Consider the following 67,696-nt stretch of genomic DNA (forward strand, 5'->3'; position numbering starts at 1 on the left):
AAACCAGCTTGGCTGGATGCAAAACTGCAAACAAGCCAGTGCCTCCCCAGCTGAGATGCTTTATGGGGCCTCTGGCTGTGCCAGGAGCTGCAGGAACTCACAGAGTCCTCAGGGTTGGAAGGGATCTCTGGAGATCACCCAGGCCAACTGGCATCACCTGGAGCACATCCCATAGGATGCATCCAGGTTTTAGTACCTCCAGAGAAGGGGACTCCACAGCCTCCCTGGGCAGCCTGTCCCAGGGCTCTGCCACCCTCACAGTCAAGAAGTTTTCCCTCCTATTTCAGTGGCACTTCCCATGTTCCAGTTTGTGCCCGTTGCCCCTCGTCCTGTCACTGGGCACTACTGAGCAGAGTCTGGCTCCATCCTCCTGCACCCACCCTGAGATACCTACAGGCATTAATAAGGTCTCCCCTCCAGGCTGAACAGTCTCAGCTCTCCCAGCCTTTCCTCATCAGGGAGATGCTCCAACCCCCCAAACATCTTTGTTGCCCTCCCCCAGACTCTCTCCAGCAGTTCCCTGTCCCTCCTGAACTGGAGAGCCCAGAACTGGTCCCAGTTCTCCAGCTGTGGCCTCACCAGGGCAGAGCAGAGGGGCAGGATGCCTTATCTTGACCTACTGGCCACACAATGTTTGGCAAGGAGAATGAAGGACCAACCTGGTGGTTGAGGAAACAGGGTTTGGTGATTCACAGGTCACCTCAGAGCACTGAATGATGCCCACAATTAATCATTCCTATCTATTTATGAATATATATTCACATATGTATCTGCTTTCATATAGGTGTACATATATATACACACACACTGGAGATAGATAGATAGATAGATAGATAGATAGATAGATAGATAGATAGATAGATAGATAGATAGATAGATAGATAGATAGATAAACTTCTAAAACCTTTGAGCCTGTGCAATCCAAGCAGGAAAGGACTCCTCTTCCTCCTCTTCCACCAGGCTGAGCTCCATGGTCACCCCCAGCCAGGCTTTGGAAAGAAGACACACAGTTAAACCCCCTGAGCAAGGGGTTTTTTTTGCAGGAAAACAACCAGTTTCTTATCTCTGCAACACCCAAGTGTCCTCCAGGATGAGGCCAGCTCCACAGAGAGACCTGGATACCCAACTCCCATGGACACCAAATGTAATTAGATGTTTCTATCTAGGCCAGGGGCTCAAGGGCCATCTGGCACCTTAATTATTCATACACATATATCTAAGCACAGGCAAAGAGCTCTTCATGGAGCCTGGGGGAGTTCTCTCCTGGCCTGACAAAACCAGCTCTTCTCCAGGGCTGGTTTCCTTTTCCTGATGCCAAAACTCCTTCCCAAAAACTGACCTGTCCTCCCTGGGAAAGAGCAGCTCAGGAGGACTGAAATCAGATGAAATGCCCATTTGGGAGGGCCCCGTCCCTTCGGTGCTGTGGCCCAGTGCTCCTCCAAGGTGTCATTTAAGCCGTGACTCATCAGCTGAGGAATGTTAATTCCTGTCTTTTCCCAAGCCCAGGAAGCAGTGAGGAGGAAAAAAAAAGCAGTGAGGACCTGGGCAGATAGAGGTCTCTATCACTAGCTGCTTGAAGTGATTCTTCCATTTCCCCTCCAGCCGCTGGAGCTGCACCAGTTTGTTTTTTTTACCAGAGGGAACCTCAAAGCTGAAGCTGAAATACAGCAAAATCGGGTTTTTACCCAGAGTTTTCCCTTTTTGCCCAGTCAAGGATTGATTCCTCAGCTCCTCTGACAGACACCACAGACCTGCAGGAGGGGAGGGGTGTCTGCGTGGGATGTGGGTGCATCTGAGCCAGACCAAAGTGATGCTTTTTTTTGCCTTTTTTTTTCCTTGAAAACCTGGATATTCTGCTCCCCGAAGCTCTGGGCCGAGTCTCCTTCCTCAATCCACTCCAACCTGCCCTCCAGAAACCTTTCTCACAACTCTGGCAGTGAGATATTCCTGTCAAATGGCAACACCTCGACTCCACATTTTCCAGGGGGAAACAGCAACGCCTGCTGAGCTTCATCCTCCTCTTGTGCCTCCCCAGGAAAGCAGCTGGATCCAGGCAGTTGTGATAAGCTTGGCTGACAGACTCCACGTCTCCTCCTGCACATACCTTTGTATCACTTCATCCCCCTAATTCTATCTGCCTCCCATGTACTTGAACAATAATTACATCCACATGAGCTCCCAGCTCTGGCTGGAATGGGCCTGTTTGCTTTATCTCAGCTGCATCAGAGGATCTCGTGGGTTGTTTTTTCTTTTTCTTCAGAAGCCCAAAGATCTATTTCAAAAGCCCATTTTGATCACTCTATATTTAGACCCCAGCTTATTTACCCACCCGTTGAAAACCCACCCACAGTTTCAGGAGCCTCTGTGCACTGTGACTTGCAGCAGATGATACGACGGGGGAGAAAGGCAGCCTAATGGGCCTCTTATTTTTATTTTTTCTATTTTAAATCTGATTTCATCCTCTCTCTGTTAGATGAAGACGTTCCTGGGGAGCGATCTTGTTTCCACGGGGTGACACAGAGAGGCAGGGACATCTCACTGAGAGGGAACATGGTGCTTTTTGCTCTCCTTTCAAACCACTTCAGAGGAGGCTCAGGGGGGCTGTAGCATCAGTCGAGTCCCTCCTGCTGCAGTGTGGTTGCAGGGTTGGGTTTCCTTTGGTTTTTTTCTCCTCAGGTACTGCTGGATTTCTGTGTGTTTTGAAAGAAGAAAGAGATCATTCTCCAGCACAGCCCGGGGGAGGGTGAAATTAGGGGTTTGGGGGGAAGGCTTTATAAAACAGTCAGGTGGAGAGTGCATCCCTGCCACAGCTTTCTCACCCTTTGAACCTTTTTGCTCCTTCTTTTTTGTCACACACAGGGAGATAAAGGGGGGGGGGGGAAAGGAGCAAGAATATGGGGGAGCCACACGGCAGGACTTGAGGGAGGGGGATGCTCACAAAACACGGGGGCTGGGGCCACAGACCTGGACCTCAGAGGAAGACGGAAACCAGAGCTCTGCTTCCCCCACCCCTGGCAAGCTCCCCAAAACACACCGGCTGAACTAACGTTTTTTGCTGTGAGGCTTTCCACGCGGAATGTAGTGAAAGGTCTGAAGGCTGGAACGGGGCAGTGGGGGGGGGGGGGGGGGAGGTGGGACAGACCCAGCCCGGCTCCCCCTCGGGCTCCCACACCCCTAGGGCAGAACCAGCCCCCCGGGGCTCCCCCAAACCCCCGGGGAGGCGCCTCAGGGGATTTCCTGCCGCGGAAACACGCGGAGGGCTGGCGAGCACGGCAGGCACCGACTGCAGGCACCGACCGCGAGCCGCTCGACTCCTTTGCCCCTCCGGCGAAGGGGAACCCCCCCCCCGGTGGTGTTTCTATCGTGACTGATGTCCCCGCGGGCTGAGGAGAGGGGCAGGAAACAGCGCCCAGGCCTCCCGACCGCCCCGCGCCGCAGCCCGGCGCGGTCTGAGCCCGACGCCGCCGCCGCAGCGCCAGCTCCGCCCAGGGCCCGCCCCCTTCGCCGCTGCGGCCAATCAGAGCCAGGGCTCGCATGACTGATCTTCGCTTCAGCCTATCCTCAGGCGCGGTGGCTGCATCCAATCAGGTGCCTGGGGAGATTTTTCTCGCCCAATGAGAAGCGAGGAGGGGAGCGGGGGGGGTCGCAGCCCGCGCTTCTTCAGGAGTGACGGGAGCGTGAGCCAATCAGAGCAGAGCAGGGGAGGGACGAGTGGCCAATAAGGAAAGGGGCGGGGCAAGAGCAGCTCGCGAGGGACGCTGCGGGCGGGGCGGGGCCGCAGCGATGACTGGCAGGTACGCGAGCCAATCAGGAGGAAGGGGCAAGGCGGCCCCGATGGCCACTGAGCGGGGAACTCGCCCCCAGGTTGAGCGGCCACGATCGGCAGGAGCGGGTCCCCAGCCCGAGGGCCGCGCCCGCGCCCGATGAGCGAGGGGGACCCGGGGGGGATGGAGGAGGGGGGCTTTTCCCGGCGCGCGAGGCCGGCGGGCGGAAGGACAGCCCGTCGGACCAATCGGAAAGGGCAGCGTGAGGGAAGGGGGCGGCACTTCCGGCCGGCAGGTGGGGGGGTGTGTGGGGGGGGGAGGGTGACGCTCCCGGCGGCCAATCAGAGCGCCGGGCCGGGGCTGAGCAGCCAATGGGCGCCGAGGGGGCGGGGCCGGCGGCCGCCGCGGCTTCCAAGATGGCGGCGGGTGCGTGAGCGCGGCGGGGCGGGCGGGGAGGCCGGGCCGGGAGCGGGGCCGGGCCGGGGGTCCCGCCGCCATGAAGGGCAAGGAGCGCTCCCCGGCCAAGGCCAAGCGTTCGCGGGGCGGCGGCGGCGAAGATTCCGCGTCTTCCTCCTCGTCGGCGCGGGGCGAGCGGAGCAGCAAGAAGCCGAGCGGCTCCGGTGGCGCCAACGGCAGCGGCGGGAAAGCGGCGGCGGCGGCGGCGGCTTCTAACGAGAGCAACAGCGGGAGCAGCCGGCGCGGGCCGCACTCGGACAAGGCGGCGGCGGCGGGCGGCGGGCGGCACGGCTACGGCAGCGCCAAGCCCGGGGAGGCCTCCCGGGGCAGCAGCGGCCGCGGCGCTGCCGGTGAGTCCCGGGCACCGGCGGCGGCCCCGTCCTCTTCTTCTTCCTCCTCCGATCCGGGCGGCGGGGAGTACAAGACGTTGAAGATCAGCGAGCTGGGCTCGGCGCTGAGCGACGAGGCGGTGGAGGACGGGCTGTTCCACGAGTTCAAACGCTTCGGGGACGTCAGCGTGAAGATCAGCCGCCTCCCGCCCGGCACCGGCGCCGCCGACGAGCGAGTGGCCTTCGTTAACTTCCGCCGGCCGGAGGACGCCCGGGCCGCCAAACACGCCCGCGGGCGCTTGGTCCTTTACGACCGCCCGTTAAAAATCGAAGCCGTTTATCTCGGGAGCGGCGGAGGGAGCAGCCGGCGGCGGAGCAGCCGTTCCCCGGCCCTGCTGGACAAGGAATCTCCCTACGGCACCGCGGCCATCGGGGTGGCGGCGGCGGCGGCCGCGGCGGTGCGGCATCCCCCGGCGGGGGCGGCACAACGGGCCCTGTCCCCCGCCGGCAGCGGCGGGGCCCTGGGGTACCGGGACTACCGGCTGCAGCAGTTGGCCCTGGGCCGTTTGCCTCCTCCTCCCCCTCTTCCCAGGGAGCTGGAGAGGGAGAGGGATTACGGAGGGTTCTACGAAGCGCGGGTGCGACCGGCCTACGGGCTGGAGAGGGTGGCGGGGGTGGCGGCTGCCGGGGGGTTCCGTGGAGGAGGCGGAGCTGCTGGAAGCACGGGGGAGGAGGAGATCAGCCCCGAGGATGACCAGAGAGCCAACCGGACCTTGTTCCTGGGGAACCTGGACATCACGGTCAGCGAGTCGGATTTACGCCGAGCTTTCGATCGCTTTGGGGTGATCACCGAGGTGGACATCAAAAGGCCCGGGCGGGGACAGACCAGCACCTATGGGTTTCTTAAGTTTGAGAACCTGGACATGGCTCACCGGGCCAAACTGGCCATGTCAGGAAAGGTGCTCCTGAGGAACCCCATCAAGATCGGGTACGGTAAAGCCACTCCGACCACCCGGCTGTGGGTGGGGGGCCTCGGGCCCTGGGTGCCCCTGGCTGCCCTGGCCAGGGAGTTTGATCGGTTTGGCACCATCCGCACCATCGATTACCGGAAAGGGGATTCCTGGGCCTATATCCAGTACGAGAGCCTGGATGCAGCCCAGGCTGCCTGTACCCACATGCGTGGCTTCCCTCTGGGGGGGGCCGGATCGTCGCCTCCGCGTGGACTTTGCCGACACGGAGCATCGGTACCAGCAGCCCTACCTGCAGCCTCTGCCCTTGCCACCTCCTGCTCATTACGAGCTGGTGGCGGAGGCTGCTGCTTTTGGGGCTCACCGGGGAGCCCCCCCTGATCCTCTTCGGGGGGCCCGGGACAGGACGCCACCGTTGCTCTATAGAGATCACAACAGAGACCTTTATCCCGAGGCGGAGTGGGTTCCCCCCCCACCTCCTGTCCGGGATAGGAGTAATCGTGCAGCTGCCTACGACCCACTGGAAAGCCTGGAACGCCGTCGGGACGGTTGGTCCTTGGAAAGGGACCGAGGGGAGAGGGAGTTGGGCAGTGGCAGTAGGGATCAGCCTAGGAAAAGGAGGCTGGTGGAGGATGGAGGCCGGCACTTGGAGCGCTCTCCGGACAGCGAGCGCTCCTCGTCCTCGCGGAAGCGCCACTGTTTAACCACAACCTCTCCCCCCGACCGCAGCCCCGAGCTCCTGGGAGGGAGGGAACGTTACAGTAGTGACCCCGAACGTTCCTCCTCTCGTTTGCTCCTGTTGGAGAGACCTTCCCCTGTCCGGGAATCTCGTAGGGGGAGCCTGGAAAGGGGACAGAACGAAAAGCGCGACCGCAAGAATTCCGCCGAACGGGAGCGGAAACATCGCGCGGTGGCGGCGGCCGCTGCCCTGGAGGGCAAGAGTCCAGCCAAAAAGGACGAGCGTGCTCCAGAGGGAGGTGGTGGAGGCTCCCGCCTCAAACCTCCTCCTCAGAAACAGCAGCAGGACGGAGGGGCGCAGGCCGGGGGAGCCCCCAAGCTGTGTTTGGCTTGGCAGGGGATGCTCCTGCTGAAGAACAGCAACTTCCCGTCCAACATGCACCTGCTGCAGGGGGACCTGGGTGTGGCCAGCAGCCTCCTGGTGGAAGGAGCGACTGGGGGGAAAGTAGCTCAGCTCAAGATCACCCAACGGCTTCGTCTGGACCAGCCCAAGCTGGACGAGGTCAACCGTCGCATCAAGGTGGCGGGTCCCAACGGCTACGCCATCCTCTTGGCAGTGCCCGGAGCGTCGGAGAACCGCGCGGCGGCCGCCGAGCCCGCCACCTCCACCCAGAGGCCCCTCAGGAACCTGGTGTCCTATCTAAAGCAAAAGCAGGCTGCTGGGGTGATCAGCCTCCCCGTGGGGGGGAACAAAGACAAGGAGAACAGCGGGGTCCTGCACGCCTTCCCGCCCTGCGATTTCTCCCAGCAGTTCCTGGACTCCACGGCCAAGGCTCTGGCCAAATCAGAGGACGACTATCTGGTCATGATCATTGTCCGTGGGGCCTCCTAAGGCCCTGATCTTCTCTATCCCCAACCCTTCCTACTCCTCCACACAGCCCCTCCAGCGTGTGCCAGGTGCTATGGGATACAGCCTTAGCCAGCCCTGTTGTTAATTTTTAAATTAGATCTTTGTTTCTAGGTGATTTATTTCCCCCTCCCCCCCCCCCATCTATTATTTTATTTTTGTTCCTGTTATTACATTTTTCTATCAAGTTAGAAGCCAGAAAGGTTGGTTAGTGTGACTAGGAATGTTTTGAGAATCCCTCATCAGTGGGGATGCAGGGAGGCAAGGCCTGCTTTGATTTACAAAAAAAAAAAACAACTAGAAAAGAGAGAAAAAAATAACAAACTGGGGGGGAGGGAGGGGAAGAAAGTGGGAAGAAACTCCCACCTTCTTCGTTTTGATTCGTGTCCTTTTTTCATTTCATTGTATTTTAAAGCAAGTTGAATAGCTCATCCTCAGTAAGAGTTCCAGAAAACCTAAAAAGACCAGATTGAAAGCACTCAAATAGTCGAAATGGAAAACCACAGCCTAACTGGTGTCAACTGGTGGTTCGGGTCCTGGAAATTCCTGATCCCTCAGGAGCCTGCAGGTTTTCCCTGGGAGTTGCATGGCTCAGGGTTTGGTGTCTTTTCAGGTGAGCAGCACCTGCTCCTCGGGTACACTGCAGAACATGGAATTCCTTGTCTTGGGTGGTTGGTAGAATTCTCCTCCAGCCCTTCCTAAATGCATGCACTGAAAGTTGGCTTTTTATTATATTTTTTTTTAACAGGTGTATTTCCCTCCCCCCCTCCCAGTTCTGTTGTATCCCATATCTGCACTTTTTTTTTTGGGTTTGTAGCAGTGACAATGTTTTGGTAAATAGCTGAGGACTTTGTTACAAACCATGAATGTCTTGTGCTTACTCTGGTGTGCAGGAAAACCAGGAGGTGCTTTCAGAAGAACTTTATTGTGTTTTTGGGGTTTTGCCTACCTTTTAATTTCTTGTCTTTCAAAGAGTTGCTGGTACAGTGGGGTCTGGTTCCACTGGGCAAGTGTGCTTCTCTCCAGAGATGGTTTTAATTCTGTGATCATTTAATTACATGCAAGTTCTCATTAACTTTTTACCTCTTTGTTAATAGCAAGGAACTGCTGGGGACTTTTCAGGTACAGTGAAGTGGGCATTACATGAGGTTTATTATCTCTTGAAAGGCATCTGGAGTCAAGTGGTTTTTAGCATCTTGGGAAAGGATTAAAAGCTCTCCAAGATGCTGAGCTTTGAGCTTTTGTTCCTGGGATTCTAGGAAGAGAACAGTTTGCTTTTTTTTTCAAAGAGCTTAGTTCCTTTTTCTCTGGTTTCCCCACTCATGGGGTGCTGTTCTCCAGCTGTCTTGGCCACCTTGCTAATCCAGGCATGAGGAGGGAAGAAGGGATCTAAATCCCTGTTGTTTTAACAACCCAAAGGATGTTGCAGCTTCTCAGCTGAAGTGTAAATCTGACTGTATCTCTCTGCAGGCCCCCCCCAAAAAGTAACTTTGCACTTAAACCCAGAATGTAGCCTTGCACTTAACCACGTGTTCAGAGACTTGGGTGAGACTCAATCCTCCACTCTGTTCCTGGGGCAGTTGTTAAAGACAAGTTGATTTCTGTCCCAAAAATTGAGGTCAAAATGGGGAATGTAGGTGAAGGAGGAAATGATTTGAATGTATTTGATGGGCACAGCAGCTCTGAAGTGTGACTGCACGTGCTCGAGACTGATTTCTCTACTACCACTTTCCTGAGCCACTTGTCAGAGAGTGCTTTTGGGTTCAGTGGGGTTTGGTTTCCTTTCCTTGATGGAAGGAGTAGGATCCCAGGGAGCTGAGAGCTTCAGTGTGGCAGCAGATCTTGGAAACAGGTTCTGATTTTATAGCTGCTTTCGAAATGGAAATGGTCAAACCTCATTTAATGCTCTTCAATGTTTGAGGGGAAAATCCAGGATTTCTGGGTTGTTGTCCTTCAGTGTGAATGTAATAGATGGCAGAATCCAGCTGTTCAGCTTACTATTAACAACGAGGAGGTTTCCAAATGACACCAAGAACTCTTCTGTTTGAAAAGCTGCAACGTATTTACCACTGATTGCAAAGAATGTTGGAATTCTAGCAGGTGTCTGTTATGTCTCAGCGGGTGATCAACACTGCTGCCAACCCCCTGGAGGTGCTGCTCACACTTGGAGTGAGTTTTCCTCTTGCATCTGGCACGGGTCACTTGCAAGCACAGAGTTGGAAAGGAAAAAAAAAACACTTGAACCACTGAGGAATCCTTCAAATTTGCCCTAAACCAAAAAGCAAAAGAAGCACGAAGGTTGGTGGTGTCCAACACTTCTGGCTGAGGACAGTGTTTGTTTTGCTGATGCACAGTAGGCACCTGGGTTTTTAAACCCCATAAAACTTGGTGTCAGCTGTTAAAGCCAACTCAGTGGGAGAATCCTTTGGGAATGGAAGGAGTATCCTGGTGCAATTCCATTTTCCCCTGTCAAACAGCAGTGGTGACACCTGCCGTGGGCCTTGGTGAGTCCAACTTGTGCTGCCCTGGAGGGCAAGAAGGAGCAGGCCAGGTTTTCTGGTTCCTTATTTCATGGAATACCTGCTTCTTGAAGTCTGGTTTCTTTGTGGTTGCTGCTCTGTTTTGTAAGCAAGGATTTTAAACACCCTTTGAGGGTTCTTAATGTCAAACCATACTTGACTGGCAACATTGAGGGTGGTTTGTTTTTTTTTGCTGGCACTTAAACTCACGTGCGGACATCAGGGCTGGGCTTTGCTCAGAGGCTCTGGAGACTGCACCCCTGGAGTAAATGTCCACTAAAAGTTGTCTTGAAGGCGAGGAGATGTCCCCTGTGTGGTACCACCTCTGTGTAGAGCAAAGCAGATGTAGCAGGTTGGAGCTCTCTGGTTTTTCAGGGTTTCTCGACAGTTTTGTGCAGCTGATGTTCTGAGATTTCACGAGGTTGTTGAACTGGGGGTGGGGAGGGGGGAAAGGATGTCCTTTTCCTTCATCATTTCACAGTCGTGCTTTATGCTTTGGGGAAAGAACCTCAAATGACTCATACTTTTTTTTTTTTTTTCAGTTTTCAGTTGTGTTGTTTTAATTGGATACTTGATGCAACTTCCTTGGCTGCCGGCCCAGTCCGCTCACAGGGGCAGGGGTGTGAACATTAAGTTTACCCTCAACTCCAGAAGCTTCAAGCTCCTGGGTTACAAATACCTTGTAAGCATCCTAAAGAGAGGAGGGCTCGATGTGCCAGGCAGATAAATCTTACCCTCTCTCCTTTTTTTTTTTTTTAATTATTTTTTTGTTACATTGAAATGTTTTTGGTGACAACTTGCTCAGCCCCCCATGGCGGGTGGAGAAGAGAGTTTTTGATTCCTTACCTTGGTTTGAGGAACCACCTGGTTGATGGTGACTGAGGTGAAAGGCCTTAAGTATTAACAAAGAGGAGGGGATGGAAATGGCCAAGGCAGGTTTTCAAAACTCTGGAGGACTCAGGGAAAAAAAAAAAAAAAAAAATGGCTTGGGAAATTGTCATTCCTGGCTTTAAGAAAAAAAGAAAACAAAACAGTGTTGAGGGCAGCACTCCTGGGGAGTCTGCTGTGTTCCTGTTGAGCAGAAACAAGAGTGGAAGAGATGTTTGCCATGAGACTGGAGAGCTTTTGGGGTTCTTTCCCCTTTGTCTCCCCCCTTTTTTTCAATTGCTTCCTGCAGATAGCACCCAAGGAGAGCTATCCCAGTGATTTATAATCTGAATGATGAGGTGATCTTTGTTTTGGTATTAGGCTTCGAGCCGACCTGTCTGGTTCGGAGAATGGTGAATGGAATATTCAACTTCATGCAGTTTTGATTGTGTGAAAATGGTGGATGAGAAGTATGACTTGAAGAGTAACCATTGCTAAGAGTTCTTTTCCGTGTGTCTTTGATTTGACCTTTAAGATTGGAGTTGGCTGCTGTTAGAGCGATGCAAAATGAGAGCAAAAGAGAGACGTGGAACACTACATTTCACCTTTTTGTTGCTAAGTTGCCTTCAGGAAATAGTCTCTGAGGGGAGTCAACTGAATTATCAGGAATTCAGTTGGTTTTTCTCACGGTTAATGATTTTCATGCGTCCCATGAACTGTTACTGAAAGTTGAATAATCATCAGTACTGTAAGCCTGGTTAAACCTTGGTCCAAAAAAAAAGAAGCACTACTTGTTATACCTAGAAGGTGATTTCATTTCAAGGTTTGGTGCCCAAGGGTGGTATTGGTGCTTTTGGAAGTCCAAGGAGAATATTCAGAAAGGCCTTTGGAGCTCTTTATGTTCATCTGTATAGTGTAGGGAGGGGGAAAAGCAAAGCAAACCAAAATGTGTTGTCTGCATTTGTATTGAAATAACATTTTCTTTCCTCCTGCAAGCGACGCTGGTGGGACTGCAGAAGACAACCAACATGGCATCCCAAGCTCTAATGGACCTTTGGGAAGAGAAGCTGTGGCTTATGTGGAATTTCCATGGGCCCCTTGATGGAAGAAAGCTTATCTGTTTAGTATTTGTGCATTTTACTAAAATGGCAGCTTTAAAAAAAAAAAAAAGTTGTGTATCTGCTATTGTGATGCCAATGCCCGTGTTTTAAGTGGAAAAAAAAATGACCTCTTTGCTTTGTGCTGTGTACACAAGATTGCTGGAAAAGTAAAGGAATACCCTTTTTATGGCTCACACAGCTTGAAAGTAGCTGTCACTCAAAACATGCGCTCACAGTTGAGCTGATTTTGTTTCATTCTAAATAAATTGTTTCTTTTGAGGAAAAATGGTTTTTCTGCCTGGGAGTGAATTGACGACAAACGTTTGAGCCCCGGTGCGTGCGGCCCGAGGGGGCTCCTTGCTGCTGCTGCTCAACCTTTGAGCTGCTGGTTTGTTGGGTCTTGAGCCAAGAAGCAGGGAGAACCGACACTTTGGCCTTGACCGAGCCTGTTGTACCAAAACCAGAAGAAAATCTAGTTTGATTTTGCTGGCTGTGACCTCCCCTCACCCCCTACACTTTGCTCGCGGTGACGATGTGGGGGTCACTTTGCTGCTTTTCACTCCTCACCTTGACGGGGAAGCCGTGCTGATGCTGGCATCCAAGAAGCAGGGAACCCACCACCCTGCATCTCAGAACGGTGTAGACATCTGGGGCTTCGCTGGTTGGAAGAGCTGGAGTTTCCTGAATTTTATGTTCCTGATTTATTTCGTTCACCCAAAGCGTTTGGCTTTAGTTTCGATTATTTATTTGTCGTTCTTTTTTTTGTTTGGTTGGCTTTTAATTTCGAAGACCAGAGTTTGAAAGTTGCTTTTGAACTTATATAAAAAAAAAAAAAACACAAAACCAATCACCTTGGCACCAAATTGCCAAAAGAAAGAGAGTCCTTTAAAAGTGTTTTAAATGCTGTTAATAAAACCTTTCCTGACACGCACCAGGAGCTCCTCCACCTCCGGGTGCTTTTCAGCACTGCTGGGGTTAGTGCTGGATGGATGAAGAGTTCCTGACAGCTAGAGTTGGTAATTTAAAACCTTTGCGTGGTGTTTCAGTGCCTTATTTTGACCAGTTTGGAAGCCAAATGGTTCCACACGTCTCGGATGTGCATGCACCCTGCTCGCGTCCCGGGTCCGGCTGCATGTCCCGCTTGCAGTCGCCTCCCCGTTGTAGTGAGAGGAGAAAAAAAAAATGTAATGGAGGCCAAAAAAAGAGTAATAACGGAGGCGACCCGAAAAAAAAAAAAAGTGGTGTGCTGTAATTGCTGCATTCTCCTGTCTCGGGGGCTCCTGAGCTGTGGAAAGCTGGTCCCGTGCAGGAGTTACAACTCCACGGTTGCTGCAGGAAACGTCGGGGCTCGTTGGACGGCGGGGAGAGGAAGGTGACGCTGCTTCATCGTTGGCTTCAGAAACCTCTGGTGTTTGTGCTGTGCTGGGCTGGTAGAATGAATGTGACGTGCAGATTGAAGACACCTTGAGAAATTCAAGCTTGCCCTGGTTGCCTTGACATCCTTTTTAAGCTGCTGTGGAGAAGGATCCTAGCGCTGGCCTGCAGGATTCTGGCTAGGCTGCAGGTGCCTGTCACCCAAAGGATGCCACCGTTGTGCTCTGCAAGGTGCTTGTTCCTGGGGCAACGAGCTGTGTAAATCCCTCCAGCAGGTAAGGGGGTTGGTGAGGTTGAACTGAATTGTGATGTGAAACCAGATGATTTTTGTCATTCGCCTTCTTATTCGTTGGTTTGTTTCCACCTTACTGACTTACTAATGTGTTGGCTTTGGTGAACGTGCTGCTCCAGGGGTGGGAAAGAAGGAGCAAACTCTTGGGTTTGGCTTCTGGGTTTGTTTTGGGGGTTCCTGTTGCTGAACAGGAGGTTTCTCGGCCTGCCTGGGGCAAGGTGTGTGGGGAAAAGGACAGGTTTTCAGCTTGGCAAGCTAGAGCTGTTATTTTGACCTCATGAACTGCTTGAATTAACGCTGCTTTTAATTAACATGGGACATTATTTGTTGATGTTGGCGGGGAGAGTCAGGCCAATGACCAGGCAGAGCTACCCATGTGTTGATGGGATGTTGGTGTGTTTACATGAAGCTGCTTATTGTAAACGGGAACAATTGTAGATCTTGCTGGTCGTGAGGGGAGGGAACTGGGGAGGGAAGACTCTTGAGAGGCCTTTTGTTCCAGAAGCTGGTGTATGTAGTTAAAATTTGTATTTTTGCAATGTGTTTCATGTTCTGTTGTGCTGTGACCTCTCAATCTGGGGTATAATTGTTGTACAGAGGGTTTGGGGCTGGTAGTCAGAATGGGAGGTGTGTTTTGAACCTCTGACTTGGCTGGGTGGTTGATGCCACCAGGAGATGTGGGATCTGGGAGCGTAACCCAACTCAAGGAGGTGGTTTTGAGGAGCTGGTTCACTGCTCAGGTGGTTACCCGGGTGTGGGTCTCAGGCCTTGGGTTCTCTCTCACTTTTTGGACGTGCTTTGACTTGTGTTATGGCCAACAGGGCCATTGGTGGCTGTTCCAGAAGAGCTCTGACTCAGCTTTATTGGAGATGGGAGGTTGTTCCCTGTCTCCTTTCCATTATCTATTCATTCCAGAGAGCTGGAGGTGTGGTGGGATGTGGTGGGGGATGATTCTCCCATGGTTGCTTTGGAGTAATGAGTTGGTTTCCACGTGCTGGCTCTGGCCATGCCTTCTGGATTGCTTCAGCTGCCAGGTGAAGCCAGACTTTGGTTCAGACGAGTCTCCTGGAAGGGTTAAGTGCTCTATATGCATCATATTAATTAGGCTAATGAGACTTCTGGGGAAAGTGGATTTATAAAGAGAGCCATTTAATGAGCTGCACTGCAGCAGAAAGCAATTTGAGTGGATTAGACGGGGAACCAGATACTGGAATTCACACATCTTGTTTTGGTTTTAGAATTGTGCTTTTACCAGCTGCAGCTGAATTAATAAGTAAGTTGAAAGCATCAGATGGCCCAGATTCTGCTCCTTGCTAATAACAAGCTTACGTTGGCCTCGTGCTGCTGGTTTACTATGAAATGGCAAATGCTCTTGGAGGACACGGGTCCTGGTTTCTGGGGGTGTCCCATCAGGCAAGGTGTCTGCAGAAAGGGCAGGGAGAGAAGTGGGAAGTGGCCTGGGCTGATGGCTTTGTGATTCCTCTTGTGTTTCCCCTCAGGCATTGTTCAGGAGCTGCGTGCCTGTGTTTAATTAGAGGTGGCTTGAGAAGTGGGTGAAGGAAAGTCTTAAGGCAGAATAAGCTGCTGAAGGACTCGGTCAGGAGGGCTGGGTTATCTGTGCTGATTAACAAGAGCCTCTGGTGTTCATCCCATTTGTTCATGTGCTGATGGAGTTGAGGAGCTTCTAGCAGGAGCAGAGGATGTGTCTGTGGTGGCACAAAGCTCTGCTGTTTTGTCAGCCCTTTGTGTCCTGCTCCATTCGCTGAGTGGGGTTGAGGAGTGGGGGTGTGGACGCTGGCAGACACGCTGGTGTTGCTGTGGGTGGATATGAGTTGTCATCTCCCAGCCCAGCTCCTCTGTTTCTGGGTTGGAGCTCCTGTGTGTCGTCCTGGGAGTGAGATGGGTTGTGGCTGCATGTGGTTGGCTTCCACAGATGAGCTGCAGGTCAGTTGTGGGTAATGGATCTTTCATCTACTGAGCTCCCTGCATTGACCTTCATACCTAGGTCTGCAATCGGAGCTGGAGATGGGTCTGTAGATTTTAGCTATCTTCAGTATTTCCTGTCCCCAGATCCAGTGATAGGTCAGCCTGGCTTTTAGCAACGTGCACAACTTCATCCCACCTCCTGCCCTGAGCTGGCACTTCTCCCTGTCATTTCTGCCATTTGTAGCAAGGGAGCACTTGGATCCTTCAGGATGTATCTCCTTTCCTATCCAAGTGCTGTGGCTCAAGCCCCCCCAAATTAAACATGTTAGGTACTCCTGAGGACACACGTAGGGTGCAGAAGGTTTGAGAGTCAAGGGAAACCACTGAGGTCTCCTGAGGGTTGTTGTGAAGTTCTTGTTGCCATTTGAGGGAAGTTGTGCTGTGGTCCATGGTGGTGTTGGCAGCCTGCCCATCCAAGGGGCTACCTCTGGTGGTTGCCCACAGGCCAGCCTCAGGGGCTTCAGGTCAACCCAGCACTGTGGCCAGCCTGGGCAGAGGATTGGGGCAGGATGAGCTCTTGGACCAACCCAGCTGTTGCTGTGGAATCTTGCAGGGAGGGCAGGGTGAGGAAGGGGATGTTGTTTCTTGTGCTGTTCCTCTTTGGTGGGTGAATGTTTCACATTTACCAGCCCAGCTTTCGTAGAATCCCAGACTGGTTTGGGTTGGAGGGACCTTCAGGATCATCCAGCTCCAGCCCCCTGCATGGGCAGGGACACCTCCCACCAGCCCAGGCTGCTCCAAGCCCCATCCAACCTGCCCTTCAACACTGCCAGGGATGGGGCAGCCACAGCTTCCCTGGGCAACCTGGGCCAGGCTCTCACCACCCTCACACCAAAGAATTTCCTCCTCATGTCCAACCTCAAGCTCCCTCTCCCAGTTTTCATCCATCCCCCTCATCCCATCCCTCCCTGCCCTTGTCCCAAGCCCCTCCCCAGCTTTTCTGGAGCCCCTTCAGGCACTGGAACCTGCTCCAAGGTCTCCTTGGATCCTTCTCTCCCCTGGCCTTTCTTCTCTTGCACTGAGGTGTATTGGCCTCGACATGTCCCCAGATGTTTTTAACGAGTCCCTTTGCTCTTCCTCATTGCACCAGACTTGTGTCCCAGCAGCAGTTAGAAGGTGGGGAAGCTCAGTCCTGGATCCCCCATCCCTGTGACTCCCTCTCTCTCAGCCAGCGTGGCTGTATCTCCCTTTCCCTGCTTGGCCCAAGCCTTGAAGGGTTGGAAATCAATTTATTAGTGTTATATCAGTCACTGGGGTGTTATAAATACACCCTTTGCCTCTCCTGAGCCCATCCTTGCCCTATCTTGCCCACGTGAGAAGAATCTGTAGGGGAAAGTTTTGCAAAGCTCGGTGGTGACTTAGGAGGCAAAGTCTGTTCTCTTTGGTGATGGAGACTTTGACCCATGAATTACTACTGAAAATATCCGTGGCCACGAGCAAGAGCTCCCATCTCCTTTGTGGTTACTCCAGGCTTGGAAGCTTTTCCATCTGGGTCTTGCAGCTAAAGCAGAAACTTCTGTTTTTTCATAGAATCATGGGATGGTTTGGGTTGGAAGGGACCTTCAAGATCATCTAGATCTACCCCCTGCATGGGCAGGGACACCTCCCACCAGCCCAGGCTGCTCCAAGCCCCATCCAACCTGCCCTTCAACACTGCCAGGGATGGGGCAGCCACAGCTTCCCTGGGCAACCTGTTCCAGGCTCTCACCACCCTCGTGGTGAAGAATTTCCTCCTCATATCTGCTTGTTTGTTTTTTTTTTCCATTGGTCTAGCTTCTAAATTCCCATTGACCTCGGTGAAAATTCTTACACCACCTTTAAAAGCTTTTAAAAAAAAACAACCCCTCCAAAAAATCCCCCACCAGGTCCTGTGGAACCTTCTGTCTTGCTGGAAGTGAAACTTTCATAGAATCATAGAATCCTAGGGGTTGGAAGGGACCTCGAAAGACCACCCAGTCCAACCCCCCTGCCAGAGCAGGGGCACCCAGGGCACATCACACAGGAACGTGTCCAGGGGGGTTGGAATGTCTCCAGAGAAGGAGACTCCACAGCCTCTCTGGGCAGCCTGGCCCAGGGCTCTGTCACTCTCACAGTAAAAAAAATTTTTCTGATATTGACCTTAAACCTCCTGTGCTCCAATTTGTATCCATGACTCCTTGTCCTATCACTGGTCACCACTGAAAAAAGCTTAACTCCATCTTCTTGACACTCACCCTTTACGTATTTGTAAACATTGATGAGGTCGCCCCTCAGTCTCCTTTTCTCCAAGCTCAAGAGCCCCAGCTCCCTCAGCCTCTCCTCATCAGGGAGATGTTCCACTCCCTTCAGCATCTTTCATCCAGGCTTTGCTGAATTTCAGCCTGTGGTGTCTCTGCCTCACCAGGGAGGCTGTGGGATGAGTTCCAGGCAGGGAGGGAAACGAGCACCAAGAGAAAATAAAACTCAAGCCGAGTGTTCCTGTTATCACCAAGTGTGAGGGCAAGTAAACAGCCCAAACCACACGTGGTATCTGCCAAAGAAGGGGGTGAAGGAAGAGCAGCCTTGCTTCCTGTGGCTGGAAGGCTCTTTTGTCACATCCTTACTCTGCTCTTTTCAGTTGCTTTTTGTTTTCTTCCCGTGGCTTAGGGGGAAGAGCAGAAGGCTCAGGAGTTCCTTGCTGGGGGTGGGTTGTGTGGCAGCACCCAAAAACCAGAGCTGTGCCTGGCATGACTGGGAAAAAAGCTGCTTGTTCTCCTTTCAAATCTGAATTATGTTGGGTTTTTTCTCCCCTTCCCTGCTTAATGAGTGTCCTGGGAAACTGGTGTGTCCAGCAACTGAGGTGCCAAGAAAAGGTCAACGTGAAAGCCCCAGGTGATGGGGTAAACCCCTCACCCTGGTCTCAGACCTTCCCCGTGGCTGTGTGATTTCTGCCCAGTTCCCTGAGCTCATCCCAGTTGGGAGAAGCAGCTGGAACCATTCCAGCCCAGCCCTTGGAGTGGATTTCATAGTGAGATAAAGATCGTTGCCTGTTCCGTGATAAACCCCAGGATCTGCAGTTGGTGCCTGGGTCTGTCAGCACGAGAGGAGCAGAGGGACAGTCCCCAGCCTTGGTTATTAGTAGATTTATTTATTTTTTTAATTGAGAAGAGAGGCTGACCGTGGGGAGTGTGAAGCAGGGGGGTTTCTTTTGTGTGCTGAGGAAGGGCTAAATCCACGATTGAAATGCTCTACCCTCACTTTTGACTCTGAGCAGGTTCCCACAACTAGAGAGTGAGGAAGGGGAACCTGCAGCTGATGGCCAGGGCCCCCCGAGGGGGGCACCATGTCTGTGTAAACTAAGAACACAAAATAATTCCAGTGTGGGTTCAGCACTTGATGTGAACTCTGATTGCACCGACTCCTGTAGCTTGGATAGCCCCGGGTCTTAGCAGCTTTTTGTCCTGGCTTATGACAAATCATTGGAAGTGGGGATTATGATCCCACAGGTGCTCATCCCGTACATCAATCCTGCCAAAGTACCCGGCATGGGTGCTGGCAGCAGGTCCCAGAGGGTGACACAGGGTGACCAGACTCTTCTGGACAGGGCTGAGGTGGCAGCAGGAGCCTGGAGTTCTTGTGTCCCTTCATCCTCCCTTTTCAGCTGGAGCTCTGGCTCCTGGCATTATACCTGGGAATAAATCACGGAATAATGACAGGGAAGTCCTTTTTTTCCTCCCCTTCATGAAGTTCCAGCAGCCTTGCAGCCAAGTTGGACGAAACAAACCCAGGAATAAACTAATCTGCAGCTGCAGTGTCTTGTTGGAGAAGCCAAGGCCTTGTTTTCTTCTCCCTTTCTTACCCTTTCCAGGGTCAAATGAATCAGGATTCGAGGGAACCAATCCCCTCTCCATCAGTGGTCAGAAAACTTTTTATCTAAATAAAGTAGTGTTGTTTTGTGGTTTTTTTCCAAAGAGTTCTTGTGGGGATACAGGGAGAACTGGAAGCTGGTTCCTTGGGCTTCTTGTCCAAACCTTTAGTGCTGGGGAGCTTTGTTGCTGTGTCTTCTGGAGAGGTGTTGAGATGTTTCTCTGAGCCATCTTCCTGGGGTGAATTTTAGGAAGGTTCTCAGGCTGAGGAACCTTTGGTCAAGTGCTTCCAAGTGGGATTTCTCATCCAGGTTCAAGTGCAGAGCAGCCTGTTGTATCTCCAGGCGCCGTGGGTGGAAAGGGTGAGCGTGGGGCAGGGAAGTGTTCCATCAAGTGGCTCCAGATAAAGTGCTGAGGTCGTTGTTAGTGTTACAAGTGTTTCCTTCATTCTTCAGAAGGTGAATTGTGTTCCCAGAAAGGTCTCTAGAAGGTTGGAGTGAGGTCTCCCTACTAACAAGCAACAGGACAAGAGGAAAATGGGCTCAAGTTGCACCAGGGAAGGTTTGGATTGGATGTTAGGAGAAGCTTCTTCACTGAAAGGGGTTATTGAGCATCGAGGCTGCCCAGGGAGGTGGTTGAACCCTCATCCCTGGAGGTGTTTCAAAGCCATGGAGATGTGGTGCTGAGGGACCTGGTTTAGCTCTGGCCTGGGCAGAGTTGGGTTAAGGGTTGGACTGGATGATGTGAAAGGCCTTTTCCACCCAGCAGGGTTCTGTGATATGGTTAGAAGCTTCTTTCCAACCCAGAGCCAGGGCAGAGCTGCTGCTCGAGAGGCACAGGCAGGTTGGAAGGCACCAGGGAATCCAGCAGAGGTGCTTCCCAGGATGGAGGAGAACTGGGAGGGCATCCCATTTAACCAACCACTCCCCATGCTGGAGATGATGGCACAAAGCCACTGCTGCTCCTTTGCTCCACCTTATGTTGGGCAGTTGGGCAGGGCAGCAGCACCAGGGGGTTTGGGAGTCAACCCCAGAGGTTACAGTTGCTTTTCTTTGAATTTTACATCCCAGCCAACCCTGCTTTTGCTTTTACCCGTGCAGCACGTGGTGCCCTTTTCTATCCAAAACTGCTTCTAGGAAGTTATTTGCATGATGACTTCAGTGGGATGGGGAAAAAAAAAAAACCAACAAAGCACCTTCCTCCAGGCAGGATGTTCCCATTGTTGTGGCTGTTTGTTTCTCTAATGTGTGTGTTGTGTGGAACTTGCAAGGAAATAAATGGCTTTAGGTTTCAGAGCTGCCAGGAGAAGTAAAACATGTTCTGTGCTTCCCTTCCCAGCAAAAGGTGTGAGGAGAGAAGCAGGTCTGACCAGCAAGAGGTTGTCCTGAGAGGCTTGAAGACTCTTCTCCCACCTCCAGGCCTGATGGTAGGACTTTGCAGGGCAGCTGGGAGGACTTTCTTAGCATGGGAACTGTTTCCTTCAACCTCTTTTGGTAGATAAGAGGTGACATGGGCTACAGAAAGGTGCATGGACCCTGCAGAATTGGTTCTGGGGCAAATAGCTGACCCCATCTGTAGGGTCACATGCTGTGGGAAATGGGAGCTTGGGGTGTAAGCACCTGGGAGACACATTTTTCTTAAAAAGGGTAAGAATTGAGGGAGTGTTGCTCTGGAGAGGATGGGGAGGACTTTTGATAAGGGTGTGTAGTGAGGGGACAAAGGGGAATGGTTTGAAAACTGGGAGAGGGAGCTTGAGGTTGGAGATGAGGAGGAAATTCTTTGGTGTGAGGGTGGTGAGAGCCTGGCCCAGGTTGCCCAGGGAAGCTGTGGCTGCCCCATCCCTGGCAGTGTTGAAGGGCAGGTTGGATGGGGCTTGGAGCAGCCTGGGCTGGTGGGAGGTGTCCCTGCCCATGCAGGGGGTTGGGACTGGATGATCTTGAAGGTCCTTTCCAACCCAAACCATCCCATGATTCTATGAAAAATTCCCCATTTTCTAGCCCTGAGTTTCCCCATCTCCTGCAAATTCAACTCCCCTTTTTTCCCTGCCTCAAGCTCACCTGGTTTCTTTGGTCCTGTGTCATAGTGAATTTTGCCCCTTCATTTGTGAGGGAGTTTTCCTTGCCTGCCCCAATGTTTCAGCTCCTTAATACTGCTCTAATGCTGTATTAATAAAATACATTTTATTAAATATAGACTGCTGAATTTTGTGCTTGAAATAACCCATTTGACAGTTTAAGGGAGGGTTTCTGTAGGGGAAACAACCCTCTTGTTGGTTTAATATTTTAAAAAAGGTGGGGAGGAAATCAAGGATAATCCCAGTGGCTGGGATGGTTGGTGTAAAATCCTTTTGATATCCCAGATCCCATGTCATAATTTCAGTTATCTGCCCAAAATTGCAACCTCACTGTCAGAAAGAAAAGTCAAAGCAGCTGCATTTTGTCTTGTCCATCCCAAATATTTCCAGAGGATACTGGTTGAATAGAGGCTCAGTGTTTTTGGTGGGCTGTGGGAGCTACTTCTGCCTCTTCCTTGAATCTTGGGATGTATCTGGGTGGTTGGGGTAGTGGGAGAAGGGGAGAGGAGTCCCAAGGGTTGGGTTTTTGTCTTTGTTTGCTGGGTTGTGGTTCTGGCTTGAATCAGAATTGGTTTTGCTTCCAGGTTCTCTGCTCTGGGACAAAACCCATCATGTCCAGGAGGATGAGCAGCCACAGCCACCATCCTTCTCCATGTAAAAGAGGTTTTTGTGGAATGTTCTCTGTGTCCTCATGGAAGTTGAATCTCTCTCTGTTGTCTCGGGCCTGGCATCCCTCCTGGGGCTCATGATTGGGATCCAAATGGAAGAAGCAAAAGCCAAAGAAGCAAGAGCTGTGCTGGGGCACGTGGGAGGTCCTTGCCCACCTCAGCCTCCGAGGTGAGAGGGTTTGCTCTGGGGGGGGCTGGGGAAGGTTGGAGGGGGTGCTCTGGGGCTGCCACGTTGGGCTGAACCCAGTGGGGTTAAATCTGAGACCCAGAAGGACACAGGGACAGTTTAGCACCCTCAGGAGCAGAGTGAAGCCCATGTCCACCCAGGCCCTATTTTTTCCTCCCCCATCAAAACCCACTTTACAGATTTCTCAGATGGCTTTAATCACACATGCAGGAGAAATATCTAGATATACAAACTGTGCATCTGTCACCTAAAAATATATATATATATATATATAATAAAATCCCTCTTTTCATGTTTGATATTACCCAGCACAGAAGGTCTGGGCCAGCCAACGTTTGCCCACCATGGATGCCATCAAAGACCAGCCTTTCAAATTTCCACCACAGAATCAGCTTCAGCTGCAGGGCCCTTTGTCCAGGTTGGTTTTTTTTAGCTTCCATTTCTGGGCCAAAGGCTCAAAGAAGAAAGCAAGTGGTGAGATGAGAGCACAGGCTCCAGCAAAGAGGAAGGAGCAGGCGTAGGTCTGGGTGTAGTCATAGAGCCACCCTGCAGGAGAAAAGAGCTGTGATTAAAGCTGTTGGATTTTTCTCACCCGAAAAAAAACCCTCCTTTGGGGAGGTGGGTGGGAAGCAAAGGATGTGTGTTCTCATTGAAAAATTCCTCAGATGTTTGCTTGAAGTGATTTTAACTCTTCCCAGACCTGCTGCTGTGCAGCGTTTCCGTGCCCAGTTCTGACTGTTGCCATTGCCAGGCAAATTTGGAGGTCGTGCCTCCTGGAGCTCATTTCTCATCCTCGTGGTGGGATGTAATTGGATTGGATTGAATCCCTGACTTCTTTTTTGTTTGTTTTGTTTTTTCCTTCTTGCTTACATAAGGAAGCCAAAAGCCACCACAGAGGGAAGCTCCCGTTGGATTCGGGAGATGATTTGCACGTGTTGACAACATCTGGGCTGCAAATTCCAGGTTTTCCAACCCTGCCTTCTTGGGAGCAGACCCTGTTGAAGACAACCTGTCTAATACGAGCCATCCCAGGCCAGGAGCTTGAAGTGAACTCACTTAGAAGCAGCTTTTCCAGCACTTAAAAGGAAAACTGAAATTCCACGAAGGCTCAGGAATCTGGGAGGGGCCAGGTCACCTTTTAAAGTGACCTCCAGGTGTTTTGTTTAGTCACCATCTCGTGTCTAGACAAGTCATCTGAAAAGGTGGAGAATTCCTCAGCTTGGATCAAAAAACATCCAAAGAGATGGGAGTTGCTGCTGCCTGGAATAAAGGTGGGATCTGGTTTTCTTCTCTAAAAATCTGTGGGATCTGGACAGGAGGGGGAATGTCTGGAAGATGTAGAGGACAGAGTGTTCCAGTGCTCTGGTTTATTGAAATTTTAAAAAAAAATCATTGACATTAAAATAACTAATATTTGAATGTTTTTTTTTTAAATATCCTTCAGGATCATTTTGAATTTTTCTGGGGATTTTTGGCCCTGAAAGAGCAGCACTGGCTCCTCCCCAGCAGCCCAGCAGTTGCCTGTCACCAACATCAGCCCAGCTTTTGAAAGGACAGACAGTGTCTCCACTCCTTAACTCCCCAAAATAATCATTCCTGCTGCAGGAGCTGAAGGAGGAGCTCATGGTGTGCAAATTCCAGCAGAGATTTTTGTAAGCCATGCTGGTAAATCCCTGGCACTGGAGGGGTTCCTGTCCAGCCCTGCTGCTTGTGCTGCTGGTGAAACTGTGCTGCCAGTCTGCAATCAGAAGTGTTGGTTATTCCTCAGAGAATCATGGGATGGTTTGGGTTGGAGGGGACTTCAGGATCATCTAGATCCAACCCCCTGCATGGGCAGGGACACTTCCCACCAGCCCAGGTTGCTCCAAGCCCCATCCAACCTGCCCTTCAACACTGCCAGGGATGGGGCAGCCACAGCTTCCCTGGGCAACCTGGGCCAGGCTCTCACCACCCTCACACCAAAGAATTTCCTCCTCATGTCCAGCCTCCATCTCCCTCTTCCACTTTTCATCCATCCCTCCTTGTCCTCTTGCTACAAGCCCTTCCTGATGTCCTCAGCAGCAAACCCTGGGGTGAAGGTTTCTGCTGTGTGAGGAAAGGCTGGGAGAGCTGGGGCTGTTCAGCTGGAGAGGAGGAGACTGAGGGGGGATCTCATCAACCCTCCCCAATATCTCCAGGGGTGTCAGCAGGATGGGGCCAGACTCTTCCCAGCAGTGCCCAGTGACAGGACAAGGGGCAATGGGCACAAACTGGAGCACAGGAGGTTCCAGCTGAACATGAGGAGGAACTTGTTGACTGTGAGGGTGGCAGAGCCCTGGGACAGGCTGCCCAGGGAGGTGCTGGAGTCTCCTTCTCTGGAGACATCCCAAACCCACCTGGATCCTGTGGGATCTGCTCTAGGGGATCCTGCTTGAGCAGGGGGGGTTGGACTAGATGATCTCCAGAGGTCCCTTCCAACCCCTCCATGCTGGGATTCTGGGAAGGGCAGGTAAAACTTAGGTAAGAGCATCTAAATGCATCTGCCAGCCCAGCTTCCCAGTGACTCCATTCTCTCCCCCTTTACTTCCCCAGTTTCCTGGGGCTGGAGTTGGTGTGTGCTGGTTGCTGGAATATGTGCTGTCAGCTTGGATGCTATGGCTTGATTTCCTTTCTTTCTCCAGTTGGAGTTACTGATGTGAAAGAAAACATCCTCCTCTCTCCTTAGCTCCCCAAAATAATGTTGGTTCTGTTCTGCTTTTGTTTCCAGCTGTGCTGGTGGCTGAGGAGCTGGGAAGGAGCCTTGAGACTTTTCACCCTGGGCTTTTCAGCTGGCTTTCAGGGCTCTTAGTTCCACAGATGTGCAGGTAAGTCACCTTTGCACTGCATTGCAAGGAGGTTTTCTCTTACTCTGCCAAAGAAGCATTTGATTTTGAAACCTTTGTGGTTTTCCTGGTGCCTTGGGTGTCACTGCAAGGAAAATAGTTGGGTTTGATAGAATTGTAATTGAAAATGGAAGGTCTGGGGAGCTCAGCAGCAGGCAGAGGCACCAGACCCCAGGGTATCACCATCTCAATCCTGGTCTCTGTTCTGCAAGGAGCTTTTTGGACACTTCATCAGTAGCTTCTGCTCATATTCAGTTTTCATGCTGTCTTGGAAGAGACAATTGCAGGATTTATCTTGTTTCCCAACCCTCCATCCTCAGCTCTGAGCTGGTTCCCTCTGCCTCTGGTGTGACAGATCAGCCTGAGTTTTGCTCCTCAGCTTTATTTGGCCTTTATTTATCCCACCAGCCTGAAGAAGATTGATTTCCATGGCAGGCTTGTTTTTTTTTGTTGCAGTAAAACCTACTTGCACTTACAAAACCCAGGCCTGTTCCCACAGTGAGTGGTTGGCACTTCCAGAAAGCAAAAAGCTTCCCAATTAATGAAGAAAATATTGGAAGGAGCTGCAAGTGGAAAGACAATCTAAGCATCTGTGATGCATGGATGAGAAAGAGCCAAATAATTGAGCTCTTCTCATACTCTGTGCTACTTGGGGGGGGTTTGGATTTACTGCTGGGGTTGGACAGGGATTGATTTCTGGTGGGACAGCCATCAGGTGTCAGCAGATCTTACCTGATGCAGGCTGTATCTCATGGTGACAGTGTCCATGAAACATCTGAGTTGCTCAAAATTGCTCCCATACACAGAGCTTTGCCAACCTCAAAATATTGATTAGGGAAATCAATTGGGCTTTCAGATGCTGAAACTTGGCTGGGATTTACTGGATCCTTGGGAGCTGCCAGCAAAGTGTCTCTGCAGTTGTGGGGCAGCTGAGAGCAGAGGGTAGGAAGCAATAAATGAGGAGGAAGTTGCCAGGTTTGATGCAGTTTGATGCCAGGGGAGGGACAGGGCATTGTTCCTGCTGATGTTTGACCTGGCAGCTTTTTTGTAGAGTCGTGGGATGGTTTGGGTTGGAAGGGGCCTTCAAGATCACCCAGATCCAACCCCTGCACGGGCAGGGACACCTCCCACCAGCCCAGGCTGCTCCAAGCCCCATCCAACCTGCCCTTCAACACTGCCAGGGATGGGGCAGCCACAGCTTCCCTGGGCAACCTGGGCCAGGCTCTCACCACCCTCACAGCAAAGAATTTCCTCCTCATGTCCAGCCTCCATCTCCCTCTTCCACTTTTCATCCATCCCCCTTGTCCTCTTGCTACAAGCCCTTCCTGATGTCCTCAGCAGCAAACCCTGGGGTGAAGGTTTCTGCTGTGTGAGGAAAGGCTGGGAGAGCTGGGGCTGTTCAGCTGCAGAGGAGGAGACTGAGGGGGGATCTCATCAACCCTCCCCAATATCTCCAGGGGTGTCAGCAGGATGGGGCCAGACTCTTCCCAGCAGTGCCCAGTGGCAGGACAAGGGGCAATGGGCACAGACTGGAGCCCAGGAGGTTCCAGCTGAACATGAGGAGGAACTTCTTGACTGTGAGGGTGACAGAGCCCTGGGACAGGCTGCCCAGGGAGGTGCTGGAGTCTCCTCAGTGCTTCCATCCCCTCATCCCATCCCTCCCTGCCCTTGTCCCAAGCTCCTCCCCAGCTTTCCTGGAGCCCCTTCAGGCACTGGAAGCTCCTCTAAGGTCTCCCTGGAGCCTTCTCTTCTCCAGGCTGAACTTCATAGGAGAGACCTGGCTCAGCTGCTTCCAGGGAGCTGTGCTCACCACTGCTCTAGTTTTCTAACTTCTAGTTTGCTCACGTGGGGAGGGCTGAGGGATTTGCTCAGCTCCAGCTCTGAGATGTGGCTGAAGGGCTATCAAGGAGGGGAAAAGCTTTATCCAGGTGTTTGGAGGAGACCAAGTCCCTCACTTATAAGCAGAGACTGGAAACACTGCCAAGTGCTTGAAATCCACCAGCTGCTCCCAACTGCCCTGGGTTTCTGGCAGAGGCAGAGGAGGAAAAGGCTTTTCCTCCTCCTTATCTCTGGTACCAGGAGCTCTTGTGGCTGAGCTGCGTAATCTTCTTCAAAACAAGAGATTACTGAGACTTCTCCTTCTGTCTCAGGGCCTCTGTGTGGTGGGGCTGCTGCTGAGTCTTTCCACGTCTCCCCTCTGGGCCAAGCTCAATGTTCCAAAGTCCTGTTTTGGGGATCAAATCCCCAGGAACGTGGCTGTTGCTCTGCTGCTGTCAGGGTTCATATGTGGGTTTTGCCTCCTCTTTTTTTGGGTACTGTGTCTAGTTCTGGAGCCCCCAACACAGGAAGGACATGGAGCTGTTGGAGAGAGTCCAGAGGAGACACAGAGATGATGGGAGGGCTGGAGCAGCTCTGCTCTGGAGCCAGGCTGGGAGAGTTGGGGTGTTCAGCCTGGAGAAGAGAAGGCTCCAGGGAGACCTTAGAGCACCTTTCAGTGCCTGAAGGGGCTCCAGGAAAGCTGGAGAGGGACTTGGGACAAGGGCAGGGAGGGATGGGATGAGGGGGATGGATGAAAAGTGGAAGAGGGAGCTTGAGGTTGGACATGAGGAGGGAATTCTTTGGTGTGAGGGTGGTGAGAGCCTGGCCCAGGTTGCCCAGGGAAGCTGTGGCTGCCCCATCCCTGGCAGTGTTGAAGGGCAGGTTGGATGGGGCTTGGAGCAACCTGGGCTGGTGTGAGGATCTAGATGATCTCTAAGGTCCTTCCCATCCCAAACCCATTCCATGATTTCCATGCAGCTTTTTCCCAAAGTGCTCATGGGGGGTTTCAGATGGACAACCAAACCACCTGCCTGTCTGGAAAGGTACATTTCTGATATATGGCTTGTTTTTTTTTCCCCCCTGCTTGGACAGAAACCCCATCCTTGGATGCACAGGGGTAGGAGAGGGAGCCAGGACCATGTTTGATCCCTGGATGGCTGAGGTGGGTCTATACTGAAGGCAAGAGTTACCTGCCAGGGGAGGTCCACCGATGGCTGCAATCCCAGCAAAGAAGGCAGCAAAACCCAAGTAGCTGTGGAGCTTTTCCACACCCACCAGATCCACCTGTTTGTAAAACCCAGGGGATAATTATGGATGGAGGTCACCAGAGATTGCATTTTGCTTTTAACTTCCCTTTCTCTTTCAGCTGCAGTTCTGAAAGGACTTTGCTCCTCTAGCTCTGCTCCAGCCTGGGATCTGGTCGCCTCCCTAAGGCCAGGATGGAAATGACTGGGATGCCAGATGTTTTTCTGTCTTCCAGCTGCTTGGGCACCTCCCAAAACAACTCCTAATGCTGCTAAGACTTTTGAGGGAGTCAAATTCTTATGGTTCCTCCCTATCCAGATCCTGCTGTCACTGGCCTGTGGGTGTTAGAATTCTGGGACCAGGAGCAGATGGGGACATCCCTCTGATGAGTGAGACAGGAATTGGGATGGATCCCTTTATTTCCTGGGACCTGGAGGAGTCTCCTTCAGAAAGGGGGGTGTGGGAGATGATTAGCAGAGCCAGGTCATTACAAATCAGCAATAAACTCCAGGACATCTGGGCTTGGGGGTTCCAGGAAGTGGGTTGGAGGGGAAATTTGGGACTCCCCAGTGGCTCGAACTGGGAAGGCAGGAAGGAAGAGCCTCCTCAGGTGGGTCTGCAACCCTCCAGGGTGCTTCATCTTTCTGGGAGGGTCTTGGGATAATTCTGAAATCCTGTTGGAAGCAGCAGATACTGTGTTTAATACCCTACTCACCAGCACAGGGAGGACCAGAGCCATGAAGCCCCCGCAGAAGATGGCGAAGGCCACGGAGTAGGTGAGGAGGGAGGGGAAGGTGGTGGCCAGAGGACACAGCAGGTTGGTGATGCCACTGAGGACAAGGTAAGCCACGTGGTAGTGATACTTCTTGGTCCAGTTCTGGTCAGCTACCCAGCCTGAGAGCAGCTGGCTCAGCATCTCCGTGATGCCTGGGAGGAAAAGGAGTTCACCAGAGCCTTAACCATGACTCGACTGCCCATGAGTTGGGCTGTTTTGCACCAGGTTGCTCTGCAACACCTCCTGATTCCACCTGCCTGGAGGAACCTGCCCAGGTTTAGGTGGTTTTAGGCTGTTGTAAAATCAAGGTATTGCTATTTTTTTCCTTGCCAAGTGCCCCTGGGTGCAGCACAGTGCTCTGTGAAGCTGCAGGGAAGGGCTGTGCACCCAGCTGAACACTCCTTCCTGTTTCGATCTTATTTGTCATGTATGACACATCATAGGATGACAGGATGGTTTGGGTTGGAAGGGACCTTCAAGATCATCCAGTCCCACCCCCCTGCATGGGCAGGGACACCTCCCACCAGCCCAGGCTGCTCCAAGCCCCATCCAACCTGCCCTTCAACACTGCCAGGGATGGGGCAGCCACAGCTTCCCTGGGCAACCTGGGCCAGGGTCTCACCACCCTCACACCCAAGAATTTCTTCCTAATATCCCCTCCAAATCTCCTTCTTCGTTTTAATCCCTTCCTCCTCATCCCATCCCTCCCTGCCCTTGTCCCAAGCCCCTCCCCAGCTTTCCTGGAGCCCCTTCAGGCACTGGAAGGTGCTCTAAGGTCTCCCTGGAGCCTTCTCTTCTCCAGGCTGAACACCCCAACTCTCCCAGCCTGTCTCCAGAGCAGAGCTGCTCCAGCCCTCCCATCATCTCTGTGGCCTCTCTGGACTCTCTCCAGGAGCTTCATGTCCTCCTTATGTTGGGGGCTCCAGAGCAGGACACAGGACTTAAAAAAAAAAGAAGGAAAACCCCACATTTAACCCCGACAGCAGCAGAGTAATGACCCTGTTCCTGTGGGTCTGATCCCCAAAACAGGAGTGTGGAACACCCAACCTAAACCTCCCCTTCTCCAGTTTTAATCCATTACCCCCTGTCCTCCTTCCAGTAGATAAATGCCCCTCAGGAAAACCAGGAAAGCTACATTTGCTGCTTGATCTCTTCTTCAAGATAGATCAAAAGCAGGACATGAAGGAGAAATCTGAGCTGTTTCATTTTTTTTCGAGGCTCAGCAAAACCTGGGACACTTGATTTGTTTTTACCTCTCTCAGGATGTTTTGGGTGAGCTGCAGATCAGAGGAGTGTCCTCCCTGGCAGCTCATCTCTTGCTGCCCACTGTGTCCCTCCCACTCTTCCTTTAACAAAGTCAGATGAATTGCTCCTAAATGGCATTCCTAAATAGCACCCAGCAGAGTGGAAGTGAACAATGGCTTTTTGTGCAATAAAAAAATCATTTCTCATGACTGAGGTTGGAGCTGCTTTCTTAACCTGCTGCTATTTTAGGGTTAATCCCTGCTCATCATCTGGCAGGGGGTTGATTTTGGGGAGGCTGTGGGTTGGTTTCCTCCCCCCCCCCCTTTGGAGGTGAAGGTGCTAAATCTAAATGAGGTGGGTCCAGGGGAATGTGGTTGTGTTTGGGTTGGGATTTTTCCCACCCCCCATGTGGAATTTTTCTCTCTCTGCACACCTTCCTGGGTCAAACTGGAGGTTTTGGAGTGCTGAGTGGCTCTGGATTCCTGTGCTTTGGGGGTTGGAGAGAAGCAGGGGCTGTGGGGGGAAGGATTTGGAAGAGCAGGGAGCACCTCTGGAACTTCAGCCCTGTGGGTTTTGGTGCAGTGAGGATGGGGGATCATCTGGCTTGGGTTGAGAGAACCACCCACCACATGAGAGTGACTTTGGAGAGGGGAGAGAAAGCAACTTTTGATGTTCAGAAAGAGGGAGAAAGGCTGGGAGCTGAACCTCTTCCTGGAAGATTTATTCTAGGATGTATTTGGGACTGTTTCTTGGCAGGATCTGTGTTGGTTTCCTTTCCTCTTTGGGCCTCATTGACATGAGAAATGACTCAAAAAGATTCTTATGCCTACCAGCCACTGAGATGAGGTAAGATGCATCCATGCTGCTGATTCCCAGGGTCCTGGCTCTTGGCACCAGGTGGAAGATGGGCACGAAATAGGCCAAGTGGCTGAAAAAAAAAGACCAGGTGAAAATGCTGAAGATGGGATCCTTCAGTGGGGAGAAGTCCAGGAGAGGTTCTGAGTTGACTTTGGTGGTCACTGGAAGGGATTTGGAGCCTCTCTTGGCCTTGGTGGCTGTTTCTGGGGAGCAGATGTCCACGGGGGGTTTCTCAAGCTCTTCCAAAGTCAAGAGATTTCCTGGGCCAGACACATCTCCAGCGTGGGACATCATGAGTCCCTCTGTGGTGGGAAGGTCCTGTGCACTGCAAAGCTGTGCTTCCTTGCCAGTGGGGTCATCTAAGCATCCATCAAGGGTTTCTGAGTCCTTCTTTCCCATGAAAGACCCACGAGCTGGGTGTTTAGCAGAGGACTCTTGGGGTGGTTGGGTGCTTAGGGGTCTCAGCAACATGCTGGAAGGCACGAGGTTCATCATGATGCCTCCAAAAATCAGGAGAGTACCTGAGGGAAGACAGAAGATGCTTTTTTTCTTGGCATGGGAAAGGAGCAGCAGGAGGAAATGATCTTTCTAGAGCAGGATGTAGTTTATAATGAACATGGAGAAAGCTCTAAGGAGGAGGAGGTTTCCTACAGGAGCTTTTTGTTCCTGGTTTCCCAGCTGGAAGTGCCTTTCTGGGGGGATGCATGGACCAAATCCAGAGCTACCTCTGGGATCTGGGGAGTTTGGGGGTTCTTTATCCCCTCATTAGAAGTCCATTGCACGTGCCAGACCTTCCAGATGGCCTGAAAAAGTGGGGTAAAAATAGGGATTTCCAGGTTTGGTTTGTTTCTGAGATTTCTGGCTTAATTGAATGACCGAGAAAGGGTTGAATCATTAACCAAGTGTCCCCAAACTATCCTGAGAGAGTCATTCCTTGCTGCATCCATTTTCATTTTTAAAGAGATCCTCTTATCCTGCCTGGATCATAGAATGGGTTGGGTGGGAAAGGACCTTCAAGATCATCTAGATCCAACCCCCTGCATGGGCAGGGACACCTCCCACCAGCCCAGGCTGCTCCAAACCCCACATTAGATCCTCAAACACTTCCAGGGATGGAGCAGCCACCCTGAAGATCATCTAGTGGATCATCTGGGTGGTCTTTAAGGTCCCTTCCAACCCAAACCATTCCATGACCTCATGCCCATCCAGTCCCACCCCCTGCATGGAAAACCATGGGATGGTTTAGGTTGGAGGGACCTTCAAGATCATCTAGATCCAACCCCCTGCATGGGCAGGGACACCTCCCACCAGCCCAGGCTGCTCCAAGCCCCATCCAACCTGCCCTTCAACACTGCCAGGGCTGGGGCTGCCACAGCTTCCCTCTTAATGAAACACACAATCACAGACCACCCTGGTGGTGGAATTTGGACAAATACCAGAGATGGCCTCACCTTGCCAGCCATAAAAATCGATGAGAAGTTGAGTGAAGGGTGCAATGAGGAAGGTCAAGCCCATCCCAGAGCGGGCGAGGGCGTTGGAGAAACCCAAGCGTGTCCTGCAGCTCTTGGCTGTCATCACTGCAGCTGCCTGGTAAAGGCAGGAGAAGCCCAGACCTGTAGGAAGGGGAGAAAGAAGATCTCCAGCAGGTTGGATGGGGCTTGGAGCAGCCTGGGCTGGTGGGAGGTGTCCCTGCCCGTGCAGGGGGTTGGATCTAGATGATCTTGAAGGTCCCTTCCCACCCAAACCACTCGATGTTGTGCTGGTAGTGGAGCTGCTCTGCAGGGTTGAAATCAGGGGGGGAAAGGTTTCATGTGTGGTTTTTAGTAGCTGGGAAGGGTTGAGGTTGGTGCACGTGTAGTTGTGGTTGGAAAAGGTCAGAATTCATGTTGGGTCTGGGAAAAAAGCCAAGTTAGTTTGGTCTAGAATGCTGGAACTGGTATCTTAGGGTCCTGAGCATAAAGCTGTGGGGTTCCACAGAACCATGGAATGGTTTGGGCTGGTGGGACTTCTAGATCATCTAGATCCAACCCCCTGCATGGGCAGGGACACCTCCCACCAGCCCAGATTGCTCCAAGCCCCATCCAACCTGCCCTTCAACACTGCCAGGGATGGGGCAGCCACAGCTTCCCTGGGCAACCTGGGCCAGGCTCTCCCCACCCTCACAGCAAAGAATTCCCTCCTCATCTCCAACCTCCATCTCCCTCTCCCAGTTTTCATCCATCCCCCTCATCCCATCCCTCCCTGCCCTTGTCCCAAGCCCCTCCCCAGCTTTCCTGGAGCCCCTTCAGGCCCTGGAAGGTGCTCTAAGGTCTCACAGTGTCTCCCAGAAAGGCTGTTTCACTCTCACAGGACCTGCCTGGTTGAATGTTTAAGGAGCTGCTTTTACTCCTCGTGCCCAGGGAAGTCTCAGCCCAACCACGAGTCGTTGGTTGCTCACCCAGGAGGAGTCCCATGGAGATGTAGAGGAAGGGGACACTGGTGGCCTGGGTGCTCAGCAGGCAGCCCCCTACGACCAGCCCAGCCCCCAGGATGGAGGTGGGTCTCTCTCCCAGCCTCCTGCAGACCATGGACACCACCGGGGCTGGAAGGGAAGAGGAAGGGAGAAAACTGAAGCTGGAGATGCCAGATGAGGCTTTGCAGGACTTTGGGGGGGGGGGGGGGTGATTGCATCTGGGGAGTGTGGCCCCCTGGGAGGGGCTGGGGGGACAGAAGGAATTCAGGATGAGTTAGTATTTAGCAAAGTGCCCCAGAGACTTTTTCTTCTCCTTCAGGAGCTCAGGAGAAGGTGTCAAAGCCCAGATGTCCTGAGCTTGCTTCTTAACCCACCCCCCCTGCTCCACAGCTGGGAATTATTCAGCATCTGGTTGCTCAGAGGGGGTAAAATTGGTGGTGAGGGAGGGGGGGAGGTTTTGGTCTGAAGGTGGACACTGAACCTGCTGCAGGCACAGCCCCCATCCTTGGCCCAGATACCTGGGTCTGAGCTGTGTCCAGCTTGCAGGAACCTGGGATGGACACGGGATCTGCTGGGCACCCTCAGCCCCCCAGAGAGCAGAGCACAAGGGGGGGGGCTGAGGTGGGAATGCTGCCCCAACCCTTAGGGGTGGGAGCTCACCTCCTAGGAAGCGCAGGGAGGACATGATGGACCCAATCCAGCTGAGCTGCTCAGAGGAACCTCCCACCTCCTCCTGGAAAGCCACAAAGAAGATCCCAAAGGTCTTGAGCATCCCCATCACGAGGACGTTGACCTGGGTTGGGAGCAGAGGGAGGTGAGATGCCAAAGGGGTCAGGGCAGGGGGCAAAACAGCTGTTGGGGTTGGGTCATTCCTTGTGGTTTTGGGGAGAAACCACCCTGGGACACGTTGACTGGTGGGGGAGAACAGCAGCAGGGTGGGTTGGTGGTGGCCACACTGCTGGCTGTTTTTGACAGACCCTCCAAAAACCTGCTGTGAAAATGGGCTTTTCCAAAGAAAAGGAACAAAAATCACCCCAGAGCCTGATTCGGGTGGGGTTTTTTTGGTCTAAAAGTTACTTTTTTAATGATAAAGAATAATCTAGATGGGTTCGAGCACTCTGGAAGATCACAAGGAGCTGGTGGGGTGTTGAGCAGAGCAGGGATGGACATTTGCTGGAGCAGTTTCCCAGGCTTGTCCTGCCACGGGGGCAAAGGACAGTTTGTGTCCTTAAGACCTTCCCTCCTCCCCAGCAGCAGGAGGTTAAAGTTTGCCAGGGAGTTACTTTGGATGGGGTGGAAGCAGGGGAGGTTTTCCTGCACTTCCCAGCTGTCCTAGCTGAGGGTGGGATTGTCTCCATCATCATGGATGGGAAGGTTGTGGTGTTAGAGCCTGGAGAGTTGGTGCCTTCAAGTGGTGGTGGAGGTTCCTGGTCCTCCTGGGAGAGCAGGAAGGAGCTGCCTGCACCCTGTGCCACTGCTGGGCACCCATCTCAGCTCCCATCCTCTGCTATCCCAAGGGATCTCCTCCTTATGGACCACACAAAACACCCCTTTGGGGGTTGCCCCCCCCAGTGATGGGGTGTGTGAGGAGGGACAAGACATCTTAGAATCATAAAATCATCCTGGTTGGAAGGGACCTTGAAGATCATCAAGTCCAACCATAAAATAGTATCTCCTTGTTTTGAGCCACCTCTTGGCCCTGGGCACCTTCGTTCCCACCAGCTGAGATGTTTGCAGGTGGCATTTCCTGGGGGAAGGAAGGTGGGGGCTTCTGCTCAGGCCCTGGTGAACCAGGTGAGGACAAAGCTCTGCTGGTTTGTGCCCTCAGCTTGGTGGGATCAGCCCGTCCTGTCCTCTGCTCCCTGGGGGTGAGACTTCAGACCTTCTGCCCCAGCTTCAGGAGGGTTGAGGTGAGTTTGGTCCCTGCTTACCAGGAAGAAGTGAAGCACCACTTCCCACGCCCACCCTCTGTCTGCAGCTCTGGTGCCTGGGCCCTTCCTGGCTGCCTCTGGCTCTTCCTCCTTCCTTTTCCCTGGAAATGAGAATTTCAGGACACATGAACCCAATTCCTGTTCCAGTTGACCTCCAGGAGCTGCTCCTGTGGCAGCATCAGCTGCTTCAGTCCTTCCTTCCTCTGCCTCACTCCTTCCTTCCTCTGCCTCAGTCCTTCCTCTGCCTCAGTCCTTCCTTCCTCTGCCTCAGTCCTTCCTTCCTCTGCCTCACTCCTTCCTTCCTCTGCCTCACTCCTTCCTTCCTCTGCCTCACTCCTTCCTTCCTCTGCCTCACTCCTTCCTTCCTCTGCCTCAGTCCTTCCTTCTTCTGCCTCACTCCTTCCTCTGCCTCACTCCTTCCTCTGCCTCACTCCTTCCTCTGCCTTGCTCTTCCCAAGCCAGGCACCAACATTTTGGCTCCAACTCCCAGAACCTTTCAGGCTGGCTGAAGCTTTGCCCACCCTTTCTGCCCAAGCTGGGAGAAGCTGCACGTGGCCACCGCCTGGAAAACACTTCCATATCCTTCCTCTTCCTCACCAAATTCCTGCAGCCCCTTCATTCGAAGGGGTTTTCAGAGAGCAGCCCCTTAACTGCTGCTTGAGAGCTGGTAGTTGGGTTGCTTTGTGCCTGAAGTTGGGGGTCATGGTGTGTCTGAATCCACCTGGGAAGCTCTTTCTCCCTTCCCTGCCCTTCTCCCTTCCACCCTCTCCCTCATCCCGTGCCTCTGGCAGCAGCAGGATCATCCCAAGGGAGCAGCCAGACCCTGGAGCAGTCAGGACTGATGAATCCAAAGCTTTTTCCTTACCCCTTTGCTGCTCCATGCTGGAAAAATCCTTCCTGAGCCAGTGGAGTGCAAAGAGGAGACGTCTCTTCCTTTGCTCCAGGGACTAAATCCTCCCTTCCTGCCTTGGCACCACAAATTCCAGCCCTTCCTTGGCCTCTGCTGAGGGGAGGTGGTTTCTGTCCTTCCTGCCCAGCCCTGAAATGGGACGTGGAGCCTGGGAAGGACTGGGACTGCTGGATGAAGCCCATCCTCCTCCCCTCCGGAGGCAGAGCTCTGCCTGTGGGGCCCCAAGGACCTCCCCTGCCCCAGCCTGGAGCAGGAAACCCGCAGCTTTGGGAGCAGAATTCCTGGTGGGAGAAAAGAGGAGGGGAAGGTCAGAGCTCCAGGGGTGGGTGGCAAATGGGAACTGAAGCCAAACTGGGGGCTGGAGGGGAGCAGAGCCCTGGCCCTGCTTCTCCTGCCTTCCCTTTGCCTGGGAAATTGCAGCACAGAGGATGGAACAGCCTCAGGTTTTCCAGCTGAGATGCTGAGCAGGGTTGGAGCTGGTTCCCTGTTTCCGTGGTCAAGAGGAACAAACTCCTGGGAAAATGCAGCCCTCGTGCTTCCTCCCTCCCCCCCCCCTTTTGCTTGACCTCTCGCTCCAGTCGCTGTTCCTGAGGCCAGAGGAACATCATGATCCTGCTCCCTGCTTCCCTCCCTCGGCAGAGGAGGCTCTGCCTGGCTGCAGGAGCCTGGGACAGAGGGCTGGAAATAGGTGTGTGTGTGTAAAATGGGGTGGTTTGGGTGGGAAAAAACCTTCAAGATCTTCTAGATCCAACCCCCTGCATGGGCAGGGACACCTCCCACCAGCCCAGGCTGCTCCAAGCCCCATCCAACCTGCCCTTCAACACTGCCAGGGATGGGGCAGCCACAGCTTCCCTGGGCAACCTGGGCCAGGCTCTCCCCACCCTCCCAGCCAAGAATTCCCTCCTCATCTCCAACCTCAATCCCCCCTCCTGTAGAGGAGTTCCTTTCCAAGGAATTTCTCCTAGGAAATGTTTACCCTCCTCCAGTTAAACGTTCTGGGGCACAGTTACTCACTTACTTGTGCCTCGGATTGAAATTCAAACCTGAACCTGCTGGCCCAGCCTTTGCTGCCTGATCCCTGGGAAACCTCCCTGGATGTTGGCAACAACCTCCCAAGTCCTGACAGATTCGAGCAGTTTCAATGATGCAGGGAAACCATCTTCTCCCCTGGAAACATCTGCTCCTCTCAGATGTTGCCCAGGTGGAAGGGAGTCAAACAAGCACCAGCCTGGAGCTGTTGGGGTGTGAAGTGCAGGGGAAGCTTCAGAGGAGGGAAGGAGCCCACAGATTGGGGAAAAAACATCTAATGTAAGTCAAAATTAACAGTGGACATATTGCAAGAATTGCTGTAAGGAAAGCTCCTCCACAGGATATAGATATTCAGGCTAATATGTATCTATATATTACAGGCTGGGAGAGTTGGGGTGTTCAGCCTGGAGAGGAGAAGGCTCCAGGGAGACCTTAGAGCAGCTTCCAGGGCCTGAAGGGGCTCCAGGAAAGCTGGGGAGGGGCTTGGGACAAGGGCAGGGAGGGATGGGATGAGGGGGATGGATGAAAAGTGGAAGAGGGAGCTTGAGGTTGGACGTGAGGAGGAAATTCTTTGCTGTGAGGGGGGTGAGACCCTGGCCCAGGTTGCCCAGGGAAGCTGTGGCTGCCCCATCCCTGGCAGTGTTGAAGGGCAGGTTGGATGGGGCTTGGAGCAACCTGGGCTGGTGGGAGGTGTCCCTGCCCATGCAGGGGGTGGGAACCTGATGATCTTGAAGGTCCCTTCCCACCCAACCCATCCCCTGATTCTATGAAGGGACTGGAAGAAGCTGCCTGACATGGTTTGGAACCAAGGCACAGCACCAGGCAGCAGCTTTCACAGCAGGAGCAAGGAGCAGGTGTTTTTGCAGGTTATTTATTGATTTCTCCAACAAATAAGGCCACACACCCACCCACCCACCCATCTTGGAAGGATCTGATCATTACAGGAGCTTGGTGAGTGCCCCACGATTCATCCTCAGCAGCACAAGTGCTAAAATGTGAGCTGGAGACCCTGGTAGCTGCACAGGAGCTGTGAAGTGGAGAGGGAGGACCTTCAGCCCAGGGTTGGTGCTACAAGCATGTTCTGCACTGGAGGAGAGAGGTTGTCCAGTGAGGAGGAGCTGGGAGTGGAGGATGATGCAGGTTCCTGAGGGTCAGGATGCCAGTTTGTGCACTGCTACAGTGATGCTGTCGTGCTTCTGGATCATGATGTTCCTAGAAGAAGAGAAGTGAAGGCAGGTGAGAGGCCAGCTGTGAGGAGGAGGAGGAGGAGCTGACATGGGTGGGGCCTCCAGGAAAGCTGGGGAGGGGCTTGGGACAAGGGCAGGGAGGGATGGGATGAGGGGGATGGATGAAAAGTGGGAGAGGGAGATTGAGGTTGGACATGAGGAGGAAATTCTTTGGTGTGAGGGTGGTGAGACCCTGGCCCAGGTTGCCCAGGGAAGCTGTGGCTGCTCCATTCCTGGCAGTGGGAATTAACACACTGTGGCAGGGGGTTGTTTATCCTGGAGGCTGAGGGGAGACCTGCTGGCTCTGCAGCTGCCTGAGAGGGGGTTGGAGCCAGGGGGGTCGGGCTCTGCTCCCCAGGAACAAGGGATGGGACAAGAGGAAATGGCCTCAGGTTGTGCCAGAGGAGGTTGAGGTTGGACCTTGGGAACAAATCCTTCCTGGAAAGGGTTGTCAGGGCCTGGCCCAGGGCAGGGCTGGAGTCTCCATCCCTGGGGGTGTTGAAAAGCTGTGTAGATGTGGGGCTGAGGGATGTGGGTTACCTGTGGACTTGGTTTGGACATGGCAGAGCTGGGCTGGGGCTGGGGCTGGCAGAGCTGGGGCTGGGGCTGGCAGAGCTGGGCTGGGGCTGGCAGAGCTGGGGCTGGGGCTGACAGAGCTGGGCTGGGGCTGGCAGAGCTGGGGCTGGGGCTGACAGAGCTGGGCTGGGGCTGGCAGAGCTGGGCTGGGGCAGGCAGAGCTGGGCTGGGGCAGGCAGAGCTGGGCTGGGGCAGGCAGAGCTGGGCTGGGGCAGGCAGAGCTGGGCTGGGGCAGGCAGAGCTGGGCTGGGGCTGGCAGAGCTGGGCTGGGGCTGGCAGAGCTGGGCTGGGGCTGGGGCAGGCAGAGCTGGGCTGGGGCTGGACTCAATGATCTTAAAAGTCTTTTCCAAGCAGGATTCTGTGATTCCCTTCCCCCTGTGGCTTCAGAGCTGGGCCTTCCTGCACAGCTGCCAGCTTAGCTCCAGGTGAGGAGAGGGGCCTCTGGGGAGGGTCCCAGGGTTTCAGGGCAGGAAAACAGAGGGGAGAAGTGTGTGTGTCCCCCCCCCCAAGGCTGGAAACTCACCCGCTGTCAGACTCCAGGCACACCACGGGGGTGTCTGTGGGGTCAGAGCTGAGCTTGGCTGCCTGCTGGGCCAGCACTGAGATCACCCCAGCGTGCTCATCAGAGAGGGTTCCTCGGCCTGCAGGGGTGAGAGGTGTTGGCAGGAGCCCCCCCGTGCTGGGTGGGAAGCAGCTCCCCCCCCCCAGGGGCCACAGGGGCAGCCTCTGCCTCCTTCCCTTCCCCCCCCCATCCCCGTGGGGTGCTGCAGTTTCTCCCCTCATCTTTATCCTCAACCCCACCAAAAAAAAAAAGCCTGAATTTCAGCATCAGGAAGAACAGGTTCTGGTTTTCAAGGCGGGGGGGGGGGGGAGCAGAGCCCTGTGGGGCAGGATGGACCAGAGAGACCTCGGGGACCCCCCTCCCCCGTCCCCGGAGCGGGTGGGAAGGGGAGAAGCTGCAGCAGGGGCAGGACCTGGTGCCCCCCGGCGATGTGGGGGGGGCCCTGGAGAGACGGTTCCCGCCGCTCCGGAGCTGAGAGGAGCCCCCGTGGGGCGGGAGCGGCTGCTCCCGAGCTTCGCGGGGCTGGGGCAGCGACCCCCGCCCACCCCAACCCCTCCCCCAAATCCCCGGGGGGGGGGCCCCGTTACTTACAGCCCAGGTTGAGTCCCTGCGAGTCGGTGCACAGGACGCCCACCACGGCCGGGCTCTTCATCCTGCGGGGGGAGACAGCGGCGGGCAGCGCCGGGCCAGCCCCGGGACCCCCTCGGGACTCCCCGGGACCCCCCCGGAACCCCCCGGACCGGCCCCGGAACCCCCCTGTTAGGCCCTGGAACCCCCCCAGAACCCTCCGGGACCTCCCGGGACCCCCCCGCCAGGCCCCGGAACCCCCTGGACCCCCCCGTTAGGCCTCGGAACCCCCCGGGACCCCCCGGACCGGCCCCGGAACCCCCCGGGACCCCCCTGTTAGGGCCCCGGGACCCCCCGGACCGGCCTCGGAACCCCCCGGGACCCCTCGGACCGGCCCCGGAACCCCCCGGACCCCCCCGTTAGGCCTCAGAACCCGCCAGGCCCCGGAACCCCCCGTTAGGGCCCCGGAACCCTCCGGACCCCCCCGCCAGGCCTCGGCCCCCTCGGCCCGGTCCCCGCTTCCCCCCCCCCCGGTCCCTACGTGTCCCCCCCGGTCCCTACGTGTCCTCCAGGTGCTGCTCCAGGGTCCCCTCCATCCCGCCGGGCTCCCCCCCCCGCTCCCACTTCCGCCCTTCCCGCCCGCTCCGGGCAGCAGCGTCGCTCACGTGACCGGCGGGGACGGCGGCCCCGCGGGGCCAAAAAAGGCTGCGCGAAGCTGCCCCCGCTCTGCCCACCCCCCCGCCCCAAAAAACCCAAACCCGTGTGCCCCAGTTTTGGGGGGATTCGCTGCAAATCCAGACCCCGCAGCCCCGCCCGGGGCAGCCGTTCCCGTGCGGGGCAGGTGCGGGCACGGCGGGGGTGGGGCTGGGGTGGGGGGGGTTGGTTCCCCCCTTTTTCTCTCTTCTCACCCTCGTGTTGTGGGTGTTTCCCCCCCCCGCGCTGCTCGGGGGGGCCCGGAGAGTTGGGGTGTTCAGGCTGGAGAGGAGAAGGCTCCAGGGAGACCTTAGAGCACCTTCCAGTGCCTGAAGGGGCTCCAGGAAAGCTGGGGAGGGGCTTGGGACAAGGGCAGGGAGGGATGGGATGAGGGGGATGGATGAAAAGTGGAAGAGGGAGCTTGAGGTTGGAGATGAGGAGGAAATTCTTTGGTGTGAGGGTGGTGAGAGCCTGGCCCAGGTTGCCCAGGGAAGCTGTGGCTGCCCCATCCCTGGCAGTGTTGAAGGGCAGGTTGGATGGGGCTTGGAGCAGCCTGGGCTGGTGGGAGGTGTCCCTGCCCATCCAGAAGTGTGGATCTAGATGATCTTGAAGGTTTTTTCCCACCCAACCCATCCTGTAATTCTATGATTCTAAATTCCAGCCATTCCCATCCACCCCCTCCCCAACCAGAACATCCCACTGGAGCTGGACCATGGAGAGGGCTGCAGGGACAGCCCCCCCCCCCCCCATTCCCACCCTGCAGAGAGGGGTTAACAAGGATGCTCAGCCCCCAGCCCTCCTGCAAGGAGCCCCCCAGCCCCACCAGCAGCCTGGAGGAGCAGGTGATGGATGGTGACATTGCCCAGCTCGGTGACACTAATGAGGTGCCTCTCAAGCCATTCCTGCCTGTGCCTGCTGATGGATCTGGGTTTGTCAGGTCAGAAAATTAAAATGTTATTGATGGGGGAAGTGAAGAACAGGTTTGGTGTTCCTTGGGTGTTATTATTCCTATTTCTTACTGGATTTTTCTTTCCCCTCCTCGGAGCTGGGAGCTCTCCCAGGCACCACCAATCCTGCCTGCCCAGGGATCCTGCATCCCACCCTTCCAGGATGGCTTGGAATGATATTCTCCTTTTATTTTTTTTAGGGTTGTTTTGTTGGTTGTTTCTTTCCCCCCCCCCCATCCCTAGGGAGCAACAAGGGAGAAAAATATAAATATACCCTATGGAGGCTGGGGGCTCCATCCCCCCCTCAGCACCTTCACAAGGAAATATCCCCCCCAAAACCCACCCCTGAGCCATTCCAGGCTGCAGGATTTCTGGAAGGGAGGATTTGGGGGAGAGTTTGGGTTCATTAATTCAAGCCCAGGTGGGAGGGGAGTTTAACAGAGCAGCTGCCACATCAAAAGAAGGGCTGGTCCCCTGGTGGGGAAATGCCTGGGCTGTTTGGAACTAATTAAAGAGATGATTTAGTTCTGGGCTGATACTTCATGAAAGAAGTGGAACAAAAGCCCGATTAAACCTCAGGGCTCTGATCAAAACCGTGTTTCAAATCTCAGCCCATCACTGGGTTTCTTCCTCCAGCTGCTTCTGGTCCCTCCTCGTGGCCCCAGGGAGCTGGTCTGGTGGGGATGCTGCCCCCCCCGGGCAGGGACCAGCCCCAAAACCCAGCTCAGGAGTATTGATTCCTCTGGGGGAGAAGCCAAAAGGGGCTGAATTCATCCTGTTGGTGAGGAGCCCTGATCCCACGGGGGTGGGAGCTGGTGATGCAGGGCTGGGAAAATGTGTCTCTCTGGGTCAGAATTCAGAGAATCATGGAATGGTTTGGTTTGGGAGGGACCTTAAAGGTCATCTAGATCCAACCCCCTGCATGGGCAGGGACACCTCCCACCAGCCCAGGCTGCTCCAAGCCCCATCCAACCTGCCCTTCAACACTGCCAGGGATGGGGCAGCCACAGCTTCCCTGGGCAACCTGGGCCAGGCTCTCACCCCCCTCACACCAAAGAATTCCCTCCTCATCTCCAACCTCCAGCTCCCTCTTCCACTTTTCATCCATCCCCCTCATCCCATCCCTCCCTGCCCTTGTCCCAAGCCCCTCCCCAGCTTTCCTGGAGCCCCTTCAGGCACTGGAAGCTGCTCTCAGGTCTCCCTGGAGCCTTCTCTTCTCCAGGCTGAACACCCCAACTCTCCCAGCCTGGCTCCAGAGCAGAGCTGCTCCAACCCTCCCATCATCTCTGTGGCTCCTCTGGACTCTCCAGGAGCTCTGTGTCCTTCTTCTGTTGCAAATGCAGCTTCATCTGGGGGAAAGAAAAGGGAGTTTTATTTCCTGCCCTTTTTGTGCAAAAGCATCTCAGCCACAACCTCTGCTTGAGCAGCCCTGGCCAGCACAGCTGGGGGCACTGGGAGCTCCAGGCTGGACAACAGGATCCCAAGACTCTGCATTTGACCATTGAAAGGTATTTACTTGTTTAATTATTTCTATTTTTACTGCTGACTTCCCAAAGGAGCTGCATGGGACAAGGCAGAGGGTGAGGTGAGCTCCATGGGTACAAGGTGTGGGAGGAGCTGCAGAGATTCCTTGTCCCTCTCACACCTGATATTTCCACGAAGAACCCCCTCCCAATCCTTGAGCACTCCAGGGATCCACCCAGAACCTTCAAATTAAATAAAACCCAGCCAATAATTCCATCTTTTCCTGCCTTTTTAGCCACCTCAGGCTCCCTGGTGCTCCCAGGAGATGCACCAATGCAATCTGAGCCCTTCCACCCATCCATCAGCATCTTCACACACTCAATTCAAATACAACAACACCCTTATTACTGAAGAAAAAGAAGGAGATTATTCCCTCTTTGCCACTTTTTATTCCCACAAATAAATGCAGCCCAGGCTCTGGTTCTACAGGGTATTTATCACTGAGCCTCATGATCACACCTTGTGCTCTTAAGAGCGCCAGGCTGACTTCACCCTGGTGCTTTCTTGGAGCTAAATCATCCCAAAATCTTCATTCAACCCTTCCATTCCCCCGTCAGGGATATTTATGGGTCCTGAGGTTCACTTGGAAAATCCAACTTGGCTGAAAAATCACCCTGGGCCTTTGGGGAGAGGTGGGTTGTGTGTGTGTGGGGGGTTATTTCTTAGGATGGATTGCTGCTTCTTTTCTGGCATTAGAGATGCAGGTCTCATCTTCTTCTGAGATCATCAGGAAGGTGGGAAGGAAGGAAAAAAACCACCAAACCCCAACCAAACCCAGCCCAGGGAGGGGGGGATAAAAAGGGGGGGGTGCCAGAGCTTGGTGGCACCAGGGGACACCATGAACCAGCTCCTGCAAACCCTCTGCTTGCTCCTGCTTGTCACCTCCTGCCCCTGTGCTGTCATCACCGGGGTAAGTGCCAGCTCCACCCTCCAAACTGGGGCATTTCTTGAGCCCTTTTGGGGTTATTTTCGGGATCTGGGCTCCAACTGGTGCCTTTCCCTCTTCCTTGGGGGGGGGGTTTCGTGTCGTTGCCCGTTTTTCTTCTCCCCCGCTTTACGACTCGCTGAAGCCCAGGTGGGGATGGGGGTTCCCCCTCCTCCTCACCAGCCTCACGGGGTGCCCAGGTGTGGTGCTGAGCTGGTGCAGGGTTTGGTGCCTCAGTTTCCCCATCCCTAGGGGAGAGGTGACGTTCTTCCACCTTCCATCTGCCGTGGGTGAGAGGGGCTGAGTTGTTGGCGTCGACCTGTTCCCTCCTGACAAGAAACCAAGCCCCAAACACCAGGAATCATCTTGTTATGATTGCTGCTGTTTGATTGGCTTGGGTTTTATTTTCATTTTCATTTTTTTAATGGTTATTTTTTAGTAGCATCATTCATTACCTGCAGGCTCAGGTGGGTGATGCACGTGCAGGATGGAGGGTCCAGAACCTGCTGCTCTGACCTGACCCCGACCCTGCTTCACAACTGCCCACCTGCAGATTTTTCCCTCTGTCCCTCCCATCCCTGCATTCTCAAGGGATTTCCCCCTTTCCCCCCCGCCCAGTTCCCACCCCCCAAAACCCAATCCCATGCCCTGCCCCAAAACCTCCCCAACTAAAACCCAAATCAAACCTCCCCAACTTAACCCCGAAACAACTAGGAACAACCAACCCCTCTCCCATCCATCCCCTTGAAGCCCAGCACGGGGCATTCCCAAGGGATCTCCCCCTTTCCCCCCAGTTCCCCCAGTTCCCACCCCCCAAAAACCCAATCCCATGCCCTGCCCCAAAACCTCCCCAATTTAAACCCAAAACAAACCTCCCCAACTTAACCCTGAAACAACCAGGAACAACCAACCCCTCACCCATCAATGAAGCCCAGCATGGGGCATTCCCAAGGGATCTCCCCCTTTCCCCCCAGTTCCCCCAGTTCCCACTCCCCCTCCTTCAAACCCAAACCCAATCCCATGACCTCCCCCAAAACCTCCCCAACTTTAACCCAAATCAAACCTCCCCAACTTAACCCCGAACCAACCAGGAACAACCAACCCCTCACCCATCAATGAAGCCCAGCACGGGGCATTCCCAAGGGATCTCCCCCTTTCCCCCCAGTTCCCACCCACCCCCTCCCCAGATCCCAACCTCATGGCCTCCCCCAAAACCTCCCCAACTTAACCCCAAAACAAACCTCCCCAACTTAACCCCAAAACAAACCTCCCCAACTTAACCCCAAAACAACCAACCCCTCTCCCATCCATCCCCTTGAAGCCCAGCACGGGGCATTCCCAAGGGATCTCTCCCTTTCCCCCCAGTTCCCACCCCCAAACCCAAACCCAGTCCCAATCCCATGGCCTCCCCCAAAACCTCCCCAACTTAACCCCAAATCAAACCTCCCCAACTTAACCCCAAAACAAACCTCCCCAACTTAACCCCAAAACAAACCTCCCCAACTTAACCCCGAACCAACCGGGAACAACCAACCCCTCTCCCATCCATCCCCATCAAGCCCAGCACCTCCTGGGGGTTGATTTCTCCACTCCCCCCACCCCAGAAGAGGTCTAAGGATGGTTTCCCAGTCCCACCAACCCACCAGGATCCTTTTTATCCCAGGCTTGTGAGAGGGATCCCCAGTGTGGGAGCGGGACCTGCTGCGCCGTCAGCCTCTGGCTGCGGGGGCTGAGGATGTGCACCCCCCTGGGACAGGAGGGGGACGAGTGTCACCCCTTCAGCCACAAGGTACCAACCTGGGGACACCTCATGGAGGGGGGGTTGGGATGGGAACAGGACCAGGAAAAGGACACTGAGCTTCTGGGGTGGGAGAAAAATCTCCCCGGGGTGGGAGAAGTTGGGGCGGGGGGGGGGGGGGGGGGGGCTGGGGTGGGTTTGGGTTTGGGATGGAGCAACGTGGGGTGGGGTTGGGATGGAGTTTGTGTCAGAGCCTGGAACAGGCTGCCCAGGGTGGTGGTGGAGTCACCATCCCTGGGTGTGTTGAAGGGTGGTTTGGATGTGGTGGTGGTGGAGCTGGTTTAGGGGAGAACTTGGTAGAGCAGGGATGATGGTTGGACTGGGTGACCCCAAGGGGCTTTTCCAACCTGAATGGTTCTAGGATTCTCTGATCATGGTGGTCCCTGAGTTGGTGCCGTGAAGCTGATTTGAGCCTCAGAGGGTGTTTTTGAACAACCCCCCACCCCTGCTTGTCTGCACCACCCCTTAGGGTGTCCCGTGGGTGCTGCAGAGCTGGCTCTGGAGCTGGGATGGAGCTGCCTGCTCCATTTCATTTCAGGAAAAGCTCACGATGAGCTGTTCCAAATTAGAATCAGTCAGAGAATCATTCAGGTTGGAAGGGACCTCAAAGATCATCCAGTTCCAACCCCCCTGCCACCAGCAGGGAACCACCAGCCCAGGTTGCACAAAACCTCCTCCAACCTGGCCTGAAAAACCTCCAGGGCTGGGGCATCAACCACCTCCCTGGGCAACCCATCCCAGTTCCTCAGCACCCTGAGAGTGAAGAATTTCTTCCTAACATCTCACCTCAATCTCCCCTCTCTCAGTTTCAAACCATGGAAACCCAACTGAGTTGTAAATCCTTGGTCAGGAGAGGAGAAGCTGAGTTGATGCCCCAGGATTTCTGTCTGATAAGAAACCCCAGAGCTCCAGGATTAGCACCAGCTCCAGATGTCCTGGTTGATTTGTGCACGGTGGCAACAAGATTGAATGGTTCTGCTCTCAAAAGGAGGGAGCAAATGGCTCGAGAGGGATCAAAAATTAATTTCAGGCATATCCCTCCTAAACCTCAGAGAAGAACCAGAGATTTTCTCAGGTCTCTGATCCTGTTTGATGAGTCCTTGGCTGCAGCAGAGCCACAAACCCCTTGTCTCTCCCATATGAAGGGCATGGAGCTCCTGGAGAGAGTCCAGAGGAGCCACAGAGATGCTGGGAGGGCTGGAGCAGCTCTGCTCTGGAGCCAGGCTGGGAGAGTTGGGGTGTTCAGCCTGGAGAAGAGAAGGCTCCAGGGAGACCTGAGAGCAGCTTCCAGTGCCTGAAGGGGCTCCAGGAAAGCTGGGGAGGGGCTTGGGACAAGGGCAGGAGGGATGGGATGAGGGGGATGGATGAAAAGTGGAAGAGGGAGCTTGAGGTTGGACATGAGGAGGGAATTCTTTGCTGTGAGGGGGGTGAGAGCCTGGCCCAGGTTGCCCAGGGAAGCTGTGGCTGCCCCATCCCTGGCAGTGTTGAAGGGCAGGTTGGATGGGGCTTGGAGCAGCCTGGGCTGGTGGGAGGTGGCCCTGCCCATGCAGGGGGGTGGATCTGGATGATCCTGAAGGTCCCTTCCAACCCAACCCATGCCATGACCCTCTGATCTCTCCCCAGGTGCCTTTCTTTGGGAAACGCCAGCACCACACCTGCCCCTGCTCCCCCAGCTTCACCTGCTCCAGGTTCCTCGACGGCCGCTTCCGCTGCTCCCTCGACTTCAAGAACATGGATTTTTAGGCTGCTGCTCCCACCTCTCCAGCCCCCAGCACCCACTTCTCACCCTCTTCCATGGCCTTTGGGTGCCCACGTAGCTCCAGGCAGCTTTAAAAGTGCTTTTCCAAGCTAGGCAGTGGTGTTAGAAGCTGTGTTGTATGGGGAAACTGAGGCACGGGCAGGTCAAGCTGCTCCCACATGCTCCAGGAGCTGGACCCAGCTCCAGCATCCAAAACCAGCTTGAAGAAGACCTGATTGACATGACTTTCACACTTTCTGCTCATGCATTAGGAAAGACAAAACTCAGAGAGGCAGAAACTTCCATTTTGGGGGGGAGTTTTAGCACTTTCCCTGCAATTCCCACCCAACAAACCTTTTCTGTCCTGATAATTCCCATCTTGGTGTTGCTCTGTTGGGTCTTATCAACCTATTTTTGGTCTCCAAGCTGGTGCTGGATGGTCTAATCGAGCTGGGAATGCAAAGAAATTGTTATCAAGTAGAATTAAGGAATGTTTTTCTTTCCCAAAGTTCCAACAACCCAGTTGCTGGTTGGACTTGGGTCTTTGGGAGGTGGGAACATGTTTTCCAACCTTGGCATTTTTCCTTGGGGTTCCCTGGGGGAGATTTGGGAGCTTCTCAGTGGGATTTTGGAGGAGAAGGGGTGATTCATGCTCATTAAATGTGCTCAGAGTTCTCTCAGCCACGTGGTTTTGGTTCCCTCCTTAAAAAAACATCTCGTGGGGAAAAAAAAAAACCCAACCAACCTGGGGACACCCTGGGGTCTCCCTCCTGCTTCCTACAGCAACCCCTGGAAAAGAGAAATCCAAAGAAAGAGGGGAAATCAAGAAAAATAATCAGCATTTACAGGGAAAAAAAAAAGGGGGGGGGGAGGGGAGTAAAAATAAATAATAATGATCAAATAAAAATGGAAATAACGTAATAAGTTGGTTTCATTTTGAGCTTAAAAGTCAAGATTTGGGGGTTGAATGCAGAGCTGCTCTTGGGGTTTGGTGGCTTTGGGTGAGTTGGGGTGGATTTGGGTGAGTTGGGGTGGATTTGGGTGGGTTTTGGGTGCATTTGGGTGGGTTTTAGATGCTCCAACAGCCACCATTTCCATCTCCAGAACCCCCAGATCTCCAGTTGTGTTGGACAACCAAGTGATTCCCACGTGGAGTTGGATGCTGGGTGAAACCTTCCCCCTCCCCCCCAAAAAATGTTGCAAATTTGGTGAAAATAAAACCCTGCAATGACCAGGTTGGTTTGATTCAGTCCTTTTTCCCCATGAGAAGCTGAGCTTTTGATGGACAAAGGAATCATCCTGCCCTGGGGGATGCAGCAACTGCCCAGGTAAGTGAATTTAGGGTGTTATTTTTTTTACCACTCAGTGCTTCAAAACAGTGTTAAAAAAAGATGTAGTTTCCTGGTTTGGGTTTCTTTTCTTCAACTGCTTTATGTGATCAGCTCCTTTTGGCTTTCCCACAAAACTGGGCATGTGGGACTGGGATGGTCCTTTCGTTTCAGGGCTTTTGGGAGACACTTCCCATGGAAAAATGATGCCATTTATTTCCTCCCAGCAGAAAGAACAACAACAGTAAAAGGAAGAAATCAAGCCAATGGTTTCTTTACATCCTCAGTTCCCATTTTAGGGGGACTTCCCAGACCTGGAGCAGGGCTGCTGGGTGGGAATGACCAGTTTTCCAGTGGCTTTAAGCTGCAGGAGGTGACAATTTAGTGGGGAAGCACTGGATGTTGGCATAAATTTACAGAGGGACACTCCCCCCCACCCCTGCAAGAGCAGGCTTGGTTGATTGCTTGATTGATGCTTCTTGATTGGAAATTGTTAATTAAAGCAGGGATGAGCAGCCCAGCTGAGGGACCTGCAACCTGAGCAGGTCCCTGTCCTTGCTCCCCAGGGACGTGTCCCTGAGTGGTTTTTAGCTGCAGTTTAGCAGGAAAAACACCCTCACAGGAAAGAATTTCCTCCTCATCTCCAACCTCAAGCTCCCTCTTCCACTTTTCATCCATCCCCCTCATCCCATCCCTCCCTGCCCTTGTCCCAAGCCCCTCCCCAGCTTTCCTGGAGCCCCTGCAGGCACTGGAAGGTGCTCTAAGGTCTCATTTACCCTTGGTAAGTTTGCAGATGACACCAAGTTGGGTGAGAGTGTTGATCTGCTAGAGGGTAGGAAGGGTCTACAGAGGGATCTGGACAGGCTGGATCCTTGGGTTGAGGATCTGAAGAGGGACCTGGCCAGGCTGGATCCAGGGGTTGAGGATCTGCAGAGGGATCTGGACAGGCTGGATCCATGGATTGAGCATCTGAAGAGGGATCTGGCCAGGCTAGATCCAGGGGTTGAGGATTTACAGAGGGATCTGGACAGGCTGGATCCAGGGGTTGAAGCTCTGCAGAGGGATCTGGCCAGGCTGGATCCTTGGGTTGAGGATCTGCAGAGGGATCTGGCCAGGCTGGATCCAGGGGTTGAGGATCTGAAGAGGGATCTGGCCAGGCTGGATCCTTGGGTTGAGGATCTGCAGAGGGATCTGGCCAGGCTGGATCCAGGGGTTGAGGATCTGCAGAGGGATCTGGCCAGGCTGGATCCTTGGGGTGAGACCAGTTGTATGAGGGTCAGCAAGGCCAAGTGTGGGGTCCTGCACTTGGGTGACAACAACCCCAGGCTCCAGACTGGGGGTAGAGCAGCTGGGAAGTGCCCAGTGGAAAAGAACCTGGGGGTGCTGGTCACCAGCAGCAGGATGTCCCTGGAGGATTTGGGATGTGCTTCCTCCTGCCTCTCTGTGCTGCCTCTGCCCTCACCTGGAATGGCACCAGGGAGGTCCCCTCAGTGTCACCCTGATGGGCCACTTGAGTCAAAGGGAAGGGGGAAACTGAGCCCTCAGAGCCTGTGCCAGGCTTTGGGGAGCAGAAAGGAGGTCTGGGAGAGCTGCTGCAGGTGCAGAGGAGGTGGTGGGGCCCGGTGGAGGGTCTGGTTTCTAGAGGAGCTTTAGGGCTTTGCACAAATCCCCCTGACTCAGGGCTTTGGGGGGGGGTGAACCTGCTCTGCTTCTGCTGGTGGATCAGCACAAATCTCCCAGGTGTCAAATGCTGCTGCAGGAGCTGTGGGCAGCAAAATCCTGCCTGATTTATCTTGTCCTCAGTGCTTGTGCCCTTGGAAAAGGGGGGGGGGGAAGAAGCTGAGAAAGGTCCTCGGGGAGAAGGGCTTGATCAGAGCTCGTGCCAGTGTCAAGACACCAAACTCCTGCATGTTTTCCCCAGCAGGACCAAGGTGGCCACCAGACCCTTGCTGAGCTCCCTCCACCTGAGGGTTGGCTTTGCCCCCCAGCAGTGGGGTGTTTGTGGGGTGCCCATCCCCACCTTGACCAGGTTGGATGGGGCTTGGGGCAGCCTGGGCTGGTGGGAGGTGTCCCTGCCCATGCAGGGGGTTGGGACTGGGTGATCTTGAAGGTCCCTTCCAACCCAAACCATCCCATGATCCTATGATTCCTTTCTCCAGATCTGGGATTTTGGGGTGCTGGGGACCTCCTTCGACTGAGTTAGTCTTAGAAATTGTAGCTGCCCCATCCCTGGCAGTGTTGAAGGGCAGGTTGGATGGGGCTTGGAGCAACCTGGGCTGGTGGGAGGTGTCCCTGCCCATGCAGGGGGGTTGGACCTAGATGGTCTTGAAGGTCCTTCCCAACCCAAACCATCCCATGATTTTATGCATTAGAAGAGGGGGAAACACCTCGGGAATGTGTCTCCACCCAGGGAATGTCTATCCTGGGCTGCCATCTCGTGGCTGCGCTGCCAAAACCGACCTGTTGCTCTCCGGGGATGCTCGGAAACGTGGTGTGTGTCTGGAGAGGGACCCTCCAGGGCTTCCCTGGACATTCCAGCTCCAAAACAGGAGGGAGATCCTTCTAGCAGACCAATATTTCCCGCCTGGCCACAAGTTCCAACGTGCTCCAGGGATGTAAAACGCTCAGGGTGTTTTTCTGACAAAGCAAAGAGGGGGTTTTGGTCTTTTTTTTTTTTTTTGAGCTGTTTCTGCAGCTGTCTGGAATTTCAAGGGAATTTCAGCCTGTGGGATGAAGGAGGTGCCAGGTCAGCTCGGTAAGGTCCGACTCAGGAGTGGGGCAGTTAATTAGAGCCTTGCAGGGATGTCATTGAGCTCTGGGGAGGTGCTGAGCTGTAAATTGTAGGGGAGAATGGGGTTCTTGGCAGGTTTTTATCAAGCAGCAGTTGGGTGCTGGCCCTGGGGATCCAGAGCCTGGGTCTCCTCATCTTCACTTTTGGATACGTTGGAAATAAGCTGGAGAAACTGAATCCCTCTGGCTCCTCCTCATAGCAGGAACCAGGGATCCCCCCTCAGATTTGGCCTCAGCAAAGCCCTGCAGAGTTTGTCCTCAGCTCAGGGATCTTTACTGGCCCATGTCTCAACCCTCTCCCCCCATTCCCAGCTGGGGAGCAGCTCCCTCGGAGGAGCTCAAAGCCATGAACAACAAAGTTGAGTCCAAAGAACATTTCTTGCATGTCAGACTTGGGAGCATCTGTTCTTTGATTGTAGAATCAAGTTTACAAGTTAATAAGAATTGGGCTGTTCATCCCTCCCTCCCCCCATCCCTCCATCTCTCCATCCATCCATCCATCCATCCCTCCCTCCCTCCCTCCCTCTCTCCATCCATCCCTCCATCCATCCATCCATTCATCCATCCCTCCCTCCCTCTCTCCATCCATCCATCCCTCCCATCCATCCTTCCATCCCTCCATCCCTCCCATCCATCCATCCCTCCATCCATCCCTCCATCCATCCCTCCATCCATCCCTCCCTCTCTCCATCCATCCCTCCATCCTTCCATCCATCCATCCATCCATCCATCCATCCATCCATCCATCCATCCATCCCTCCCTCCCTCCTTCCCTCTCTCCATCCATCCATCCTTCCCTCCATCCATCCCTCCCTCCCTCCTTCCCTCTCTCCATCCATCCATCCTTCCCTCCATCCATCCATCCCTCCCTCTCTCTCTCCATCCCTCTCTCCATCCCTCTCTCCATCCATCCATCCATCCATCCATCCATCCATCCATCCATCCATCCCTCCATGCATCCTTCCACCCATCCCTCCATCCCAGCACCATCTTGGTCCCTGGTTGCTGAGGGAGCAGGAGCAATGGAGATGTTCTCCTGGAATATTTCCTCACCCAAACCTTTCCACCAGGGTTTCTCCTGGTGACTTCCCAAGGAAGAAACACCCAAACTGCTTCAGCTTGGACAGACTGGGAGTGAAATTCTGGGGAGGGGAGCTAAAAAAATACAGGAATGTGAAAAGTTGAAGCTCTCCAGAGGAAAAGGAGAAGGAATCTGCTATGGAATCAAAATAGGGAGGTGGCAGAGGTGCTGGAGAGGGTTGAGGGGTGATGTTCTCCAGCTGTGCCCCCTCCAGCTGACCCAACTTGACCATGGTGAGAAGGTTAAACAGCTCCCACAGCTCCTCCTGTCCTGGGTGATGGATGCAAGGGATGGGGTGAGGAAGAGGATGGTGGAGGGATGGGAAGAGACCAGGGAGAGGAGGTAAAAAGGGGGATTTATCTAGGGGTGGAAAAAAAAACAAACCCAAGCTGGTGGGAAGGAGCTGTGCTGGTCACGTCCCAGCTCCATCACCTTGGGGTGGGAAACATCTCCCTGCAGAGGGACAGTCCCCAAAAAAAGACCCCAAGCCCCACAATAACAACTCCCCCCCCCACCTGGACCAGAGCCAGCTGAAGCTCTGCAGGATTTGTGCCACAGGGAAAAATTCCAACCTCCCACCCCCCCCCAGAACTCCCGTTTTCCATCCCACAAGATGGAATGAAAAGAAATCAATTATAATTAAACCCCACAACTCATTAAAGCATCCACCTTTCAGGGCCCTTTTCTGAATGAAATTACAACCCAGAGATGTTGTGTTGGAGGTTGGTGAGAGGTGGAGTGGAGAAGATGGAGGGGGGGAGGTGTAGGATGTGGAGACAGGGATGTGAGGAACCAGGACTGGAACGTTGGCAGGAACAGCCCAAAAATCAGCCCAAAAAGGAATTATTTTTAAAAAAGAAAGGGGGGGAATGAAGCAGAGAGAAGAAGAGGCTGGACCCAAATGTTTGGGGTGGAAGGAGACCTGCTGGTGCTTGAGAGCAGCCAAATGAGCTGTTGCTGCTTCTCCCTGCAAAAGTGCCAGTGGGATTTGCACATTTTAGGAGCCCAGACCTGACTTTTCCCACCAGGAAGCCCAACTCCAGGAAGCACCAACCTGGACCCCATTTCCAGCAGCCCAAGTGCCACCAAAAGCTCCAAGGTCAGGGTGGCTCATCCCCAAGGGCACCCAGATAACCCCCGGCTTGAGCGTTGGGTGCAGGAGAAATCCCCTTTCCCTCACTCAGAGCTCAGCTTTCCATCAGGAATCCTGGTGGCAGAAGAGCCCTGGACCTTCCCTGGTGGCTGTGCCACCGTGTCTGGTCACTGTCCTTGTCCTCCTGACCCCCTCCCATGGTGGCTCCATCCACCACTGCCCACCCCTCTGTGCCTACAGATCCATTAGGCCGACAAACCAGGGAACCCGAGCAGCTAAAAATAGGCTTTTTAGTTAATTTCGTGAGTTTTGCCAGTTTATTTTTCAACCAGAGAATTCCCAGGGCTGGGAATTTGTCACACCCTCCCCCCCAGGTCCTGAGTGCTGGGTGGGAAGGGAGGTTTTAAGGGAAACAAGAAGCTGGACCCACCTTCATCCCTGGATCCTCTGGTTGCCACCGAGTGAGGAACAAAATTGTCATTTTGCCCGTTTTTTAATTTCTTTTCACTCCCCCTCTGGGAAAAGGGGGGAAAAGCTCCAGATGTGGGAACTTCTGCCCTGAGGCCGGGGAAGGAGAAGCTGAATGTCAAGCAGGTGAACATTGACTGGTCAAGAAAGAAACCAGAGAGGCGGGCAGGGCAGAGAGATAAGAAAGATGGTGTTTATTAGAACAGCCACAGGAAATCAGAGATTGAAAAATGTCTAGAAAACAAAACCGAACCAGAAAGAAAAAAAAAAAAGCAGCAGCAGTGTTGGTTTTTGTTAAAATAATAATAAAAAAAAGCAAACAAATCCCATCCATCAGAGCGTGCAGGTGGTTTCTACCTTCTCCAGCCCATCCCACCGTGGCCTTGCCCGTCATTTTTTGGCCTTGTCTCGAGCGTAGCCCCCGTTGGTCTTGTTGAGGGACTCCATGCTGCCGTTGCCTGTCACCACGCTGGTGAGGATCCTCTCCACCTCCCCGGGCAGGATCTGCTTCTCCTCGTTCTCTGTCTCCCGGTGGTAGAAGTAGTTGAAGTTGGAGACGATGACGGGGACGGGCAGAGCGATGGTCAGCACCCCCGCGATGGCGCAGAGGGTGCCCACGATCTTCCCGCCCAAGGTGGTGGGACACATGTCTCCGTAGCCAACGGTGGTCATGGTGACCACGGCCCACCAGAAGCCGTCAGGGATGCTGGAGAAATGGGACTGGGGCTCGTCCACCTCGGCGAAGTAGACGGCGCTGGAGAAGAGGATGACGCCGATGAAGAGGAAGAAGATGAGCAAACCCAGCTCCCGCATGCTGGCCTTGAGGGTCTGGCCCAGGATCTGCAGCCCCTTGGAGTGTCGGGAGAGCTTGAAGATCCTGAAGACCCTGACCAGCCGGATGATCCTCAGGATGGCCAAGGACATGTTCTGCTGCCCGTTGAGCTCGCTCTGCTGGATCAGCTCGGTGGTGAGCGTCACGAAGTAGGGGATGATGGACACGATGTCGATGATGTTCATGATGTTCCTGAAGAACTCAGTCTTGCTGGGGCATACGATGAACCTGACGAAGAGCTCGAAGGAGAACCAGATGATGCAGGCAGTCTCTATGACAAAGAAAGGGTCCGTGAAGGTGCTGTGGGCCAGGAAGGTGTCCGTCAGGTTCTTAGAAAGCTCCTGGGGGGACTTGAACTCCCTTTCCTCCCTGAACTCCGGTAAGGTCTCCATGCAGAAGATGATGATGGAGATGACAATGACCAGGACGGAGACCAAAGCTACTCCCCTGGCCGCACTGGAGCTTTCAGGGTACTCAAAGAGCAGCCAGAATTGCCTATGAAAGTCATTGGTTGGTAAGAGGGTCTCAGGGTCCTTGATGAACCCTTCATCCTCCCTGAACTGGTCCATGGCTTCATCACCCAGCTCATAGAAGGTGATTTCATCAGCAAAGACATCGATGGGGACGTTGGCTGGGCGCCGTATTTTCCCACCAGACTGGTAATAGTACAGGATCCCATCAAAACTGGGCCTGTTCCTGTCGAAGAAATACTCGTTCCTCATGGAGTCAAAGTAACGCATCCTCTTTTCCGGGTCCCCAAGCAAGGTCTCAGGAAACTGGTTGAGAGTCTTGAGCCTGGTCTCAAACCTCAGCCCAGCGATGTTGATGATGACTCGTTGGTCCCCCTCATCCATCCCCACCCTCTCCCCCACCAGGTGCTCACTGAACTCGGCGGAGAACCTGGAGAAGATGGTCTCATTGTTGGCGTTCTCGCTGTTGATGAGGATCCTCAAGTTGGAGAGGAGGTTGGCGCAGCTGGGGTGGCCTTTCCTCGACTGCCCGGCGGGGCTGAGGTCATTTGAATAACAGGGATCCTCCACGATCTGATCAGCGTTGTCAAAACTGACTAGTGCCACCTCCATCTCCTTCCAACTGGCCACGTCCATCATACACTAATCAGATTAGCAGCATAAATCCCCGGGTCGGACGCCGGCAGCTTCTGACTTTCCCACGCTATGAGGATCTGCAAGGAGAGGGAGACAAGAGCTGAGCTGTGCAAACGGGGCTCGGCTGGAAGGAGTGAAACAAACCTGAGGTCACAAAATCCTGGTTGGGATTTTACTTTTTCGATAGGTTTTCACAGAAACGTTCGTGTCCGTGACCGGCAAAGAAAACCACGTCGACTTCCCACAGGTTTGTTCATCTCCAGAACCTACCAACCCTTTTTGGCTTCATCCTCAACCTTAAACCTCCCAACGTTCTTTACAGCCCCCAGGGATGGAAGGTCAGGCTGTAGCAGACGATGGGAGTGAACCCAGCTCTCCTACTCAGCCTTTCCCCAGCAATCCCAGAGCCAGAAGGTTCGTTGAGGACATTTCCAGGTGCAGTTCTGGAATCTGGAGGAGGATTTGGACCCATCAAACATGGGTGTCCTGGTTAACAGCAGCCCTTGGCTCCATTGGGTCTAACCCCAGAAGGTCCTGGGCATGTTGCAGCTGGGTCAACCAGTGTTCGGAAAGCAATTCCCAACCTCGGGACCACAATGGGATTTGGGAAGTGCAGCCCAGGAAGAAGGCAGGTCAGGTGGAGAAGGACAAGTCCACCAGCCTTGGAGGACCTTTTTGCTCTGTGTGAAGAACTGGGACCCCTTGTCTTCATCCAGTCTTTGGGGTGGGCAGTGGATGTGGCAGTGATGTTCTCCAGAGCTCTCCTGAGCCTCCATCATGGTTGGACTGATATTCCCAGCCATGGGAAGAGGATGAGGACGCTTGGAGAGCACCTCTCAGGCCATGGGGTGGATTTTCCCCAGTCCAGCTCAGTCAGGCACTGAGCAGCAGACGTGATGTCCCCAAAATACTCCTGGGCACACGTCTCCCCAGCACCCAACTGCTCTTGTCCTGAACGTGGAGGCAAAGTCAAAGAGGACCCAGGAACCAGGCCAAGGTCCAGAGCTGGGAAATTACCTCTCCTGCCCCAGGGAGAAGCACGAAGAGAAATTAGATGCTCACGGGGGACAGTTCTGGGGAGATCTGCCCCAAAATGGACTTTCCAAGTAAATTCCAGCCCCTGATTTATTTCTGAGAAGCCACAGCAGGACACGCAGAGCTGCTCTGCGTGATCACTAATCACCAAGTGATCACTTGTCACCAAGGACACGGTGGCTTTCTCACCCAGAGAAGTCCAAAGTGAGGGAGTGAAAAATAACCACCCCAATGGGCTGGGCTGCCAGGAATAGCAACACAATCCAGGCCACGTCTGCGTGGAGCAGCAGCAGCCCCAGGGCCAGGCCTGCCATGGGGATCTGCTCCACCTTGGGCTTTGCTTCCTCCAACCTGTGGAACTAGATGTTCTTGGAGGTCCCTACCAACCCAAACCATTCCGTGATTCTAGGTGCTGGGACAGGACCTGTCCTGTCCATGGGGACCAAGGTGCACCTGGTGCCTCAACCTCCCCCTTTAACTGAAGCCATTTGGGGCTTGGAAGTTGTCCCTACCCTGTTCCCCAGAAGCAGACTCATCCGTTCATGCTGAGGCACCTCTGGTGAGGTTGGCTAGGACAAGGTAGAGCCCCAAAACTGTTCCAGAAGTAGGAGTTCACATCCCAGCTCACTACAAACCCTCCCTCTTCTCCCACCCCAAAAATCCAGACTTCATGCAGCACCCAACACCTGGATCCCAGACCAGGGCTCAACCTCAGCAGCACCAGGACATTGTGGAGTTGGGGACAAATCCCACAGTTTATCCTAAACCAAGACAAAGACACTTCAAGCTCATGTTTCTTTGCTTAAAATCAACAAACCATGGGGCTTGAAGCAACTTGGACTAGTGGAAGGTGTCCCTGCCCGTGGCAGATGATCTTTAAGGTCCCTTCCAACCCAAACTGTTCTGCAAAGTTCTGTTTGATCATCCATCTCTGTCCAGCTGCTTCTGGCTGGTTTCGAGCCACTTTCCCCACCTGGGGACATTTGAGGTGAAGGGCCAGAAATGATGAGGCAGCAGAACAGTTTTGCACCCCCAAAACCATTTGCTGCAGAGCTGAGGAGCCCCAAAGACTCCCCAAGAGCCCTCCAGCCCCAACAATGTCCTGTTCAGGGACACCTGAGGCCCAGCAGGCCCCCGTGAGGCTGAATTCAACTCAGGTTTGGCTTTTTGGTGGCTCTGCTGAAAAGCTGCTGTGGGTGGGACAAGATGTGGCATCAGAGGGGAAAAAACAAGCAGTAAAGACTAAAGGAAAAGCAGCACAGGTTGCTGGGGGAGCTGAGCTGACCCACCACCCCTAGAGCCCAGAGGGGACCACGGCTCCAGGAGCTTCTCCTGCTGGTGGAGCAAAGTGAGAGCAGCTAAATCTGACCAGGAACTTGCATCCTAAGTCAGCACCGTGAGATGATCTTGGTGTTTTAAGCCTTAAATGTGCTTAGCTCCTAATTCCACAGCTGGCAGGAAGATCCCCCAACCCTTCCCTAGTAGGATGGCTCCAGAAGACATGGAGATATCTCAAAAATCTGGGTTTGAACCTCTGTGCACATCAAACTGACCCCTCCCCAGCATCACCCCTCATGGGGAAACTGAGGCAGGGAGCAGGGATCTAACATTGCTTTTCGTGCCTCCAAAGCCCCAAAACGTGCTGATCTTTGTCCTTCTCACCAGAAGTGGGTGCCCCACCTGTCCCCTACCCCACCCCTCGACCACCCCAGGGGTTTCATTTGAATTTTAAACTTAAAAAAAAAAAAAGACCAGCCCTGCCCAGGCCACAGAACATCCCCCCAAAGCTCCTCACTGGGCTCCAGCTGAGGCTGGAACTAGAAAGTTGCCTCATTTATGTTTTTTTTTTCCCCTCCTAAATCACCAAACATCTGCTTCTCGGAATCTGATTAACTAATACCCTTCAGCTCAAATCCCTGGCTGGGGAAAAGAAGCAAAAAAAAATAAAAAAAATAGATATAGATATAGAAATATAAACACCCAACAAGCAGAGGAAAGAGCTGGTGAATGAGAAAGGTCGTTTGGAGGGAGAGTTTGTGCTTCACCCGGCGGGTCCCAGGGGGTTGGAGCTGTGGTTTCCACCAGCCCCCCCTTGCAAACCACCACGACCTCCATGTCTGCAATGCCTCCTGCTTCCCACTTTTCACCCCCCCCCGCTCCTGTTCCTGGGGTGAACAACAGCCACTTCCAAGGTGTTTTTTTTCCCAACAAATCCACGATGCTGAGCGTCTCTTCCCCCCACCATCCACAAGCCCTTCACTCCCTCCCCCTTCTCGCTCCTGGGGTGAACAGCAGCCATTCCAAGGTTTTTCCCCAAATTCCAAGACACTGGATCTCTCTCCCATTCCCACCCCCTTCCCATCACCTCTGTACTGGGAGGTGATTCCTCCTGGACCATCCCCACCCCATCACCTACCAGGGCTTACCTGCCCAGGGCATGGAAATACCAACGCTCTCGGCATCTGGGAAGAGAATCATTAAACACACACAGGGATGTGTAGGGGGGGGAAAAAGAAGAAGATAAAAGTCCAGCCATACCCTTGAAAGGTCCCTTTGGGATAAAGCAGGCAATGTCATTTAAAAGGCTCATCTCTATTTGGTTCACTGTCTAATTGGCAGCCCAGCGCTCCGGGGATGGGCTTCGGCAGGATCCGGAGTGGTTCGGAGCCTTGGCCCCACCATCGTCCTAAAATGAGCTGAGGATCCATGGGGAAAAGGGGTTGGTGGCATGCAGAGGACACCCGGGCCCCATGTCCACCTCTCCTGGGGAGGGGGGGACCCGGCCACCCCCTTCCTGCCCCCGCCCCGAGCAGGACGTGTCCTTCTGGCGGATGCCACCTTTAATCCCCAATAATGCTCCGGATGGTCCAGCCAGGACAAGTCTTGTCCGTGACGTGGTGAGGTCTGAGCTGGTCCCTGAGAGGGTGGCAGAGAAAGGGGGGACCACTGGCACCAGGAGAAAGCTTCACAGCAGGCAACGGGGCTCTTGGAATTATGAATATAGAATCATGGCATTCGAAAGAGGAGGGGAGGGGAAAGCCCAAAGGTTGGAGCATCTCCCCTTGCCCATCGACCTCTTGCCTGGCCACGTGGGCTCCTTTCCAGGAGGGGATGGTCATGGTGGGACATCTTGGTGTCCCTCCATGGGGTGGCTGGGTGGCAGCAGAGGGTACATGGCTCAGTTGGGGGCATCAGCAGGGGACAAGGGACAGGGGGGACGTGCCCCTCTCTCCCACCTGGCTCCAGCTCGGACCCCAGAGCTGCTGGGCTGATAAACCCCAGGAACAAATCCAGAAATAAATGTCCTGGGCAGGCAGGGAATGGCAGGAATCCCCCCAAATCACTGGGATTTTATTGGATTATCCCCCCTTCTCCTCTTCCCCCCCCCCCATTTTTTCTCTCTTTCCTTGCTACACTCACAGGTTCCCTCCCCTTGGGTGCACCAGGGTGGGTTCATCCCTCCTGGGTTTGGTCCCACCTCTGCCTTCCCCCAATTTACCTTCCCACCCAGCTCCTCCTTCACCTGCACCTCCTCCTCTTCCTCCCAGGCCCCCCCATTCGGGGAGAGCAGAGGAGGGGGTGGCACATTTGTGCTTCAGCCTCAATTCCTCCACCACGGTGACGCTCCTTTGCTCTTGAGGGACCCGGTCACCTCCATCTCCCTCCCTCTGGCATCTTTTTCTGTCCTCTGAGCTATTTCTCTCCCCCCCCTTTCCCCGTGACGTTAGTGAGCACATTAAACCTCCCCATCCCAGAGGAGAGCCTGGAACCTGCTGGCTTGGATCATCTTATACTCCTCTCCAGCCATCTGTGATGGAAACAGGACACAACCTGATCCAAACCTTTGTTCAGGTCCTTCAGGGTTGGGTTGGTGTTTTACAGACCCCCCCCCCTGCACCCCTGTAGACTTTTATTTATCCACCCCTGCTGAGGTGACTGGAGACCTACTAACAAAAAGGCATTAAATTGATATTTCTGGCACCTAAATTCACCCTCTGCCTGTGTCCTCCTCCCCTCCAGACCCAGCTTTTGGGTGGCTTTGACCAGGGGGTGTTTGTGAGCAAAAACCCCTTTGGGGGATTTTCTTTTTGCCCCCCCCCAAAAATCCCCCCAGCACTAACCAGGGTCACATCCTGCACCTGGACAAAGAGCATCTATGGCAGAAGGAAACCTGAAGGGTAGAAACCAACCCCAGGAGCTGATGCTTCAGCTTGGGCTGGGAAGTCAGATCTAGCAAAATCCTGCTGGTAACAGGAACATCCCTGGTACCAAAGCAGGGTCCAGGGGGAGGTGGGTGTTGGGGGGGAGATGTCTGGAAGAACATCCTTACCTCCAAGAAACAGGACGGTTACACAACTCCCTCATCTCCAGAGAGCTCAGCTACACCCTGGACCCCCTCGGGATGGTTCTTTGCCTTCAACCAAGGTGACTTTAAACACCCTTTGTGCCCCAAGGATTTCAACACCCGCCACAAGCTGGGCTGTCCCAGGAACCCCCTCCTTCTCCTGTGCTTCCTTTCTCTCCAACCCTCTGCTCCACACTCCCAGCAGTGCTGGCTCTGCCAGGATTTATCCCATCTACAAATTTGACCCCAGAGCTTGTCCTGGATCCAGGGTGGGGATCCTGGTATGGGATAACTGCCCAGCAGCTCTGGAGGGGAGATCAAACCCCCCCCCCCCCAACAGAGCCCATCCCACTGTGGAGACACATTGAGAAAGTGTTTAATTTTTGCAGTAGAATTACTGCTCAGATCCAAGTTTGCCCAGGGAGCTGAATTTTCCCTGTGGGGAAAAGGGGCAGAGGACTGAGCAGCTCATCACCCCCCTGTGATCTGACATGGGCTGAACTGGGGGGGGTGGGATGGGGGGGTGCACAAGACCCCATCAATGCTCCCATGGAAGGAGGCAGGGCCATTTCATGGGATTTTCCTCTAATTCTCCAGAAAAAACCTGTGTCCTGCTGTGTCCTACACCCAAACCCAGAGCCCTGCAGGAAAACAGGCACAGGAGGGAAGATCCCAAACTACGTTCCTGCTGTTGGGATGGAAGAATCTCTGCCTGCTGAGCCCCACAGCAGGTTGGAGCAGCTTCCCCAGCCCCAACCCCTGTCATCCTTCCCAGTTTCCATACCTCATTCTCATTTTTCCACCCCTATTTTTTTAGAGATGAGAAAAAAAAAACCCAGAAGAGATAAAAATCAGATTAGCAGCGAGCCCGGTACATAGAGTCCACGCCACGAGACAGATGAAACCTTGCTGATACCCAACCATACAGGCCAAAATTAATCAGCTCTGGATTAACCAGGTCAGGATGTAATTTAATAACAAGTGAGGGTGAGTTCCTGCGAGGAGGGAACTGACATGGTCCCACACTGGGTGCCCCAGCATCAAGGCAGGTAGAAGGAGAAGCCAGACGGGGTGACACGAGCTCTGCAGCAGCGTGGGCTGCTGGCCCGAGGGTGACAGCCTGGGTCTCAGCCAGGGTTTGCTGCAGCTGAGCCCTCCTCGTCTTCCCAACGTTCGGAATTGGGGGTTTTTTTAACCTGATTCAGGAAAAGATGTAAATAGCTTTTTGCTTTGGAAGGGGGGGGGCTGGTGGGCTGCTCCTCGCCGGGGTCTCGCCGCGCGGTGGCAAAAGGGTTTGACAGGTTTTAGTTTGGGGAAGGACAGATGGACACAAAGCACTTGTAAAGGGTGGGGGTGCAAGGAGTGACCCCCTTCCCCTTCCAACATCCCAGCCAAGCACCTGGATAGGGACAGGCTGGGGGGGGGTGGGGAAAACCATCCTCATCCTCCTGCTCTCCCCCTCCCCGCGGCTGTAACACGATAAAGACAATTCGATCTCGAATCGATGGGGAACTTTCCCAGTCTGTCCAAAAGTGCTGGGAAAGAGGCAGAGCTTCCTCCCCACATCCTCCTCCTCCCCCCTCCCCCCCCAAACCCCAACCCGGCATCCAAAGCTCAGTGCTGCAACCTCAGTCTGCTCCTGGGGACAACTAAATGACCTTGTCCCCCCCTCAAAAATCCGCACCGGCAGCAAACCCTGCTGGGAGGTTGTTGGTCAGAGCCAAGAGTGGTTATAGAGTATAAATGGAAAGCAAGAGGGAGCTGCTAATTGGGTCAGATGGATTCCTGCATTCATCATGATTGTTTTTTTTTTTTGGTAACAATGACAGCAAAAATAAATTAAAGGAGCTGGTGGCAGGGTCTGGGGTCCCAGGGGTGACTTGGGGCTTGGGACACCAGGGCCGAGGCAGCTCTGCCAGGCACATCGTGCCCCCCCCCATTTCCCATCCCAGGGAGGGCTTTATTATGGACCCAGTGACAGATAATTGAGACTTAAAATGATCGAAATGATGCCCCCAGGAGCCTCGGGCTCTTGGCAGAGCTGGGGTGACTCCCAGCACACACCCCACTATCAGGAGCCCTTCCCTTTTCCTCCCAGGACAAATTAAACTTCTCCCCTGGTTGCCACCACTTCAAAAACACCCCGTCACCACCCCAAAAATACCCACCACCAAAGGAGCACCTGACTGCCCCAAACCCACCCCCCCCCCAAACCCTCCTCTCCTCCACAACCCCCCAGCATCTCCCCACCACAACAGCTGCTGCCAAGAAGAAGGGAGCAACAAACCCGGCTTTGGCATCATCCTCATCCTCCCCCAAGGCGTGGGGTGCCCGCTCCCCTTGTCTCCATCCTCCTCCTCCTTCAGCTGGGCTGGCCAGGGGCTGCCTGCTGGTGCTGCCCTGGTGCCTCTGGTGGGCTCATGGCCGTGGCACCTCCAGGATGTGGGAGGTGGGGATGTGGGATGCTGGTACCTTCTCCTGCGCTGGGCAGAGAGGCGATGCCGGTGCCCACGTGAGCCCAGTGGGACTCCTTGCCCTCATTCTCCTTGTGCCTGAAATGGGTGGGTTGGGTTGGTTTTTTTTTTTTTTCTGGGTCCTGCCCTCCAGCAGCAGCAGCTGGGATCCCACCTCATCACCTTGACATCCAAATGGCCTTGGCTTTCCGAGCGAGGGTGAGGAAGAGGAGGGGATGCTCAGATCTGCCCGTTTCTGGCCCTCCCTGGCACGGGGCTGTTCCGCCACATCCAGCCAGGACAGTCCCAGTTTCCCTGTTTGCATCCACTTGGAAAGAAGGAGAAAGCAGGGAACTGGGCTGCTCCGTTGTTCCCACCAGCAGGGAGGCACCCAGGGCTCCTGGGGCCAGGCAGCCCCTTGGCTGGGCAGTTCCTTGGCTGCTGCCAGCCCCCTGGGCCTGACTTGATCCCAGTGCTTGGGAAAATCCTCAGTTTCCAGGAGCTTAATCACCATTACCCACAGAGGGAAGCTCCCAAACTGCCAAGGTTTCAGGAGCAGGAAGAGCACCCCTGACTGCTTTTTCCACCCTGGATTGATATCCAACCTGGATTTGGTTCCAACCCCTCAGTTAAGTCCCCAGAACCCTGGGGGCTCTAACCATCCCCTCTCCCCTTCACTGAAGGCATCTGAGCTGCTGGTTCAAGCTCCTGCCCCCTCTGCCAGCAGGATTTGATGAATCTCCAGCTATTTCCCTTCCCATTTCTTCCCCCCAACCCCTGCAGGGAGCATTGCTTTCCTTCCCTGCCCCAAAAATTCCCAAGCAAAGGCAAAAATGAGAGCATCACCCTGGAAAGGGAACGGGGGGAAGTGCCAGCCAGGCCATTTCCCAACTGACCTCAAAAAACAATTCCCAGCCCTCACCTGCATCCTGAATCCTCCTGCCAGCACCTCAGGATGCTCAGCCTTTCCCTCAAGCTTCACTCCAGCCAGTGTAATTGGGGCAGCTTTCCAGGCTGTGTCATGGAATTTGGGAGAGGAAACTCTGGAGACCAACCTGTGTCCTTTCTGCAGCCTCCCCACAGTGGGGTGAACAAAACTGGTGTCTCCCAGAGTTGCTGCTCAAGTGAAAACAAAACAAAACAAAATACCCCAAGGCAATCAAAAGAAAACCAACCTTCTTTTCACATCCTGGAAAATCAGTCCTGGAAAATCCACCCCCCTGGCTGTAGGGAAAGAGGAGATCTCAGAGCTCATCTCCCCCCCAGCAGCTCCAGGTTCCTCCTGTGAAGTTGGAGCTGGTTTTGCCTGGGAGCAAATTCCCAATCTCCTTCCTGTGACCTTTGAAAATGGATTTGGCCAAGTCCCACTGCAGGGGGGGTGTCCAGCCCTCCCTGGGATGGGGTGTCCTGGTCCCCCTTCCCTGCCCAAGTGACCACAGCAAAGCTGTGGTTTTCCCATCTGCACCCCAGGAGCTGAATTTCATCTTGGGATGCAATGGGAAAACATTGGCAGGAGGCAAAGACACACGAGCTCTGCTGGAAAAGCTGCAGCTTTGTCAGGTTGAGGCTGGGGGAAATGCCAAGGGATCTGGTTGAGGATTGTGCTAGAAATCAGCAATACCATCAATTTATCCCCAATAAAAAAAATCAGGTTTTACTGTCTGGAAATTCCTACAATCTCTACAGGGATCACCTCCCCCCGAGACCGTTGCAACTCATCACACGTCAAACATGAAACAGCCCTGAAGGTGCTTCTGGAGTAAATCTGAATTGGTCCTTGCTGGAACCTGGACCCAAGAGGAACCAAACAAAGTCTCTTTGGCCTCTTCCAAGTCCTTCCCTCAACCTTCCCCCCAGGCTGACTGGTTTTCTCTGGGCATTAGTGCTCAGAGGTTGGAAACATTCACGAGCACGAGGGAGCACCAGGGCTGACTCCATCCGCGTCCTCCAAGCCCAGGGAAAGTGGCCTAAACCAGGGTCTCTGAAAATTCTGTGTTATTCCTCACCACGAAACACAAACTGTACCGAGTCTGCTGGACCTAGAAACCGTTTGGACCCAGTATTCCCATGGACCCCCCACCCCAACACCCTGCTCTGCATCACCGGGACCAGCGCCGAGCGCTTTTGTGCCGTCGCGATTCCCCCGGCATCACCTCAGACCTCCCTTTTGTTTCCAGGAGAGACCAAGACAACTGCAAAAGACCCATCCCATTAACTCCTATGACTGCAGCCTTGAACCTGACAATATCTGCAAGATGAGCAGATCTGGCAATACCTCATCCCCACGGAATCCACCCCGACGGAACAGCCGATCCCGCCGCTCCTCCTTTTTGAAGTGACCACTTGGCAGCCCTGGATTGCAGCCTGGCAGCAAAGATCCAGGAATTATTTCTCCCCAGATCCTTCTGGTTTCATTTGAGCAGGCTGAAGGCAACCACTGTTTCTCCTCACCTGCATTTCAGTGCCTCCAACGTGTCCAGTGTCCACTCCAATCAAGCGGATTGCGACGGGGGATGATTCCCTAATGGGAAACTTGCAAAGCATCCAAGCCCATTTGAAAAAAGAAAAAGATCACAGCCAAGAGTAACGACTTTATTTAAGCCTTGGAAGAGAAACAAAGGCTGTAAATGCTCCAAGCCCAGAGCAGAGCTGGCTGGGTTCAGGCACAAACCCAAGAACAGCCAAAAAAAATCCTGTATCAGCACAACTTAGGATAAAACCATGAGCCAAGCACTGTGTGAGCTGGAGAAAAACAGGAATCTTTTCAACCCGTGGATTCTTCCTCATCTTGGTGGTAATGAAGTGAAATAAAGGGAGTGGGTTAATAGAGGTGGGCACTTCCATGGGTGGTGGGTCATATTTCTACCAGCAATGGTGTCGTACAGACTTTTATAAGCACGGGGGAGAAAATGAAAACCTGTCACTCACCTGAACTCCAGCTTTTCCTCAGGGAAGAAGAGTCCTGTGGGTGGTTCTGGATGTGGCTGGTGCCTGCAGCTCTCTGACAGGCAGGTAAGGATTAGAGTTTGTCTCAGGAAAGACTCAGATTCAGAAATCCTACACCCTGGTGAAACCCAACCGTGCCTGGTTGTCCTTGGCTTCAAAGGAAGCACAGGGAAAGCTCCGGGCTGCGGCACCAGCCGGGGGGACAACGGCCCCAACCAACCCCCCAGCAGGCTCTGCCCCCCAGGAGCTGGGAAATGATTCCCAGAATCCCAGCATGGAAGGGTTGGAAGGCACCTCTGGACATCATCTAGTCCAACCCCCCTGCCAGAGCAGGATCCCCTAGAGCAGATCCCACAGGAACACATCCAGGTGGGTTTGGGATGTCTCCAGGGATGGAGACCCCACCACCTCCCTGGGCAGCCTGTCCCAGGGCTCTGCCACCCTCAGAATAAATAACTGTTTTCTTCTTTTCTTCTATTTATGTTAAATAAATGGCTGCTTCAGCACTTGGGAGCAGATTCGTGCCCATTGCTGCTCCCTGGGCAG

The 67,696-nt window shown here is 53.9% G+C and overlaps 5 protein-coding genes across 8 annotated transcripts; 2 read left to right on the forward strand and 3 right to left on the reverse strand.

The window, feature by feature from the left end:
- The first annotated feature begins 4,251 nt into the window (after nt 1-4,251).
- Nucleotides 4,252-11,879, forward strand: RBM15 (RNA binding motif protein 15). The gene is given in 3 exon segments (XM_051639172.1): nt 4,252-5,742; nt 5,744-7,715; nt 11,485-11,879. Coding segments are annotated over 2 exon segments (2,826 nt in total). The 5' UTR covers nt 4,252-4,260; the 3' UTR covers nt 7,088-7,715; nt 11,485-11,879.
- Nucleotides 11,880-22,209: 10,330 nt separating this feature from the next.
- On the reverse strand, nt 22,210-36,188 carry SLC16A4 (solute carrier family 16 member 4). 4 transcript variants are annotated; one of them, XM_051639211.1, is made up of 9 exons: nt 36,044-36,188; nt 35,179-35,279; nt 33,908-34,040; nt 33,233-33,376; nt 32,247-32,408; nt 30,768-31,316; nt 28,633-28,844; nt 27,863-27,956; nt 22,210-22,539 (listed from the first exon to the last, which is right to left on the reverse strand). In XM_051639211.1, the coding sequence occupies exons 1-9, from the start codon at nt 36,057-36,059 to the stop codon at nt 22,388-22,390; spliced, it is 1,563 nt and encodes a 520-aa protein (XP_051495171.1). In that variant the 5' UTR covers nt 36,060-36,188; the 3' UTR covers nt 22,210-22,387. The 4 variants fall into 4 exon arrangements, with proteins under 4 accessions (XP_051495171.1, XP_051495173.1, XP_051495170.1 ...); XM_051639213.1 differs by lacking the exon at nt 27,863-27,956; XM_051639210.1 differs by lacking the exon at nt 22,210-22,539 and having other exon boundaries at nt 27,587-27,956.
- Nucleotides 36,189-38,005: 1,817 nt separating this feature from the next.
- LAMTOR5 (late endosomal/lysosomal adaptor, MAPK and MTOR activator 5) lies at nt 38,006-40,671 on the reverse strand. Its single transcript, XM_051639311.1, has 4 exons — nt 40,610-40,671; nt 40,073-40,134; nt 39,443-39,560; nt 38,006-38,329 (listed from the first exon to the last, which is right to left on the reverse strand). The coding sequence occupies exons 1-4, from the start codon at nt 40,642-40,644 to the stop codon at nt 38,269-38,271; spliced, it is 276 nt and encodes a 91-aa protein (XP_051495271.1). The 5' UTR covers nt 40,645-40,671; the 3' UTR covers nt 38,006-38,268.
- Nucleotides 40,672-43,282: 2,611 nt separating this feature from the next.
- Nucleotides 43,283-48,168, forward strand: PROK1 (prokineticin 1). Its single transcript, XM_051639321.1, has 3 exons — nt 43,283-43,293; nt 45,767-45,926; nt 47,559-48,168. Exons 1-3 carry the CDS (start codon nt 43,283-43,285, stop codon nt 47,676-47,678), a joined length of 291 nt encoding a protein of 96 aa, XP_051495281.1. The 3' UTR covers nt 47,679-48,168.
- A 6,438-nt stretch (nt 48,169-54,606) lies between these two features.
- On the reverse strand, nt 54,607-64,302 carry KCNA10 (potassium voltage-gated channel subfamily A member 10). The gene is made up of 2 exons (XM_051639217.1): nt 64,039-64,302; nt 54,607-56,448 (listed from the first exon to the last, which is right to left on the reverse strand). The coding sequence occupies exon 2, from the start codon at nt 56,372-56,374 to the stop codon at nt 54,824-54,826; it is 1,551 nt and encodes a 516-aa protein (XP_051495177.1). The 5' UTR covers nt 56,375-56,448; nt 64,039-64,302; the 3' UTR covers nt 54,607-54,823.
- Nucleotides 64,303-67,696: the final 3,394 nt, after the last annotated feature.

Source organism: Apus apus, chromosome 23 (assembly GCF_020740795.1).
Source record: "Apus apus isolate bApuApu2 chromosome 23, bApuApu2.pri.cur, whole genome shotgun sequence".
Taxonomy (NCBI): Eukaryota; Metazoa; Chordata; class Aves; order Apodiformes; family Apodidae; genus Apus; species Apus apus.

Excerpts from the sequence above, each read along its gene's own strand:
- PROK1 (XM_051639321.1), top strand. Across the intron at positions 45,927-47,558 it reads GTCACCCCTTCAGCCACAAG|GTGCCTTTCTTTGGGAAACG; the intron begins GTACCAACCTGG and ends ATCTCTCCCCAG.
- KCNA10 (XM_051639217.1), bottom strand. The coding sequence starts at position 56,374 with ATGATGGACGTGGCCAGTTGGAAGGAGATGGAGGTGGCACTAGTCAGT.
- LAMTOR5 (XM_051639311.1), bottom strand. The coding sequence starts at position 40,644 with ATGGAGGGGACCCTGGAGCAGCACCTGGAGGACAC. Across the intron at positions 40,135-40,609 it reads GAGCAGCACCTGGAGGACAC|GATGAAGAGCCCGGCCGTGG; the intron begins GTAGGGACCGGG and ends CTCCCCCCGCAG. Across the intron at positions 39,561-40,072 it reads GCAGGGACTCAACCTGGGCT|GCCGAGGAACCCTCTCTGAT; the intron begins GTAAGTAACGGG and ends TCACCCCTGCAG.
- SLC16A4 (XM_051639210.1), bottom strand. Across the intron at positions 33,377-33,907 it reads CTCCCTGCGCTTCCTAGGAG|CCCCGGTGGTGTCCATGGTC; the intron begins GTGAGCTCCCAC and ends CTTCCCTTCCAG. Across the intron at positions 32,409-33,232 it reads CTCCATGGGACTCCTCCTGG|GTCTGGGCTTCTCCTGCCTT; the intron begins GTGAGCAACCAA and ends CCCTTCCTACAG.